Here is a 60,948-nt window from a genome sequence, read left to right as displayed (position 1 = left end):
AAGTAATGTACTGTATATAATGCTGCTGCAGCATTCTGGTGTTTGGAGAAGATGAGAAACAATTTTGCCAATGTATATTTTGAAAGCCTGTTGAACTGTAGTAGCAGCAACTGAGCAAATGTTGCTGTGACACCAACAGAGTCACACAGGCACCTTTTTTTTTTCCTTTTTTTGCCATGATCCACAAAATTGGCTCACTTGTGTAGTTAGATTCTGTCTTAGTGTGTTAGCAGTTGGTACAACCCAAGGTCAGTCAGTGCATAACATAAAGAGCAAGTCTACATTGTCTTAATATATTCCATTTTTAAAGTTGCTGTGGCCACTGTTACCTTCTGTCACCTATAAGTGATTTGCTTTACCCAAACTGTTATCCATGTCTTTTTTTTCATACTTTCAGTTTGAAGTTTTTCCTGAAGAAAGCAGCCAAGCAGTGCTTTCTCTTTATGTAGAACATTTATTTAATAATCCTCAGAAGGTAAAAGCATTGGTAAAGTAGTCTTCATTATCTTTAATGAGAGTAACCTCTGCCCCTCTACCTAAATGTACTGTTTCTGTGTTTTGCAATGAATTCAAATCCCAGAGACTTCTAGGAATACAGCATTTGAATACTGCTTAGATTTTATGTAATATCGCAAAGCTGGGGAAATTCAGAGAATTGTAATCCAGAAATTTGTTTCACAAAAGCAGAAGGTGATAATATATTTGATTTCACCTATAGGGTGATTCCTGTAGCAAATATGCAGTAATAGTAATGATGTAAAAATAATTTCAGTGTTACATTTATTTTTGACAATAAAACTGCATGTTAGAATTTGCAAAGGAAACTAATATTTCAGTACCAACAGTAAGCAAGTATATTACTAGACCTCAGTTAAAGGTTTATTAGCAAACATAACTACTGAGGAGTTTGCTCATTCAGGTATCATAGAGTTGCAAGTACAAGTTTATTGTATCTGACTTGTATGTACACAAATATCTGTGTCAGCCTGGAGTAAGTTTTTTTTCTGAATTAGATGAATCCATGCTTTACACATCACGCAGGGCAGGTCTAGTTCCATAACCTGCATTTCTGAAGCTCAAGGCAGCTAGCTGTACTAAGCAAAGATAAGCAAAAAACCCAGTAACTTCATTCTAAGACGCAGTCACTTTGCACCTGTAGGAGGATAGCAATGCACTGCTGTGTCTCAACCATCGAAGTCTGCTCTCCTACTTTCCAAAATATTAGCAAATCCATCAAATGCTCTTTTCTTCTTAATGAAAAGCTGGCGCTGTCCTAAACTGGTCTGAGCTTTTTGACAGCATTTTTCACTGGAATCTGGGAGGCTGGCAGCTGTTGTAGAACTGCTCTCTGGTGCTGCTGTCAAAGAGGTGTCACCCTCCAGCTCACTGGGATCAGTTGTTGGGCAGGTTTTGTTTTCTGCAGTCTTTTGTGGGAACGGACCTGAGCTGTGCTGTGTGCTTCTGCTCAGGGAGCTGAGTGGGACTAGTGAGGAATACACATTCTCTTCACTTGGATCCAACTGGAAATAATTGTCTATGTTGAAGACTGACTGTGTTTTCCCTGGAGATTCAAGGTGCAATTTTGTCATAACACTGCAGGATTGCATTTCATCAGAAGAGCTACAGTTGTTGCTGCCCTGTAATTCCCTGTATTCATCACATTCTTCATTGAAACCTCTTTGTGTTTCATCTTCGTGAGTTCTAGCTGAATTAATGTGCTCACCCTGTGGTAATGACTTTCTCTTCATAATAACTGTAGAAGGTTTTTCAGTTGTGTTTTCAGATAGGGATGGATGAGGTGACTTGTTGCTGGCTGTGCTGGCATGTGGGAGAGGTGCTTTGCTAACAGTTGCATTCAAACCAGTATCAAGAGGAGTATGAACAAAATGATTGTTCTCAGATGTATTCATGTTCCATCTCAGAGCAGCATCCCCTTCCCAACGGTCGCTTTCAGAGGAGCTCTCATCTGTGAGCTGCTCTGTGCTTACCTCTGGTGCGTGTTCCTTCTGTTCTGTGGGACTGTGTCTGAGGAGGTGCTGTGGTTGAAAGGAAAACTGGTGTGGCTGCAGCTCAGCATCTTCAGGAGTATTTTCGGTATCTGTTGCATACGTAGGAGAATGTTTTAATGAAAGTGGTGTGTTGCTGAAGTCTGTGTTGTGCTTGCAGGGAGAATCAGAAATTGAGTTTTGTGCTGTTGACTCCTTGGTAAAATAGTCAAATGCATCAGGAACTTCTGGACTTGAATTAATTGAGTCTGAACCTGATGTGCTTACATGATCACTGCATTTGGCAGCGTGAGCTGATGCTGCTTCAGGTATGATGGTATCTGACCCATAATCAGTAGTGGTTCCAAAATATGCATTGTGCTTATCTCCATTTTTTCCAATACGCCGAAGTTCTGCAGCAATGCTCAGGGATTCTAGCGGTGCTGAGAAATTACCAATTCCATTTGCGTCAGCTTTCTCCAGTGATGGCAGAGGAGCTGGCAAATTGCTGCTAACGCTGATTTGTTCCAGGTCAAAGTCTTCTGAGGAGCTGCAGTCACTCATCGTGAACAGAGTCCCTTCATCTGAAGAACTGTCACCAAAGAAATCTGCAAAATTACCTTGCTCATTTCTACAATCTCTTTTACAGCTGTGCTCTGTATGAGGAGTGTTTTCAGGTTTTTGGTGAATGCTTAAGTTCTCAATATTTGTATCTCTCTTAGAGCTACTGGGAAAAATAAGATTTGCCACGTCACTGTTCATATTTACGTTGCTATTTAGACCAAATTCTCTATCATAGCTTTGCCTTCCAGGCATGAATTTTGTAGAGCTTGTAGGTTCATGATGTAAAATGTTCCCTTTGTATTCAGGTGTTGCCTCTGACTGCTGCTGACCAGATCTGTTGCCCACCTCATTGTCCCTAGAATATTGCACACTGGTTTGGGGTTGTACTGTGGGAAGTGGGAAGCCAGCATCTCCTGTGCAGGGTAAATCTGTGTCTGCAGGATCACTCTGATCTGAGTGAGAGCCAGTGTTGTGTCTGCTGGGCATGGGAGGGACTCTGCTCTGCTCTGAGTCTGTGCTGTTTGCGTACTTTGGGTCTTTCCATGTTGACAAGCTGTTCCCCATTAATTTCCTTGGTGTTACTTCATTGCTGTTCTCGTAATCCATCCTTGCAGTAAGCTGTCCAGTGTTTACGTACATGGCATCACTGCTATTAGTTTTGGTGTTGAAAGACACGCTATTTTTTTTTATGTTAATCTCATTATTGCTTTCTTTTGGGAACTCCTCAGTACTTGGTGTGCGTCCAGTGCCACCAATGACATTTTCATACAACCGAGCAGTTCCTGTAGGAGAAGCATGAGTGCTTCTTGAAGAATTCTCATAAAAAACAAACTTATTATGCTGTGTGTTCATTGGGTTGCTCACGGAGTGCTCTCTGCTTGGGGTTTCATCTGAAAAGGCATGGTTAGCGTGGATGTGCTCTGGAGCCGGGGCTTTGTTCCTGCACATGCGCATCCACAAGCGTGTGAGGCAGGGCCTGGCCAGGACGCCCAGGCAGAAGGCACAGAGAAATGTAATGAACACCGAGAGGCATATGGCCAGCGTCAGGTCCTGCTGCGTTCCTCCTGCTCTAACACCTGGATTGGTGGCCCGAGTTTTTCTAACCAGAGGTGCTGGAACCTTTTCTTTTACCTGTACGTTGTAGATGAAATACTTCTTCCTTGTTGTATTAAAAGTACACATATATAGATGAGGAAGACTGCTTTCCTTTGAAATTTTGCCTTTAGGTGTCCACCATGAGACTCCATTACCTGAAATGAAAGAAAACACAAATTGAAACTTTCTTAAAAGCAGAGTATACTTGGCTGGTGGAGTCAGATTATTTCTATACAGGCATACTCTGACCTATCAGTGATAATTTTTGTGTTATTTTTATGAAAATCAATTTTTTTTCACTTATCATTGTGCCAAATATATGTTAAATAGGCTTCTATTTTCTGTGCGTTTAAAATACAGAATGTGCAGTGTGTTAACAGCAGGCTTTACAAGAAGAATGATGTGGATGAGGGAGGAGGACCCTGGGCTGATGGCCGGTCTTTGCCATGCTATAAACCACTGTGTCTCTGCGTGGTGCAGGATGCACTCGGCATCCCAAGAGTGCCTGAGAGCAACCTGTCAGGTCTTTGCCAGTGCTTTAACTGCTGCGTTGTTCCTCTGGTTACTGCTCAGGCTGCAGCAAAGACAGTTGGCAAACCAAGGCAATTTGTGTGCACCCAAGTGTTCCAGCCTCTAGCAAGTGTAGGATGTGGCTGGTTTCTGCCTTTTGGAATGTATTCCAATGTTGTATGTACAGCTTTGCTTTTGGACTGCTTACGCTTCCACTTGAGTTTAGGTGCCATACAGTCTGTTGACTTGAACCCTGATCACATTTTCTGTGATTTATTTGGAAAGCAGAACAGAAGGGTGGTATTTCTGATAGATTAATTATTTTCATTTGGGGATAAAGTGTTCCAAAGGGAAAGCCTTATACCCCAAAGTACTATTAGTTCGTTAAATTGTACTGCATTGTGGTTGATGCCAAATGCCTCTTCTCCTTTGGATTTTGTCTCAGTGTTCCTTCTGCAAAATCTGAGCTCTGCAGGTTTTTGTCCCCTGTACTGCAAGTGCTGTGCCCATGTCTGCTGAACCCTGCACTGAGCAAGCTGCAGTCCATGGGGGCTGCACTTATGTAGGGGTTAGATATTAGGAAGAAGTTTTTCCACACAGAGGTGCTGACACACTGGAATAGGTTGCCCAAGGAGGTTGTGGATCCCCATCCCTAGAGGCATTCAAGGCCAGGATGGATGTGGCTCTGGACAGCCTGGTCTGGTTTTTGGTGACCCTGCACATAGCAGGGGGTTGAAACTGGATGATCATTGTGGTCCTTTTCAACCCAGGCCATTGTTCTATGATTCATTTCACTCTGCTGTATCCTTCTGCTTTTTCTACATTCCTCCGGAACTGCTACCTCACAGCTGTTAACTGCAATAAGAGGAAAGCCCATTCTGTGCTTTGTTTGCATTCAATAATTAACTTAAACATTTGCAACGTATTGCATACTGGAATTTGTATATGCTTGGACTTTAGCATCACTCTTTAGTTAACACAGGAAATGAGATGAAGGCATGAGGGTTGGAACTAGATGATTTTTGAGGTCCTTTCCAACCCAAGCTATTCTATGATTCTGTTCTATGATTTCTGTGATTCCATTCTATAATTCCACTTCTGAGAAATATGACTTTCAAATTTTTTAGTGTAATAATTATTAATCAGCATGTTAAATTGTCACTTGGTTATATTTAAAGCAGCATCTTCAGAAACCCACTTTCCTAACCAGATTTCTGTGAGCATTCTGCATGCAATAGGATTTTAGCAGTGCATGGGGCACAGCCTCGTTCCACATACCCAGTGCGTTACCCACGCTGCAGCGCAGCACTGATGTCTCCCTCGGTGGGACCACAGCTGTCCTGGACAAAACACTGTCACTGCAGTTCAGGTGGAAACTTGAAAGGTACAGCAGAGGCTTCTGTGAGCTGGTGGCAGTTTTACTGCAAGATGTAATCAGCTTTTCTCTCGTGGAGGCAGAAAAAAAACGGAGTAGATGTTTCAAAGCATGAAGTCTGCAGTTACATATCCAGGAATTGTTGAACAAATCCACTTTGAGTTGAAAGATGTTCAAATTGATTAATAGGTGAGGTAGAATGGTTGTCAGAGGGTTTTCACGGAGATCCACGACCTACGTGGAAGTAATTAATTCAGAATTAATTTCATAGCATTCTTAAGATTGGAAAAAACCTTATAAGGTCTCCGTGTCTAGCTGCCAGCCAGTAACCCCATGCCCACTAACCAGGTCCCTCAGTGCCACAACGACGCAGTTACTGAACACCTCAGGGATGGTAACTCTGCTACCTCCCTGGACAGTCCATTCCATTGCCTCACCACTCTTTCTACGAATAAGTCTTTACTAATCATTTGGTAAGAACAGAACAGAATCTGAATCGCAACATCAACCGTAACATTGATTTTATTAAAGAGAGCATTTTTAAAGTATCAGGAACAATATCTGTGTTAGAGATGCCAAAAATACTGCACTGAGGTTTTTGATTTTAGGACAGGGGTTTGGCAGCCTTTTATTGTAGGCTACTTCTGTGTGGCTGGGAATCTGCATGGCTCTTGCCAGAGGATGCCTGCAGTTAATGCAAGGGGCTGTTCAGTCTTTTTATGACTCTCTGGTCTCTTTAGAAATAGCCTCTTCAGCCTCATTTCTTCTGCAGCTCATGTACAATTCCTTCTCAGCTGGACTGTGCCAAAGTTGATAAAAGGCCCATCATAACATTTTAGTGTTTTGCCTTTCTTTGAGGAGTGGAAAGGGCATGTGTGTCTGAACACATGTGGAAGGGATGGGGGAAGGAAGTCCATGGAATTATGTGCTAGCTTGTGGCATAGTTAAATGGGTAATTGCTTGGCTGTATTTTGTATATTTTCAATTTCATGTTCCTATGTATAAAAGCAGTTGTGCTATATACAAGTAATGACTATTTAAATTATTTGCCTAAATTTTTATAATTGTGTACTAATAATCAGACCAATATAATCATTACTGAATAGCTGATTCAAGAATCTTTTAGTGGTGATTAGCACAAAACACTGAAACTGTTGTAGTGCTACCTGTAGTTTGTTGAGATCCTTGAAGGCGTCAGGATGAATGTTTGCTATCTTGTTGTTTTGCAGGTAGATATTTTTCAGCTGCGAACAGTTGTGAAAATCATTCAGGTCAATCTGTAGTATGCCATTGAATGACAAATGGACAGTTTGTAAAGACTGCAGCAGTCCTAGCCCTAGGAAGAGCAGAATTATTTTACATTTCATATTCTTGTTTTCCCAGTTGTCAGGTGGTTTTAAAAAATTGTTTGCAGCAAAATTAATTCCATTGCTGCCTACAGTAACTAGTGGCTGCAGGCTTTGACTTACTGTGCCTTTTCCACACAATGGTTGTCCCATCCTGAAAACTGTATAACATCAACAGCAGGCATCAGCAGGCATTGTCATATGTTCACAATCAAAGGATTTTTTTTTTTTAATTGCATCTCCATAAAAGCAGGAACATTCCTTCATGCTGTGAAAATCATCCTGATCTCTGTACTTTTAGCATGCTTCTCTGGAGAATGAGTGGTGACAAAGGAATGGTTTGAAGAGATGGACTGTATTCTGTTAATTACTTCAAATTTAATTGCAAATAAAACATGGGGCTGCAAAAGCTGATGCAGTTTCTCCTCTTCACTACCATCCGCATGTTCACGCACATTTTTCAGATGGGGAATTATTTGAACTGTAACCATAGGACATACATACGCCAGAAAGCGTGTTGTTGCTTTCATATCCCTGTGTGCCTGTGAATGAAGTGTGACAGTGTGTCCTTCAGCAAACCCTCGTTAGCACAGCATCTGCCCTGCATAAGCAGCTCCATGGACTGCTGACGATGTCTTGTTTTCTTACACACTGTGCAGGGAGCCCCTAAGAGCCCCAGTTTAGCAAAGTCTTAAATAATGGTTAATAGGAGGTGTCAATTGGGGTGCTAGATGGCAAGTTTGTTTCAAATGAACTGAACATATTTTCCTGTCTTTGTGAAATGCTGAATTTGGGGCCAGTTTTATTTAGAATAGCATTGACTTTATTCTAAGGAGCAGCATGAAATTGCTTTTGTAATTTTCTTAGATATTAATGTTCACAATTGAGATCTAGAGGCTAGTGGTCTTCCTTGCCTCTCATGGGGTAAATTTTAGTTATACTTGACTGACATTAAGCATTACAATTGCAAAGACTGTATAAAACCAAACGCATCCCAAACGACCCATTTGTTGCTGAACAATCGTCAATCTCTATTTGGACACAGGTGAAACATGGCCACATCTTACACATAACCAATGAAGATAGTCTCATTCTAAATCTAGTGAGATGTACTGAATTTTATCCCAAACTAATTTACTCCTTGTGAGTGAGGTCCTTAAATGTTTTGAAATGCTCACCTGTTGGAACTGCATGGAGGTTATTCCTTCCAGCTGACAGTACTTTCAAGGCAGGCAGGAAATGGTGGATTTCTCCCAGTGTTTTAGACCCATGTGCAGGTGTAGGTGGGTGCAGTGTGAGGGTGCTGATAGAGTTACCATTGAGGTTTAGAGTTTCCAAAATTGGTAAATTTCTAAAAGCGGTTACGGAGATGTCAGAAATGAGGTTGTTACTGAGGTTCAGATGTTTCAGCATCCAGTCTTCATTTCTCCCAGTGGTGCACAGGAAAGTTTTGATGTTATTGTAACTTAGATCGACTGTTACTGCTGTTAGTGATATATCTTCTGGAATAGCACCTAGTCCCATGAAAGAGCAATTCACTACGAACTTCTCATCCCACCAGCAGTCTGTATGGCGATGTGTATTAAGAAGCTGCTTGGTTCCCACTGATCCAGGGCGATTAAAGTAAAGGAGCAGCACAGCTGTGACACTCAGGTGAACGTTATCCATAATGTCTGTACGTAAGATGTAAAATTATGGTAAGTTCAGCATAACAAGAGGCGAAACAGAAAGAAGAAATACTTCGGCATTCAAAAAAATCAACACTAAACAAACACCCAACCATTACCAGTGTTCTGTCTGAAACCCACAGCTTTAGAGGGTTAGATATTTTTGAAAAAAGTACTTCCATAAGCTGGGGAGCTTCCCCCTCACTCCCCCTTTCCCAAAGACAATCCAAACCTTTTCTTTCTCTTCCAGCCCTTCAGTTGAGAAACACAGCTTCTCAGGAACTCGTGAACTAACCACAGTAGAGACTTTTGAACTGTGACTTCAGGTATAATATACAGCTATTGCTGATCAAAGTCCACCAAATATAACCTATGACAAATAGCTGTGGAATGATTTTCATACTTACAGTTAACACAGTAGCAGTTTCACTGTCAACACAACAATATGTTTTAATGAAAAAAACATGTTTTACAAATAACTCTAAACCACAGCTCAGTCTTAAAATTTATTTTTTCATTTAAAAACAAATTTCATTTAAAAACAAAAATTAGAAATGCAACTGTCTTCCAGCTACTGAAGTAACCACCACTTTTACAATGCTGAGAATTTACCACAAGTGCGTTGCTTTGGTGTACCCAGTAGGTATCTTACACAGAAGCATGTAGAACACGGCATTTCAAGTGATTCTGTGGGACTGAAATAAACAGTGTGCCACACAGTGTTTTAAATAAGCATAGAAAAATGTACTTCAGGCAGTTAGAAGATAAACAGCAAATATCTGCACAACACGGGGTATGCGATGTCATCATTTCTCAAACTGTAATGAAGGCAACAAAATACTTTACCAATGCATAAACAGTGGCCAGCAAGACAGTAACTCATATCACTGGGCATTTATGTGACCGGTTTTGCTACATTTTGACTAAAAATCCACAATTCAAAATCAATTCTCCAGACTATGATTTAAGAGTACCTTTGTGACACGTCTCTCAGCTATGCTGTGTGTAGTATAAGAATTCCTGATAATTATAGGTCTGGAATCCAATCCTGGAACGTAGGCATGATATCAAGCAGAGAAGAGCTATAAAGTGCTCTCCATGTGTATTCTACGTGACCAAGGCAGTATCTGTAATTTACCAAGTTCTATTATTTCAGCTTTGAGAACACTGCTGCTTATATTTATATATAAATACACACACCAGTATTAATGTCAGTTATGTATGTCAGTATTTGCATGTATATGCATATCTGTGTAATATATATGAATATAAGCAGCATTCTATAATGTACATATAACTATGCATTATACACATATATATATGTGTAAATAAAGTGACAAACTGTGCCATTATCAAGTGAGTGCAAGAGCTAAAAATGTAACAGTTTTATCTCCTCAGGTGAAACATCCTCATTGGGAACTGCTTAGTGCCACAAACATGCATGTTTTCAGTATGATTAATACATATTAAATGTAGTAAAACTATGAAGTTCATGAAGTCAGTATGCAAAACATACTTTATGTTTGTATTTCCCATAATACTTAATGTAATTCAATGGCAGCAGGAGCTGACTTGTCTTTTGGAATTCAGCGTACTTTGAGAGCTATAAAACAAAGGTAGATAATTCATATTCCCGTAACAAATGCCCAATTCTGAAGTTAACATTTAATTTCTGCATAACTTTCAGGGAGATAAATATGTGCTTATCTAAAAAACTTGTCGAAAAAATGACTTGCAAAGTCACTATTGTGGCCTCCTCTATTTAGATTACTTGATGCTACTGTAAAATGAAACACACAGCAAACCTATTTCGAACAGAAGAAAAGTACACGGGGGAAGAATGAGGATAATGAGCTGATCTCTTTTTAGCACAGAACACCATCCCTCTACAAAAGCAGTTCTAAGGCTACAGTAATTTATTTATAAGGCCCCAGCTCACCATAGATGTAGTTTCACTGTTGACAAATTCAGATATACCTGTGGTTACTCTGCTGTCACGGGATCCAATACCATCACAAAGAATTGCAGACTTCACTTTAACTTCAGAATTGAATACTGACAATTCACAGGAAAAAAAGAGACCTGACCTTAAGACACTGCTGCTTACAGTTAAGTTTCAGTTCTTTAAACACATTCTGCTGATCCCAATTCAGGAAGGCATTTCAGTATGCACATAAACTGAAAGCTTGCTGAATCGGCGTTGCTATTATGGCTAGCACAACGATGGCGTTAAACTGCTGAATCTAACAGCCTGTGCTTAAAAATATTATGTAATAAATGTTAGTATAAACTCTTGTAGAAACAGAAATCCTTGAAGGCATGCAGTTACTTCATACAAATACTTGTAAACACATAAGAGAACTCTTCTGGTAGTGCTTTGCGTCTCAGTGTGTGGCTCCACACGGATTGACAGAGGTCTGACAACCCATGTTGTGACCTGTCACCTGCACCTTGAACAGTGTTCCATCCGCACACATACACAGCTTGAATCGCAGCCAGTTGCCGTTGTTAAACTGCTCCCCGTAAGAAGAGCTCGGCAGTCGCGATGGGCTGACCATCACAGTTCCATTCAGGATAATGCTGTTTTCCTTTCAAAAGGGAAGGAAAAAAAGAATTTTTAGGAAGGACAAGCTAGTTTAACTACAAATTATGTTGTTAGGAAGGTTGTAGAAATCTACAGAATATAACATAACACATAAGATGGTTTCATTGTTTAAATTCATGAATAACACCCATCAGTTTCTCCATTACAGCCATGGTACTTTGCTATTCTAGTGGTAGATCAGTACTTAGAAAGCAGTGGTAACGTGCTAGACAATTCTTCACAGACCTATAAGCAAAGGCAGTGAATTAAAAATAAATGAAATGGACTAATTTTAGTCTCTGTGCTTCTGTTGAAGGTCGCTGTCCACAGTAAAGGTTCAGGAAAAGAACATGTATTCCCTTTGGTGTTCATTTCAGTGCAAAAAAACAATAGCTTACCTTGAATCTCTTCATGGGATTTTAGTGTCTTATAGTATTAAAACAGCATTACCTGGACACTGCTAAGCCGCAAATTAAAAGCGTAATAATAATCTACCTTTAAAAAATCCAATTAAATATGCTGATTGCAACCAAACTTTTATGAATTATTATTATTTTATATAAAATTTGAATCGATACAAAACAAAAAGAGTTAACTATCAGCTTGAACTTGAAAGAAAGACATTCAGAAAATGCTGTTGTGAAATACTTACTGCTTTAAGCTCCATGTTGCCCCCCATTCGAAACTCAATGGTCTTGCCTGTGATGAAAACGCCTTCATTTCCACGGACAATAGCACGGCCATCAACCTTTATGTTTAGGTCACTGGTTGCATTGCTAGTAATCTAAAAATGTACACAAACACAAGTATTATAGATCAATGAAAATGTGCCACTTGGGTTCATCTGAGTAACTTTAATAATCTTGAAAACATTGCTCAATAATTTAATAAAAAAACTTCAACGTGTTTTGTGCCCTTCTCCCATTATAACTCTGAAGATTTTGCCTGTTTGTGATTTTCTACATTTACATTTGCATGGCTTACTTAATTTTGGAAGGTATGTAACATAGTTTGTCTGTGTATCACTCAACTGTGATAAAAATAACTCACGTGACAGTTGCATGGGATACAAAATCAATGCTGCAAGCAAGTGCAGCCTTCCATGTAAGGACTAATTATGTAAACTTGTTCCTCTGTTCTTATTTAACCTGTTGCTCTGACATATTTAAAGTTCTACTTGTTATTTTTCTCCCTGCTGCATACTTTTTAATTGCTAGCCAGCAGAGAAAACATAAGGGAGAAAATGAAAACCACTGTCTTTTCTTGGTCCTGAGACACATGCAACCCTCAATAAATCCACTGACACCACTCTGTTAAGTGTTACATAACAGAACTGTGTGCAGTACTGTGTTTGGAAAACCTTTCGTATGACTGATATGCAAGAAAGAAATTTCAGTCTGACATGAAGACTGACATTATGCATACAAAAATATACAGGTTTTTGATTCTCTGATAAATAAAGTATTTTTAATGTAGAAACCAAACTAAGAACACGTTCAACCTGGAAGCCATGAACTAACAAAACTCATAATGCCACGATTGTTCTCCATGCTTCTTTGAAATTCTGATTGTACTGACATTTATCACCAATAGAACGAAAGCGATGCACGACGTTGAAAGTTCTTACTAAAAAAAGAAAACCTTTTCATAGGAATTTTATTTCTGAAACAGCTCTCCACGTACAAGCAAATGTATGTAGATGCTTAACACAAAGTCACACAGGGCTTCCTAATCCTGATGATGGAGCCAGCATGGTATTCCAGATGTTACACTTGCTTAATAATGCCAGTTTTCATTTCTATTCTAATTTTTAGGACGCGTTTGGTTTTCAGAGGTGCCAATTTTAGCTATATTCAGTCACATTTCTAGATTTGGAAGATGAAATTAATAAACTTCTTCCGTATTCTCCAACTAAGACAATTCTGTAATTAGCTTTATAGAGAGCACTTAAGGAAGTTAATTTTTTAGAAGTTGAAGAAGACATACCCTCTCTGTAGAGGCCTTTTGTACGTTCAAGATTTTAACTCCATTTGGCAGATGAAACTCATGAGTTTCATAGTCTGTGCTGAACAGAGTATTTTGTGTCCGGGGGTCAACAAATTCCATGCCAATATCACTGGTGATGGAAGTTTTGTCTTTCTCCACACTAAGCTTGGTTGTTCCTTGCTGAAATACAATCTTCAGAAGCAAGAGTCTTTAAGTTAATGACGTTGCAAACATTACGTTTATTAATAACCCGAGTGTCATTCCAGTTCCGGATATAACTTACAGGCTGATTATTTCCAGTGATCACCAGATCTTCATTCCGTCTGCCTCCTACAGTGCTTTTATACAGCGGATGTATCACCCCCATGTCAGAAACTTGCTTAAACCGCAGTAAGCCGCTCTCGTGGAACTCCATGCTGTCACAACCATTGGGGCCGATTCGAATCACTGCCCAGATAACAAGTGTAATCTGAAAGAAAAACACACCTTGTCAGACATGACTTCAATATTACAGGTAGCTTAACAGTGAATCCTGGATACATCTGTTCTGCACTAATAACATTCTGTGCATTTTCTGCTGCGGAGTTTCTGGAAGGGAGAAAGAGCATCAAGGCTCCTGCTCCTGTGGGCTCATGCTGGGACTGTGCCAGTGAAATACGGATGACTGAACTGGAAGGATTCTTCTGTCTAATTCTGCACAAAGTACGAAGGAGCAAAAAGGAGAGGGAAAAAATTATGTGCCTCCCTCAGTACTTTTTATGTCCTTCTCAGCCATACTGGAGTACAAGTTTTCTTTCTCTAATAAACAGTCAAAACAAAACACTCCTAACATTGCTTACAGCCTAAGTATTATACTCACAATCAGATTGATGACAGCCAAAATAAAAAGAAGGACGATCACACAGATGGCCAAATTGCCTTTCCTGCCACGTAAGCCTGTCTTATGGAGTCGGTCTTCATCAATTGGAATGTACCCGGCCTTGAAGTTACTGTTGTGCTCCTTATTGACATTCCTGCGTTCTACAGCCTTCTCACGCATAGATTTCTTCACTGGCCCATTGGAACTTTGCTATGATACAAAACACGGGTTAGCTGTTGCGAGGTGTGTATAAATCCACCAAAGTGATACACGTCTATGTATGCAAAAAAATACACAACTGATCATTGGAATATATTATATTCCACCCAGGATTGATTATGTTTTATTACAGCCCGCCACTCTGTACTTACAGTATAAAGCCACTGCCAGCCAACCTGTTAGAGGGAATGGGCCTGGCTGTAACTTACTGTTTGACAGTGATTGGATTGCAAGGTGCTTCCCTGCAAACAGTCCTATTAGTGCATATCAGAAACTCTCACAGACATTCATAGGGAAAGAAAGCTTGATTTTCCTGGCTATTTCCATAGCTTTGTACACTGCTTTGTTCCACCTTAACTGAATGACTCAGGTCGCTGTGCAAAGGTCCAAAAAGGGGTTCAGTCTTTTGATGGCACAAGGTGCGTTCGGCTGGATCCCGGAGCTGCCCCGTGCGCTCCTGTACCTGCACGCGGATGGACCGATGCGGCGGGCGAAGACGCCTTCTGTTTTCTTTTGGAGCCGAGCAGGAAACGGTACCAAGAAAGGCGCCTGACCTGCGCACAGTCTGACATGCCGAAGCCAGCCGAGCTCGCCCCGCGCTCCTGCACGCCCCGAGCCGAGCGCGGTGACTCAGGCGCAGCTCTATTTATACGGCGCGGATAACGGGCCGCTCCCTCACCCAGCAGCGGCTCATTCCCACTCGCGCAGCGCCGCCGCGGCTCCGTGCCAACACGTCAGAACACCCCGCTTCCCAAACGCACTCTCCCCTCTCGCTTTCCCCCTCGCCCCCCCCCCCCAGGCCCATGCACGGCACTCCGGCTGCTGTCACGACCGCGGCGCGCAGTCAGCCTCCCGGCGGCCCCACATGTTCGGAGGGGGACATCTGTTGGCCGCCGGGATCCCCGTCCCGAGCGCGGCTCGGACCCTCACCGCGAAAGCCGCGCCCCCCGCCCGGCCGTCCCGCGCCGCGCCCCGCGCACGGACCTGCTCGGAAGCGGCCGCCGCCATCTTCCTCGGGTGCCGCCGCGGCTGCGGCAGCTCCGCACTCCCCCTGCCGGAGAGAGGCGGCGGGGCTGCCCGCCGACGGCCCGCCGCTCTCCGCAGGGACGCCGACCGACTTCCCGGCGCCCTGCGCTGCGGATCAGCGCCGTGACCCTCACGCGCGTCCCCGAGCCCATCGCGACACTCGCACGGCCCTGACGTCAGGCGGGGACCGGCCCCGCGGTGACCGCGCGTTGCGGAGCGGTTTTCCCGCAGCGAAGCGTTCGAGGCTGGCAAAAGGCTGTTGGAATAAGGAGCTCCTCCACGCACGTGGCGAGCAGCCCCTCAATAGCGCTTATGTGAGCGTTCCCAGCCACAGGTCCCTTCGCAAATAACTCAAGGATTTCTCTGCGTTAAGCCACAGGGGTATTTATTTATTTATTTATTTTTTCCACGCTAGGAAATGAAAACGAGGGGCGCGGTGAGACATCGCTCCTGCTCCATCGCCGCCTCCTCCTCCAGCCCGTACCAGGGGGCGACCGCTCGCCCCGGGCAGGCAGCAGCAGCGAGGGCGGCTGCAGACGGCATAGAAGTGTTATGGCGCCACCTGGCGGACGCACCGCATGCCCCTGCGCTCCCCGCCGCGCTGGGCCGGGCCCGGCCGGGGAGGGCAATGGCGCCGCGGGGTGGCCGCCCCGTTGCCACAAGCAGAGCGCGCCCTGCTTGCGTCGTCCTGGCACCCGCCGCGGCCGGCCTACGTTATAATCGCGGCTATAAAGGCAGCGGCGCCGTGGCGCCGCCCACAGCCGTGAGCCCCGGCGGGAGGCATCAGCTCCTCCCGTGCTACCATCGGAGGGCTCGCGGGTGGACGGGACGGGACAGGACAGGACAAGACAACGAGACCGCAGCAGCCCGTCCCGGTCACGGGCCCACCCGTGAGAGAGCTGCCCACGAGCATGGCTGGCAGCTTGAAGAAGCTTGTCAAAGCCGAGAGCTGCCGGCTAATGCAAGAGAAATTAGAGAGCTGGTCTAAGGACTATGAGGTGCGGAGAGCCGCGGAAACCCGCATCGGCTGCCTCTCCCCGGGATCCCCGGGCAGCGCGGCCGTGGGGCCGCAGGGGCGGCGGGAGGCGGCGGTTGCCCGGAGCCCGCCGAGTTGTGATTCCGCGGTGATCGCAGCTGTCCTCTGAGCGCCGCTTTGGGACGCGCACGTGTACACACTGCTGCCTCCTGGCGTGCGCAGCTTCAACGTTGTTAGTTTTCCTGTGCTTGTGGCGAGGGTGGAAAGCTGGAAGGGATCTGCGCGCTGCAGTAACCGAGACAAAGTCAAAGAGAGTTCTGCTGCGCAGGTGGTAGGAGGCACGAGGCGAAACAGCGGCCAAGGGAAGGGCAGAGGGTGCTCGGGGAGTGCTGCGCAGGGGCCTGGGAGCAGAGAACTGCACGGGGAGGAGAAAGCTGGAGGCGGGCGGGAGGGGATGGAGGAGGATTCGGCTGCAAGGCAGCAGCAGGGCTGTGTGAAGAGAGAAGAGGGCAGGAGGTGGAGGGGGCGAAATCGTGTGAGCAGGACAGGAAGGGCTACATCGAGGGTAAGGTGTGGCGATGGAGGGAACTGAGGCTTGGAAGTTGTAAATATTCTCAGCAGTGACGATGGCCACAACATCCTCACTCCTGTGTCTCAGGGCACTGCGGCTGCCCTCAGCCTGCTGCTGTGACCGGTGGGTGAAGGTCTTGAGCCGAGATGCGACCCTTTTGTGCATACCTTGTTGTATGCAGGGTTACAGCCTTTGTGCAGGATTCCTGGCCGAGGGCAATCCTAAGGAGTAGAAGTAGAGGTAGTAAAGGGTAGTAGGGGTAGTAAAGAAGTAGAGGTAGTAATAGTAGAAGGAGGCTGGTAAAGGTTTGCAGAGCATGGAGGAACAGGAGCACTCGCCTTATACGTTGCATGTGAGTGCTGGCAGCAGGCCTTGGGGCTGCTCAACAGCACAGGAGGTGGGTGAGTGCAGTCCACAGATCCTGGAGATGGAGATGAGCAGCTCTCTGCTGCGAGGAGCAGAGCTGGCAGATGGGAGCACTGTGGGTGTCATGTCAGTGTAATGAGCTGGAAAAATGCAATTTGCGGTGGTGTTCTGGTGAATGTTAGCAGGGTGAGACTGTACTTCTTGAGGACAGAGGAAAGCTGCTGCTTGAGGCGACTATGGACGGGTGAGGGTCATTCCTGTTTTCAAAGCTCCTACGAACTACGTGGAGCCATGGAAGCATAAGGACCTGGTGGTCAATGCAAGGTGAAGATGATAGCTGTGTTACAAATAAAGATGAAGGAAGTGGGTACAAAGGATGTGTTTTTTTCTTGGCAGGTGCAGGAGTGTCCTGAGAAGTTGAGCTCCATAATTTCCTTTTGGGAATTGTATTTATTGAAAGTTATTTAATTTTACTGTTCTGTTGTTTCCTAGCTTAATGCTGGGGTTTGCCCAGACTTGAGTATTGCTTGTTTCAGCTGATAACTCTTAAATCAGGTGAAACTACAAAGAGCTCTTGTGGCTGTTGATAAAGTTTTTTGTTTTTTGTTTTTTTTTTTTAAAAAAAGCCTTCTTTGTGTTACTTCCACTAATACATAAAATTGTACTTTGAATTAATTTTTATTCATCCAACAGCCTCATAATGTACTATGTAAAACAAAACAACAACAACAACAAAAAGAAAACAACCACCAAAAAACTCAACAACAACAAAAACTGTTAAAAGATTTTAATGCATCTTTATATTCTTTTATTTATGGTTGCAGCTTGTTTGTCACTGGGGAAAGGAGTTAGTTTTGTCTGGTGGTGACTTAATGGGGCCATGGAATCCTGATGTGTAGCCTGTGTGTTTATTAGCAACATGATCATTCTGAAGATGATTATTCTGAAGGGTGCAGTAAGAAATAGCTGTGGAAATATAATAATAATAATAATAAAGTCACATAAAGAGCCAACCCTTTAATGTCACAATCACAACAGGAATCATTCTAAGCAAGAAATTCCAGGCAGATCTATTAATACCAATTAATTTACAGATCAATTCCTGTGATCAAAATCTGAACCAGTGCTGTGAATTAATAGAAATGACATCTATGATTCAAGGGCAGCTCTTCACAATCCTCAATGAGACATCTCAAGATGGTAAATCAATGCCTTGCCTTATTACTGGCACATTTCACATGTGCCATCTCTTTAAGCTCTGCCTCTCTGTGTGTCTCACAGTTTCCTAATGCTTGTATTTTCCCAGGTGGGCATTATGCAGGTGTAGAGACAATAAAAACTCGTCTCCTGCCGTGGTTAGGGACTTGGTTTTCCCATGCTACTTCAGGAAGGCTTTTTGAAACTAGCCTCTCCTTGATTCAGGTAGGTAGGAAGTCTATTTTAAAGGGACTTTTTTAAGGGAATAATAGCCTCCCTTCCTCATTTTGCTGAATGAAATATGTTGTTTTTTGCTCATGGTAACAACTGCACGTGACATTCAGAGCTTGAAGAAAAGCCTGCTGTGCAGTTACCTGTTTAGTACCATAAGGCACATCTATCGGTTGTTGAAAACATAGCACGCTGCTGTACGTGCAGCTTTCTTGAAATATAACGGTTACCTGACTTGTTTTAGTGAGTACTTCTTCTATTTTGTGTGCATGAATTCACAAATCTGTACTTGTTGTAGTCAGTCAAAACTTTATTTTCAGTTACCTTAAAATGGTTAAGGCTTGGAGAATATGTCCCACGAGGAGCAACTGAAGGAACTGGGGCTGTTTAGTCTGGGGAAAAGGAGCTGAGGGGAGACTTTATTGCTCTTCCAGTATCTGAAAGGTGCTTACAGCAAGAGCGGGGTTGGTCTCTTCTCACTGGTGACAGGACGAGGGGAAATGGTCTTAAGTTGCACCAGGGTAAGTTTAGGTTGGCTATCAGGAAAAACTTCTTTACAGAGAGGGTTGTTAAGCACTGGAACAGGCTCCCCAGGGAGGTGGTTCAGTCACCATCCCTGCATGCGTTTGGATGTGGTGCTCAGGGACATGATTTAGTAGAGGGCTGTTAGTTATGGTTATTATGGTTAGTATGGTTAGGCTGTGGTTGGACTAGATGATCTTTAAGGTCTTTTCCAACCTGAGCAAGTCTATGATTCTACGGTCTTTACTGAGCTTTTTGGAAACATGCATGCTAAGATTGCTAAATTACTGAAGGATTCTGTAAGGTAGAATGTTGAAACTGTTATTCTGTTTCACTGTAGGATTCAATTGAGAAAGAGAGACAACTGAGGCAGACTTTTCAGCTGCAGGAGCTGCAGGAAGAACTGACATCAACTCGTCTGGAACTTGACCATGTGCAACAAGAGTAGGGGAATTAACTGGGAGTTAACTCCCCATAAGAATCCTGCTCTTCCCCCTCCCCTCCCTGTTTTTTTTTTCCCTTCAATACTTTTTTCTAGTGATACTTAAATACTGGAAGATTTGTAAAATTGTTCATTTCTGGCTTAAAATCAGTGTTTCAAAATATGCCATTTGTGTTCAAAGTGGGCTACAGGTGATACAGTCATACTTAGATTCCTCGATTGACCTGATAGGTTTTGCTTCTGGAAGAAGTGTTGGCAAACACGGCAGTACTCAAGGCAAGAGTCCTGTATAGAACATAACCATCTCATTTAAATTATAGTTCATAGACTTTTACAGGCTGAGCAAACATTGATAAAAAATAAAGTAGCTTCAGTGCAATCATTATTGAAGGATGTAGAGCATATCATAATTAATATGTAATTAGTACAATATGGCTTTCTAAGATCTAAAGCCGTTATGGCAAGATGAAAGAAGAAAGGCAGATTTTCACATAGTCCAATGGGACTGAACAGTTTTTGGATTGCATGAAGCACATTTTATGGAGCACTGTAGTTGCAAAATATTTGTCTGCTTCATAAACAAGTTGGTCTAGTTTGTGCCACTTCTAAGAACATTTCTGAGGCCACTCCAAGTGGCAGATATTTTCCATTGTATTCTATTTAGTGTGAGAAAAGTGAATGTTCACAATCACAGGATCACAAAATCATTGATAATTTGGTTAATACAAAAAAGGGTGTAAGTTAATGCTTTTATTAAGAAATCCTAAGAACATCAAGTTCTCAGGTCTCAGAACTGCGTAAGCTAGAATTGAAAAAGCGGTTTAGTAGAAAGAATATTTCATCATGTATCCTAGTCTGGCAGATGCCTGCTACTCCCCAAGTATCTGGATTTTGGATAAATGCAGACATTTTTGATTTTTGACTGTCAAGGAAGTCTCTCATTTCTGAGTTAAAGATCTGTGCATCCCCTTGGAAAGAAGATAAGGCAACAGAAAAGTCTTACAGTCAGTATATATTAAGTATCAGAAGTGTAGAGGTGAAACAGAAAAAGATTCCACAACATCTGGAAGAAAGGGTTATTTTGTTCTTGCATTCTTTAGAATCATTAAGGTTGGAAAAGACCTCTAAGATCATCTAGACCAACTGTCCATCCATCACTGTGTGCTCACTAAGGTGTGTCCCTCAGTGCTGCATCTATGCCTTTCTTGAAAACCTCCAGGGATGGTAACTCTACCACCTCCCTGGGCAGCCTGTTCCAATGCATTACTGCTCTTTCAGAGAAGAAATTTTTCTTACTATCCAACCTGAACCTCCCCTGGCACAACTTAAAGCCATTATGTCTGTTATCTCATCCTGTGACTGTTACGTGGGAGAAGCAGCCAACCCCCACCTTGCCACAATCTCCTTTCATGTCACTGTAGAGAGGTCAGGTCTCCCCTGAGCCTCCTCCCCTCCAAACAATCCTGGTTCCCTTAGCCACTCTCTGTAAGACTTGTGCTCTGAATGCTTCACGGCTTCCTTGCCCTTTCTGGACCTCCAGGGCCTCGATGTTTTTCTAGTAGTGAGGGGCCCAAAACTGAACACAGTCCTTGAAATGCGGCCTTTCCAGTGCTGAACACAGAGGGATGATCCTTCAGGCTCCTGCTGGCTGTGCTATTTCTGATACAAGCCAGGATGCCGTTGGCCTCTTTCGGCATCTGGGCACACTGCTCATGTTTAGCTGGCTGTCAGTTAACACAGAGGATCCTTTTCCCCTTTTCAGTTTCCCAAGCATGCAGCATTGCATGGGGTTGTTGTGACCCAGCATTTGGTCTTGTTGAACTTCATCTCATTGGCCTCAGCCAGTCCCTCTGTTGGGCTTTCCTCCTCTCAGATCCACACTTCCTCCCAACTTGGTGTCATCTGCAAATTTACTGAAGTTGCATTCAATCCCCTTGTCCAACAAATTTGCCAGAATTAGGTAATCTTGCAAAAATAATTCCAGCCTGGAAGATTTAATAAGCAAAGGAGTTGTCATGTGTTGATATTTCTGACCATTGAGAAGAGCTGTGGGAAATTAAAGTGGTGAGGCACTAGCGCTGGCTGCCCGGAGAAACTGTGGAATCCCATCTCCGGAGGCATTCAAGACCAGGTTGGATGGGGCCTTGGGCAGCCTAATCTGATAGGAGGCAACCTGCCCGTGGCAGGGGGTTGGAGCTTGACTTAGTTGTATGATTAATGGGTCCTACAAATGTATATAAATAAATACCTGAGGGGAGAGTGTAAAGAAAATGGAGCCACTCTCTTCTCAGTGGTGCTGGGTGCTGGAGGAGGAGACAAGAGGCAGTGGGCACTAACTGAAACAGAGAAGTTTTCCTCTAAACATGAGGAAGCATTTCTTCACTGTGCAGGCAATTGAGCACTGTTGTGGTCTCCTTGGAGACCTTCAAAAGGGCAGCATGCTCTGTGTGTCCCTAACTTAGCATGGGTTGGACCAGACAAGCTGCAGAGCTCCCTGCCAACCTCAGCTATTCTGTGGTTCTATGTACATATGAAGTTCTGTGTATATAAAGGTTGATTTAAGCATGAAGCACTTCATCCTATGCTCCTGTGTGGATAGACTTTATTTGCTGAGCTGGGGAGAAGTGTTGGATGGTCAAGTTGAGAAATACAAGGAAACTTATTCACTACAGAGATTGAGCATGTGGCAGTTTGCGGTACAAAACAAGGCAGGTTTAGGCTTGTTCTGTAAGAAGTGGCAAAGATTCTTCACAGCCTTGTGGGCTGGGATTCTTTGTGCAGTCAGGTTAGAGAGGGGCTGGCTGTGCTTTACAAAGGCAGGACTCTGGAAGGCAGAAAGCTCGAAAGAAGTAATTGTAGGTATTTCAGGCAGAAGAGAAGTTGTGCTTTTATCCTTTCAGGATGAATGATGCTACGGGTCGTTATTGTGTAGTTACTGATAACAGGACAAATGCAAAAGAAAGATTTCATGTCCCATGATACCCCATTTACAGACAGTGAAGTCATTCTGAGCACTGTAAATTGTTGGAATAGATGAAAAACTGGTTGAGCCTTAATGAAAAAAACATGAGTTGTAGCAAAATAATTCTTTTGCTTAGTCAGATATGACTTTTATAAACTATGTTGTGTGCCGATAGCCTGCACAAAGACCACTGTGATGGTTTTCATATGTTAAATTGGTACAGATATGGTCTGCTGAAACAGTTATTAAATTCTCTGGTGGAATCTCTGCCTTTGCCATGAAGGTTATTAATTTTTCTTGCAGTCTGGCACAAACCCAGTTGGCTCTTGAAGACACAAAGACCAAATCAGCCACTACTCTTTTGACAGCAGCAGATGAAATTATTCAGCTAAGAGCAGCGTAAGAAAAATCTAATCTTGCTGCATTTGTGACAGAAAGTCAGCATGCAAAGACTGTCCATCTTCTACCTGAATGGATGCTGTTTATTCTACTACACTGTCCTATGCTATAGAGAAAATATGTCTATGTCTTGACATCCTGGAGCTTTTTCCTCTGCTTTCTAGGAAGAAGTAGCACAAATCAATCCAAGTGAGAAGAAACTTTATTCTTGCTTCAAGAGGTTAGGTTCCTCTAACCTATTTAGGTTAGAGGAAAAGTTACTTCAAAATGATCGGCTTGATAGCATTCAGTCTTGTAGATGAAATTAGTAGGAGTGAACCATATTTGGAATGTAGTGAACTACAGACATGGATTTCCTGCTATGATGCTCTTGAAAGTAAGGATATATGTTAGATAGAAAACATTTTGGTTTCTCTGCCTTAAGGTGAAGTTATTTATTAGGCTTTTTCTTTCAGAGTGTTTTCCAGATCCTTTTGCCTGTCTGCACAGAACTGTACATGAGTATTAGTAATGTTGCTGTCTCTGCTTTAAAAATTTTTACAGTTCCTTAATGTCTTGGTCACATCTGGAGAGTTAATTTGGATCAGTAATAGAGCAACTGGGGGGACTTCCCATTCCACTTAAGCGCGGTAGCCTTTAAAACTAATTTTATTTTGTGGCTGGTTCTACAGTTCTAGAAGCAGTTATAATTCTTCACTGTTATGAAATATAGCCCAGTTTTTGTTTTTGTTTTTAATGGTTATATTATCAGAAAAGAATGTGAAAGAGTAGTAGGGATTCTAAATGCCTATCGTTGCTTCTGGAATAATACAAATTAATGGATTTCATCTGTGGACTTTCCCTGGTAGGTGTTCATCACTTCAGACTTTAACTTTTTGAATGGATACGTAGAAGATAGACTTGCATTCCCATAAAATGTTTCTGTTTTTGATTTTTTTTTTAGCTGAAAAGTAGCTCATATTAATATTTTAATTCTTAGATGAAAGCTGACCACTGTTTTCCAGATGAAAGCAATTTGTTGAGAACAAAGCCTCTCACAAATTCCGTGTGTAGGTCTTAATGCAGACTGCATGGAAATTTGTGTCGACATTTGTACTGGTGACAGACAATAAAACATTCCTGTCTTTTCGTGAATTCAGGATTTCTGGAATCTCCATGTGCTTATTGTTCATGTTCACCCTCAGTTTAGTTGACAACTCTGTCTTTGTGTCTTTTGTCTGGGTTCTGAACTTCCGATTGAAGCAATTTCTGTGTTTGAAACAGCTTTTCAAAATCGCAGGAGAATTGGACTAGATGATCTTTAAGGGTCCCTTCCAACTCAAATGATTCTATAAGAACTGTAACCATTTCAGCTGAGTAAAATCAGGTTTGCCGAGTCTTCACCTGCCTGCGACACCAGGGCAGGTTTATCCATTTTTCTGTCTTGTTAACTATATATCTGTCTATCTGTTTATCTTTTTTACTGAAATAGCGGTTTCCCAGGACTGTCCTTTGCTTTTGACTCTTTTTTCTTTTTGGAATAACTGTTGGACTCATCTATCTTGTCTGTAGTCTATCTGTCTTGTATACTTCAATTGTTTTTTTTTGTCAGACACCTCTTTCTCCTGCGCTGCTAGAGCAAATGTGTTCTAGGCTCAATATAATTAACTTGTAGAGTCAGTGTAAGTCTTTGTTATATTGGGATATGCATTATAACAGGATTTAGTTTTTTACTGCAGCATTATGAACAAAAATAGTTTTTTTTTTGTTTTTTTTTTATAAATAGTAATCAATATTTAAATATAATTGGAAGTTTTTCAGGGTCTCCCGTGGAAAACCTGCTGTCATATGCAGACTGAACAAAATCCTATTAGTATTATTATAAGTGGAAGTTCACTCCTCGGATATTTAGAGTTTTGCCAAGGTATAATCAAACTGAGTGAAGCCAGACAACTTGCTGAAGAAAGCAAGGTCATGACGGCTTTTCTGTCTTCATCTGCTTTGTAGAGGACATATTATGTAGGTTAGCAGAAAGAAGTTTTGATAAACGTGATTATAATTATTAACATTCTATATGGTACCTGAAGTTAGTGACTTTAGGAGGTTGTATTTTCTCTGTCAGAGAGGACTCTTAAAAAAAAAATAGAGAAAAAAAATGGGTCTGGAGAAAAAGACATAAGTGCGTTGTTCTTGCCTTGAATTTCTGTGTGAGTCAAGCTTAATTAAAGGAGTGGTGGAATGGGGAGAGTCCTTGTAACTACTGAATTGTTCTGAACTGGAGGTTAGCAGTGAGATGCTCTTATCCAAAGAGTTCTTGACAGTTCTCAAGGCTGTTGTATTTTTTCCTAGTGGAATGGTGGAATTTCAAACATCAAGGAATGGATTCTAGCCTTAACTGGAAATAAAAGTGGATATAAAACACTGTTTTGTATCTGTAGCTTTTCCTAACCAGGTTGAAAGGACAGTTGTGACAGATTTGCTGATCTTATCACCTGATCTCAGTCCTGCTCCTTAAAGCTTTCCTGCAACTTCTCCTGAGCAGAAAGCTTGCCAATTGATAGGTGTAATAACTTTCATTCAGATTCAGGTTCAGATTGTGGAAAATCTCACCAGTGCTCATTAGTAAAGAGAAGGGAGGACAAACTGAATGCCTCCAAAATGAATAGAAAGCATTGGTATTTTTTTAGAAAGAGGAAAACAAGAGTGATATTTGTGCTAGCAGGGGAAGTGGAGGTGTTGAGATGCTTCCTAACATTATGTAAGAGTAAGCAATAGACTGTAAATTTGCAGATGTTTGAGAAACACTTCTTTGGGGAGGGGGGGGGGTGGAAGAGGAATAATTTGCTTCTGGTATTATTCAAATAACAGCATTAGTGATGTCTTTTGAGCAGAATAGTTGAAGAAAAGTAACTGAGGACCTGATGTGAGAAAAGAACTGTCAGCTCAGTTTTCTTTCCTATAATTTCCTTCAAGTTCTGACTCTAGATGAGTCAGAATATGAGAAAGAAACCAATGGTTTTCTTTGACCTCATGATCTAAGGTAGTTCAAGGACACCAGCAGTTAGCCAGTCATCTCTGCTGTAACGTAGTGCAGTGTATCCTGTCTCCTGCCACAGGGCACCTTTGCACTTTAAAGTGTACTTAAGAGTATTGTTTTTTTTAATCTTTTAATCTTATTGTATTTCAGCACAAAGAGTCTCCCTTCCTGTTCGTGTTTGATAAGGGTTAATTGATAGATGATTTTCATTGTTGGTAGAAGGGCATCTCATGACTGACTTTATTCCATGTGGTTAAGTCTGAAGGCTTCCCGTGCCCGGGAGGAGGACTCTCTGAGGAGGTTAGATCATCTGAATGACTGTGAGCAGCAGATTGAAATGTTGCGGGATGAGCTTTCTATCCTGGATGCCCAGAAGTCTGTTTTGCAGAGCAGGTAGGGCCATTTTTCAAAGAAGTCACAGGATTGGAGAAATTGTAAAGGTTAGGTGGATGAGGTGGCTCCTCATGTTAATGTGAAACATGAACAGAAGTTGAACTTCTGTACTTTGGCTGCAGAGGAACATAAACCAGCTTTAAGCTGGTTTCTCCTAGTGCATTAACTTTTAATTTTCTACAGTTATCCTGAGCTCATAACAAATAGAATAGCTTTAAAAAAATTCATTGAAAACAACTGTACAGAATAAAAACAGATGATTTGTTGTTGTTTCTAAGTCCTCTTTGCATACTGTACCTTATGGGGCAGAAATTATTATTCTCATTTGTTCAACTTCACAGCTTCTCAGTGATACTGGAAGAAAAATATCTCTCTGAAGTTTTCATAGTTAAATGTGTGTTTAGCCAGAACAAAGTGAATAGCATTATACAGTTTTGGAAACTGTTTTATTTTATCAGTTAGGATCTAGCCCATGAAATACACTGACACAAATGCCTTCATGCTAAATCAGCTGCAGCTTTACTTTGATTGTTTTGCCTTCAAATCTCAGTGTTCCTGATGATAATTAAATTGATGTAAAGCTGCCACTAGGCCAAGGCATCTGCAGATGCTGAAGTGACTGCAAGTTTTGTTGTGTGTCTCACTTAGGATTGCAAGGAGCCGCTCTCCTTCCCCGAGGCGCATGAGGAGCAGGTCACCTAGTCCTCTTCCCCTGAGGAGCTGCTCACCTGGCCGAGCCAGGAGCACAAATGCTTCACGGCACGCCTTCCTGGTTGCTCGCTTTGGGGACATTTATTCTAAAGATCGCTTTGATGCAGAGAGAATTTTGAGGATGTACATCAATGATATGGAGGTGGTGCAGAGGATAATATACACAGCAGCAGTGGTAAGGAAAAATATTTCTCATTTCATAAAATACTACGACTGGGTCGGATTACATTATGTTTGTGAAGTACAAAAAAGAAAATTTCTCGTTTTCCTTTTCCTTCCCTCCCACTTCTACATTAAACTTAGTTTAATGTCCGTTTACCTCTGTCTTGCCCTTGCATTAGAACAGGGTCAGTGATCTGCAGTACATGTGCTAAGAGAGACTCATAAGAAGATTTAGAATGGCTCGAAAGGCAGATGACTCTCGCACTAAGCATCACTGTTCCATTTAAATGAATACTTTTGGAAATATTACATTATACAGAGCTGAAAATGTTTTGTGTCATGATTCCTTCTTGCCTGTGGTTATATGTTTTTCTAGTTTTGTGAGTCCCTTGAAATTACCTACAAACCTCATGTTCACTGTGAGCTCAGCCTGAAGAAATTTGTTTTCCTTTTTCTGTGTTTAATTTTCTTGTCTAATGAAATTCACAGTCCATACCTGTGTCAGAGAGGCAGTGCATCTTTTAATGTGTGTGATCCCAAGCACATCTAACTTACTGCAATTTCTTTTTCCACAGTTGTCTTTACCCAAACATTCTTCCCAACAGACAAGAAGTACTGCTGTCTGACATGTTAGACTGTAGCATCAAAATGCAATTATTAAATTATGTACTTGATGTCTTGGAATGTATTTCTACTGTGTGTATATGTGTGTCTGTATATCCTATATGCCAAGTTGGAGTGTTACCTGTGAAGCTTTTCAATCCCACCTTTGAAAAATAAGTCATAACTTGATTTCATCAGAGAAGTCCCCCCAGAAGAGGGGTATTTTCAGCCATCACCTCTACAGCAATGTTTTATCTTCCTCCTTAAAACTATAACACCGGGTTAAAGTTATCCTTTCAGACCGACAAAAATCTGACCTTGCGATCTCCTGCATTTAACTGGACCTTCTATATATTTCCAGGAGTCTTTCCAAGCAGCAAAGATGGCCTACAGGCAGTTCAAGATGCGTGTAAGAAAGACACTGTCTATAGGGCACTCAGGGCCCGAGTCACTTGAAGACACCGTTATGGATTATATAGTTCGCCATGAGGATCTGTATGATGTTCAAGCCAGCGTCAATGTAAGTCGAGGGCAGCGGGGAAGGGATGTGTTGATCAATTTCAGTAGCTAATAAATTCACTGTGAAAACTAGAAATGCAGTGTACCCTGGAGCAGGAAGAGAAGTTTACTGCATGGATTTTATGTCCTGTAGCAGTTTATTTTCCAGAATAATATTGTTATGGCCCAATCGTCTCTTGTTTTATTTGCCTACGACTCTAACATCTCTGTCAGAATACTAGTGTTGATAAGATGCAGTGTTACTGTATGAATCACATAAATATAAGGTGAATTTTATTATTTTTCTTAAGCTCTGTACTGAAAAACTGTATCCTCCCTCTTAAGGCTGATGTCAACTCTATTTCTGTTTCTCTAGCTTTATGAAGCTAATGTTTTCTGCAATAACCTAAGATAACAATTCTGAGAGCCTTTTATATTGATTTTTAAGTGTGGGAAGCTGAGACTCATATTTCAGATGGATTTTCTTACTTTCCCATGAATAAAAGCAGTAGTGAGCTCTAATTACTCTGTGTTTATTTTCAGGAAGTAATTCGCTCCATGAGCATCAACCCAAAGATTTCATCCACACCAGAATTTGATTTTGCTGTCATCAGCAGTTTTATTCGAGAGCTATGCCGTGTGGCTTTTTCAATGCAGACACTCACGCCTCCTCTTGATATTGCCTTTGGTATGGATGGTGAGCTCTTCAGTGAGACCAAGTAAGAATGCCCTATTTTCATTGAGACTCTTGTTATAAAAATCAAAGATGGAAAAAATCCATCAGATTGCATAGTCTATTTCTTTCCTAACTAATATAAAGGTTTAAGATTGATGAAAACACTAATTTGGTGCAAATATTCCTGGTCTATGGTGAATTCCCTATGTTTTTGAAGTTTATAATTATATAGAAATGCTGGGATATAGGCCAGCATTTATAGCTTATTTCTTAATGAGCAGCATAGCAATTTTCAAGATAAGCTTTAATCTCTTAACTTTATTCAATTTATCTTTTCAGAGGAAAATCATTGTTCTTCCTTTCTCTGCTTAATCTCTATCTCTGTCCAGTGTTTATAAAATGCCTGCATCTTTGCTCTGTTTTCTCTAGTCCATTTGGTAAGTCATTTTTACTGACATCTGCCAGTTGGTGGCTGATACCAAGATCTATCAACATCTATACTGTGATTTTCAGGCTGTGGCTGATATATGATGTATGGATTATAATATGTTCCTGTCTCTTCTAGTTTAGAGCTGAGAGAAAAGGAAAATACCTTTTGGAGATGGGATTTTTATTTAAAGAAAATACACACCATAACATCGTTTTTTCTTTTTTTTTCCATGAGTTTAGGGCTGATTGCTATGTTGTCTGACAGAATATTCCCAAGCCTTCAAGAAAACTAATGGGATTGGTAGCTCAAACAAAGCTGCTTTTAAAAGCAAGAAATGCTGCAGAAATAGAGAGGCTTCTAATAATAAAATAAATTAGAATGGAGCTCAAATGAGAGGATCTTGAAAGCCAAGAAGAGAAATAAAAACAAAAGTAACCCTTCAACAGTGTACTAAGTCATACATGACTAGAACTGTCCAAATACTGGTCAGTTAGCTATTTTATATCCAAAGCAACTGGCTAAAGTATGAAGGCAGTAATGCTAGAGTATAGTCTTCAGATGTTTTCTACACCTGCTTAATGTGTGCTGCTGTGGGAGATGTGTGTGTATGAACACATACGCCTACATCTATCTGTCTACCTGTATAGATATATGTATGGCATAAATACATTTACATATATGGCATAGATATATGCTATGGCATTCTTTAAAAGGATTGAACAAACCATATTTTACCTTATGTCTTCCTCCAGCAGAATTTCTTGCTTATTTATGACATTCTTCTATATGAGTTGCTATTGTATATACATTAGTAATGTATATATGCGTTGCTACTTTCTGTTTCAGTTTTTTGGTATTTGTTTTGAGTTTGAATATGCAAAACCAGGCATTTATTACTCAGACAATTTTGCAGAGTTTGGGAGGTAATATATATCTGCTGCGTTAATACACCCCTTTCAAATAATTTTTAGGAAAGTCACTGTTTCATTATCAGTATCTGAGGATCTCATTAGTAAAATTAGTAAAATCTCGTATCACATAATCTTGATAATAAATTTACATCCTAGTATCCCAAACATTTCTGTAATATCCTTTATAAGGGTCTCGTTTTGACAAGATACTTCAGGAAGATTTGATGAATGTGACTGTCAAAAAACTGCTCCGGAGATTTGATCTGTCAGTGAACCCAAGGGCCTTGACTTCTGTGGTGGATATACAAATACATGGCCTCCCAGACATTTGAACTGTTCTACCAAGGCTGGTTTGTGAATGGATTTCTTTTATGGATTCACTTGAACAAAACTTATTTGCATATCACAAAAATAATGTCAAGAAAGATACTTATGAACTATACTAATATTATGCTTTTTATCAGCCTTGGTAACTTGAAGAATCATATTACACTTAAACACAGATATTTCTTGTACGCTGTATTACTACAGGTATCATCGTAGTGTTGACTCAGATTATACAGCTGCCTTGGTGGCCTATCATGTGTGGCCTGCTCTAATGGAAAATGATGTTGTGATTGTGAAGGGAGAAGCAGTCACAAAAAGAGGAGCTCTGGTATGTACTTTCCTTGAGGAGTGTATTAAGAGAAGTCATTATGTTTAAACTCTATTTTAAAATCAATGTCTAAAGGGAAGTAATTGGATTTAAGCTTTTTTTTTTCTTTTTTTTTTTCAAATTTAAAAAAATGAATTCTAGGTTGTTCCCTATATGGCTGGAGTGGTGTATGTCAAATGTAAGATTTAAATTCTCATAGTGTATTTAAGATAAATAGTTCAATTTACTTTAATAGATTTGTCATGGAATAAAAGTTGTGCTACTCTTGACAGAGCTCTTTATAGGAAGAAAATTCGCTGTATTTAGTATTTGTTCTGTGTCCTCACACCTTGTCCCAGCATGACAAGTCTGCTTGCAGAGTCTGCTTTTTGTAAACACTCTCTTAAAAGAGGTTTGCTAATCTCTTCTCTCGCAGTGGTCTCACAGGAGCAGAAGTAGAAGTCGGAATCGCAGCCGTAGCGTGAGTCCTCTTCTGTCTCATGTAAGCCTCAACTGAATGCTGGTAGTTTAAAAAACATCAGATATTTTAAACTCAGAAAGAGTAGGGACTTGCTAAATTTGATTTTGTACCGCTGGAGTTGCACTAGAGAGTAAAGTATGCAAATTTTCCAAATGTTGGTGGGTTCCCAGATGCCTTTCTTGGGTACTGATCTTTAGCACACCTGAATTCTCCATTCTGTTTGTCTTGCAGTTATCTCGAAGCCGTAGTCCTTCACCACGGAGAAGTGGAAGTCCAAGTAGGTGGGAATTAGTTCTTAATGATTTATGATTTTCACATTAAGCCCCTGGAAGACTGAGCAAAGAGATGAAAAAAATATGCTGAATGTCTTTGACTCTTTATTTGTCCAAGTCTTGTTCTTAAAATGAGTAGCCCTTTTTCTGTGTATGAAAAGGGGCTGAAATTTCTGTATCTGAAATTACTTTTCACTCTGCTCAGACCACTGTTACATGCTTTCTTTTTGCTGGTTGCCTTTGCTTTGGCCTAGTCTCTATTAGAGTGACAGTTATCTATCTACATGCTGACTAGCTTCATGCCTTTACAAACCTGAAGAGGTAGCTAAGTGGGGAGGGTGATGTGGGAGGATTTGAAGCAATATGAATTTGCACTCACCTTGAAGCCCAGAGAATATAGAGATATAGGAAAAATTACTGTGCTGAAATATGTATTTTTCTTCAACAGGGCGTTAAGATAGCTGGATAAGTTCCTGTGATTCTGTACATCTGCATCCATCAACATTGCTTGTGCCTTTTCCTCTTCAAGGAATACCTCAAATGTCGCAATAATGTGAATGGCTGTGAACTCAAAAAGGACCGTATTATGTTGCTTTTTTTTCAGTGTGTTTTTATAACTTCAGAAGTCTTATTTATGACCTATTATGACACTAATTCAGCCCTTCCAATTAAAAAAAAAAAGTGCCATATATGTTATATCAATTTGGCAAAGGTTACAGAGCACTGAGGTACCCTTGCTGTAATTATGGATGGAGATAGATGCAATAATTGTAGAATGGTTTCCCTAGATACCAAATATTTCATTTTATCTTGATAGAATCTTTAGTATAACTTAGATGGTGAATGTTACAGAATGTTGTTAGTTGTTACTTGAAAACGATTTAATTAGCTGGTGCTTATTTACAGTTTTAGAAAACGAGATGTGAAATTCTCAGACACATCCTTTTAAATATCTTTGTCACATGGATGACTGTCTGGGGTCTTGAGTTTTTACATAGAAATATAAGATTCATCATAGTAATTCTGATACATAATTTACCAAGTTCAGTGTTTCATTTCAGTCAATATTTAAGTCTACAGCTTTCCCTAGATTTATCTCTGTGGTTTTGGTCATGTAAACAATTAGAAGGGAAAAAAAAAAAATCCTTTATTTCTGCCTCCTGTTGCAGTAGCCTGTGCACTGGAACATGACAGTTCATTGCTGTTCCTGTAATAGCATGAACAAAAATATTTTAAATGATTCTGAAATTATTTTGTACTTAAAATTATGTTACATGAACAAATTCTGTGATTTCTTTCCAGAGATCTTGTACAGATTCATATATCCACACCCCTTCTCACTGCTTCTTGTGTGGTTTAAGACTTTGGCACAGATTTCAGGCAGCCTTTAGCATTGGTCCGCATGAGTTATGAATCAGCTGTACTCTTGTTCAACAAATACATTTTCATTGGAATTAGGCCTGTTAGGAGCCAATGAGAGCAGAATGAAGTCTCATACATAAAAGACCATTCACAGAGTTTCCCCGAATGAATGAAGAAGACACAAGTGAGAGGTGTGTGGATTTTATGTGTTTTGCTTTATCTGAGAAAATCAAGAGAAAATGCAAAGTGATATGAGTCCTCTTCTAAGAGCCTACTGAGAGCCATTGTGGATCTGGGCTTGAGGCAAACCTGCATATTTCTGCACTGATCTCATGATTCAAACCACCACAGCTGTGGAAAAAACTGAGCACCTGCAGATTGTGTGGCAACAGGTATTTACAGATATATACAGATACAGATTATAACAGATACAATTAGGTATCCCAAGTATGATTTTGAGCAACAAAATGAAGAATTTCTCAAAACCTTTTTATTAGCAATGGCTAAAGAAATGCAAGGTTTTTTGTTTGTTTGCTTTTAAATAAGAAAGTGTATTTTTTTCATTAGCATGTGTTATTTTGAATTGAGGTAAGTTTCTCTTCAAACTGTGAGAAAATTAAGATGACATCAAGAACATGTCTCTTTCTGACAAGCATAAGAGGCAGCATAGTTCCAGACTTGCACACACCTATGATCACAGCAGGGACAAGTATTCCCAAAGACCTGAAAAAGGCTGTAAAAGTGAGATTGACGCTGCTTGGCGGCCAACCTCATCTTGTTCCACATGTATGGGGATGAGCTAGTAATCTCAAAAAAAAAAAAAAAACAACAACCAACAACCTAGTGAAATAGCAGCTGATGAGCTGTTAGAGAAAGTAGCTCTAGTTCTTATATGCTTTTCTTTTTTTTTTTTTTTTTGCAGAGCAAACAATTCTTAGCAAAATAGAAAGTCAGTCTACTGCACGGCAGCACTTAATTACAAGCAATGGTTACTGTACTGAATTGCACTCAGTAGCCTGGATGTTCCTATAAAGAGACAACAGTACTTATTGCCTGCACAGCTTATTTACAGACAATTAAACCCATAGGTCAGTCAGGATTGCTTTTCGTGTCAGGTTAGACGTGAATAGCTCCTGTGCTTCTTTCTATACACATGACAACAGTGCAGAAAATGCATAACAATAAAACTTATGTTGAATTAACCATTAAATATGAAAAAGCATGTAAAAAAGGACTGCTGTAAAAGCTTGTAAGACCCTATGAAAGAATGGGTTATCAATATCAAGTTATTTGGTAATTTAATAAGAGCTTTAAAAATCATAAGAATTTTTTTTTCTTTTCTCTCATCTGCAAGCCTGAGTAATGCTATCATAAATAGAGCGAAGTAGGAACAATACTATTAGGATGGATTTTAATAGGTGGCCAATTAAAAAAGTTGTGTATATGAGAAAAAATTGTCATCATGTAACAGTGCCATTGGAAATACTGTTCTTCATCTTTATGTAACCTTTATCAGTCACTTTTGATGAGTGAACTATACAATGATTTTCTTACTGCAGCATTAAGTAGTCTAGCATTATATTAAAGCATTGAAAATTGGTTTGTTATGGCTTGGAGCTCTAATGGTGCGTGCCAGACTGAACATTTTTAGTTTTAGGACTATACTGTATTTCTTTCAGTCATGAAGCGTACTGATCACTTATACTAAAAAAAGTTTGATTTATGGTTGAAAGGTTGGAAACAGTTTTCTGATAGCTTCAAGTAAGCAATGCTGTCAGGCTTGTGCTGATCTGCAGGTGTGTTGTCTACATGGAAGCTGTTTCACTCAATAGGCTGAGCACAAACAGAGAGCCCACCATGCTTCTTTACTTTTAGAAGATGAAAGCATGACACAAGTGAAGTGAGTGGTGTCCTTTGAGAATACAGCTGTATTCTCTAATACATGTATACACTGCAGAAAGACAATTCTCAAAGAAATGTTAAGTATTTGAAAATGAAAATTTGAAAGTTCAGTCTTTCCAATTAGGGGAATATATTCAAAACACATATAGCAGACGTAACTCTTACCTTTGTAAACTGCTTTCATTACCTTCGGTGAAAGTCTACCTCTGTGTTGATGGTACATGCACACACACAACAGCATGGACAAGATTATCACTTATTATTTGGAAGAATCACCCTCTATTCACAGAAACCTTTTTGCCCTATGACCTCTCATACTGTTTGTATCCTTTATGGCTGACTCAGTTGACAAAAGATTAGCTTGATGATTTCTACAGGTAACTATAATTTGGGCAGGAATCTACCTAACTATAATCAGGTGCAGATAGAGCTGGACCAGCCTTTTATATAAAAATGCAATGCATATTTTCATTTCCAGTCTATCTGTGTATGGTGTATTGCTTGACCTAAAAAGCGTGTGGTTTAAATGAAGTACTTTCTAAAGTTTGTCAGCCATTAAAGCAATGAATTGTGTATGAAACTTTAAATGTCAGCATTTTGAGTTGATTAATAGCAGTTAGTACCATATGTTTTTCTCACTCAGACTGAAATTTCAAAATTTCAAGGATGACTAACTGCAATCAAAATAACGTTTCGACTTCAGTTATTCTGAATAAACAGTGTGTTTTAAACTGGTAGCTCGAAACTGTATTGTTAATTAGTTAGTATGAAGAACTAATAAAATATCAAGCCTAAAATACCTTCTTTTTTTTTTTTTTTTTTTTTTTTTTAATGCTAAGACCACCTGACCAGCTCTGAATTTATTTTAAAATAAGAATAAGAAAATAAAAATAAGGAAGATCTCAATTGGTGTTGCTGCAAATGGATGTCTGATGCTAGACCTCATGGTGACATCTGTTCAGCATAAGCATGTGTTCTGTTTTCTTGGTATCACCGGAACCAGGGTGGCATAGTTTATCTAGAGTTGTGACTGATTGTCCACAGGAGTTTTCAGTTAGGCAGTGTGTGTTTAACTTACAGTGCATGTGCAACAGTGCAAGAAAACCCCAGAGCCTTAAACAGGAAGACAAGAGAGATAATTGGAACAGTTTCTTCGTACTTTATAATACTTGTAATATAATTGTATTGTATTGTGAGATATAAGTACAAATTTTGTCACACTGGCAAGAGTGTACAAGCAGTAAGTGAAGGTCATCTCTTCCAATTTTTTCTGACATTTGGCTTCATTGGTAATGCTGAATTAGTAGTGTTGTGGAGCCATCAGTCTGTGCCTGAGATTCATTCATGGCTGTGTTCAGATCCACTGAGCACAGCTTGCAGGAAGAAACTTGCTATGAATGCATGCTCCTGTTTAATTCCTATTTTTTGTCAATCTCTATCAGATAGCTCCGTAACCCCCCACCATAGAATCATAGACTCCTTAGAGTTGGAAGGGACATCTAGTCCAATTCCCCTGCAGCAAACAGGAACACCTATGGATAGATCAGGTGCTCAGAGCCCCATCCAGCCTGACTTTGAGTGTCTCCAGGAACTGGTCTTCCACCACCTCTTCGGGCAACCTCTGCCCATGCTTCATCAGCTTCACTGTAAAAGAATTTTTCCATATCTTCAATCTAAATCGACCCTCTTTGCAAAGGAATAGGCTGTCCAGGTCTCAAGTGCTTGCTGGAATTTTAGCTGGGGTGGCCTTAGAGCATTTAACAGCTGGCAAGCGTGGCAGCAGGAAGAGAAACCTTGCTGTAAAGGCTGAAGCACACAGCAGGGCAGTTCTGCCTTCACTAAGTTCACTAAGTAGCCAGCCACTGGGAGCTAGCTAGAAGAAAAGCCCTTACTCTTGTACTCATCTCTTGCTTCTCCTTCCACAGGGAGAAATGAAAGATGCAGAAGCATCCTTGCGCCCTGCAAAGCATTCAGGTGTAGCTAGGTTTGTAGATTAGCATGGAGCAGAATAAAAACTATAGGAAACCATAGGAAACCTTATCACAGCACTCAGAATGTGACAGAAGGCATGTTAGATGAAAGTTTATGTGCTACCCCTAAGGGGCCAACTTGAAAAAAAAATTAAAACCTGCATATAGGTTTATTGGAGAAAGTCTTGGAGATTGTAGAAAGGCTCCCAGCTGAGGAGCTGATGGGGCGGAGCATTTCCCACGAGATGGCACTATTGCCTCATGCACCGGCACAGCATCTCCCGGCCCTCGGAAGAGACGGCTGCCAAAAGAGGTTCTCAGGTACGTGTATGAGTGTTGCAGCTCGGAGCAGTATGAGCAGATGTGAAGCAGAGAGTTAGCTTGCTGAGTGATTTGATGCAGGTTGCTGCCGGGTAAGAATGGGAAAATCCTGACACATGGCTGATGAACATCACTACCAATCTGTTATTCGAAGAAGCTGGTTTAGGTCTATACTGTTTTGGGTCGTTTTAAAAAGGAAATAATGGGCTCTCCGAAGGAAATAGTGTTTATCTGATAATATTCAAACTGCTCTTTTCAAATAATTTGTGCTTTAGTGTACCTTCTTCCCCAACTGAAAATCACATTGAAAATCTGTTTGAACTGCTTTTAATGTTTGTCCATTTTTTGGTTATTTCTATTTCTTAACTATTTCAAGAAAAAAAAAAAAAGTGTCCAAACTGTTATATTTTGAGAGACTGTTGAGCAGTGATGGCTGTCTGGCAAGCTTTTCTGTTCTTCCCTATGATCGAAAGAGGTGTTTCTCTAATAAATTTTGCAAAGTCTTTAAATCAGCAGCGCACTCCCTGCTTTAGAGTTGTATCTCTTGTTGATTTTCTAATCACGATCAGCTGTGCCTCCTGAGCCACCAGTGTGGTGCTGGAAGAAGCAGCACTGTATGGAACCTGATTGCCACCACAGTAACTGCTTTGGATGATTATGTTCTCAAACTGATTAGCTGCTGTTCAAAAAATAAGTTTGCTTTGTGCCATGCCCTATCTCACTGCAGTGTTGCTCCAGAATTTCACTACTCTGAAGCTTAGAAGTTTTCTTCTGAGTCCCAGCCCAAATTTGCTCACTTCCAGGCTGTACCTCTTTGTTCTTCTGTCAGCACTGCTCTTTGTGTACAGATATCCTTGTTCCCACCTTAGGTATTTACCCTACAGATGTGCTCCTGTAGACCAAGCTCACCTCTCAGCTTGGTGTTTGTTTCTCTCAGCTTAAAAAAAACCAAATCTTTTCATCTTGGAAGAAAGAGGCTCTACTGCCTTGATCACCCTGTTTGACAGCCCCTGCATATATTCTTCTTTAAATCCATCTCTCCTGAGTACAGCTGACTAGGAATGGTGCACAAGGCATAACAAGAGCTTTGGATCATGATGTTTATCATTTTAATTATAGCATTGTTGCATCCACAGGAAATCCCACAAAGGATCTTATTTCTGAAGGACAATATTAATCTTTTCCAGCACACATTAATGTCTCAATATGTGTGATCAGTTATGAAGCTTCATTATCCTCAGTTGTTTCAAACTCATGATTCATTTCTTTTCTAGAAAGTCAATCCATCAGTACACTTTTTTTGCGGGCTCTTGATTTTCTATCTCTAAATGCCTTCTGTATGTTGGCACAGTTATTTTAGAAAATCGGAACTTGGGACACCCATTTCTCCTGTGAGGAAAGATTGAGGGAACTGGGCTTGTTTAGCTTGGAGAAGAAAAGGCTCCGGGGAGACCTTACTGTGACCTTCCAGAACTTGAAGGGAGCGTATAAACAGGAGGGGGAATGGCTGTTTATGAGGGTGGACAGTGATAGGACAAGGGGGAATGATTTTAAACTAAGACGGGGAGGTTTAGGTTAGATATTAGGAGCAAGTTTTTCATACAGAGGGTGGTGATGCACTGGAACAGGTTGCCCAAGGAGGCTGTGGATGCCCCATCCCTGGAGGCATTCAAGGCCAGGCTGGATGTGGCTTTGGGCAGCCTGGTCTGGTGGTTGGTGATCCTGCACATAGCAGAGGGGTTGAAACTCGGTGATCATTGTGGTCCTTTTCAACCCAGGCCATTCTACTATTCTATGATTCTATGATTGCATATATAACGTGGCAGTGGTGTTTGTGTTGCTACAACCATGTTGAAATATAGGGTACTTCTCAGTTTAGAGAAGGTACCTGTTAGCATTAGCAGAATAAAATACTAGAAATTCCACATGAAAAGTATGTAATGCATGCTGAATTATTTTGCAACAACAGCTAAAAGTCAAATCAATATGTTCTATAAGATATCTAACTTCTTAACTCTGGAATGACTCTAATATGGCTCTAATTTCTTGAGAAATGCTTTTTTCTCAGTCATATCTACCTGTCTTTTAAATTCGCCAAGGGATGTGGTGGCCATCTGTGCAGTATACGTATGCTGTTACAAACAAAAACCTCTGTGAAATTTTCTGCAACTCTCCCAGGTTTGTGCTGTTTCCTGCAAGTCCAAGGCTAGCTATAATTTCAGGGGCTGTGTTCCCTTGGTCAGATGGTGCTTCCCCCATCAAGGGATGGTTTGATGCCATCAGTTCATGTACAATGAAACAAGTAATAGCCAAGTAGGCAACATGAGTTTAGTAAACAAAGCCACCTGGGAGATATTCTTGAACCAAGAACAGAAGGTCTTCGCAAGACAAGCTTTCACTCCAACTGCTGACAAAGAGACTCCTCAGAATCAGAATAGATGGGCTCTTCTTAGGATTATTTTTTCAGTTCGGCCTTGTAATAATATGAGATAAATGAAGATTTTGACAAATGATGAAAGTTGCCTGGGAGAAATTGCTTTTGGCAACTGTTCCTTCTAATTAAAATGAAGTCTGAAAAGCCTCAGTCTTTGGGAGCAATTAATAAAATGCCAGCATTAGATAAGCTGCAGATGATTCTTGGTGCCTGTGAACTCTTTCCTCCAATTAGCATGTGTGCTCAGCCAAATGCAACCATCACTTCATGTGTCCCTCACTTCATGGATAGGAGTGAGTAGCTGGACCTACATCCCCTGTTCCATATGCGGAGTGAGGGGCTCGGTCTACACCACCCTAATGAGGCTTGTTCCCTGAATAACTCTTCTCCCAGCCTCCTCTGCCCTTCAAGAAAAAACACCCATAATCAAACATATAAACACTGGCAGCTTTCAGGCTTGTGTTTTTGAACCTAATTTAAATGAACAGCAGACATTTTATAGGCTTTTCCAAGTGAACCTACAGGGGCTTATTTGCTAAAGTCTGACTTTCTGACAGCTCTCTACAGGGCTAATCAAAACCAGACTTACACCCACAGAAAGCAGACTAATATATATTCAGGCAGCTACAAACAACCAGGCTAAATAGAGTAAGTCATAAACCATTACCATGGTAGCAATTATTCAATTGTATGCATTTACTGTGCTAGGATTTTGGAACAAGCGGTGCGTTTGTTTTGTTCCCATTTTAAACTGAAAGTTGTGCTGGTGAGGAGCCGAGTAAACAGGACGTGTGTCTGGAAAATGGCCTGCATATAATAGAGAGCTTGTAGCTACAACAAGTCCATTCCTTGGCCTGTAATGTGAAGGCTGATTTGATGCCTGCTGAGGTGTGATATGCCTGGTTACTCTAGAGAAGCTGCAATGGGCACAGCCTAGGACAGGACAGAATGGACAGCACAGACCCCAGGACCACTCTGGAACTCTGGATTTAGGGCTGAGTTGTCATTCTTGTGTTTGTATTTTGGCATTCTTCAAAACATAGACCATATTTCTGAAGTGTTGTTAGTGCTTTGGTTAGATGCATTCTGGGTAAGATAGTGCTGGGAATCCTGCTGAGACATGAAATAGTTAAAATATTTTTAAGGAAACTTAACCACCGATCTCTGAGAGGAGACCTTTTTCTCTTTCTAATTATCCTGGAGCGTTCCCATTGCATAATATCTCTTCTCTCCATACAAGGATTTGTTCATTTTCCATTCTTGACACCTGGAATAAATTTCTCCTTATCTCTTATGTGCATTTTCAAGTAAAATGTGAAAAAAGATGCTGAGCTGATAAAGCAGGGATGTACGTCTGGGCTGGATCAGATGGTGAGGTGCTGTAAAGGAGAAGGCATTCTGCATGAAACAAGAAGGAACAGAAGGCACTCTGCAGGGTCAGGCCAGCCTGGAGAGATGAAGAAGCCCTGTGCATATCAGGGAGATGCTGGGCTGCTGAGCCATCCTCCAGCTTTTAACAAATGCATAAAGTTGGCTTGAATTTGGATAGATTTCAAGAAGCTTTGGACTGTATTTTTTGCCTGTCTAATTTAGATATCAGTGTTTCCAGTTCCTCTTAAAGCACAGCATGACCGAAGTTTTTACCAGTTAAAAGTCAGCCAGCACTGATCATCACTTCAGTAGTATGGTCCACCTGGTTTCCTTAAACACATAAAGCTCAGATATTCCATGCTGAAACCAAGTTTAGCAATTCTTTCATTTCCTTAGTGACTTTAGGGTTGATGAAGTTTGCTCTTGCCTGAAAAACTACATTATTTGCAATTACCTGCTGCAATTTCTCTACAAGGGAGATTTCAGCATCATTTTCTTTCTGAGGAATGGTACAGTGGCTTGTCTTCTGACAGCTCATGGGCTGAGATTCTTCCAAACGCTGTGCTTGTGCAGAGGATACCTATTGTGTTGGACTATGTGATCCCTCTCTTCTTCATAGGGTGTTTTGGGTGGATGTGAAACTGATAAATTGGTTTGGGTTTGTTCTTCATAGTGACTTGTGCTGTGTGGAGATTGAAAATCAACTTCATCTGTGTAGATAAGATTGGGATTTTTCCTGGGACACTTTTTGGGGGTGTTCAGATCAGGAGTTTTGATTCAGAGTCTCTTCAACTGAAATTTTGGTGGGATTTATTCTACGATGTTATTCTTTTTCTTTTGGGTTGCTTTTCACCTCGTACAAAGCCAGCACGCAGACACATGCCACCAGGTGCTTGGACCAGGAATGTTATTTGAAGTCATTTTTCACCATTCTCTGTAGAGCATTATCACTGAAATCTTTTTTTTTTTTTTTTTTTTTTTGCAGCTATATGATGTGTTTTCCAGATTTGGTATCTCTCAGCAAAATCCATTACAGCATAATGACTCGCTTTTAGAAGAGTGTATGATTATCTTGCTTTAAGAGTATAGAAATGTCTTTTATTCCTGTTTTTATGAGTAATATCCCCTTTTGGCTTGAGAACACCCAAGCAGCATAAATCAGATGCTTTTAGATACTTAGGCTTTTTATCATTTTAAAAGATGCAGATGTGTTGACATTTTCTGAAACCACCTTTAAAGTCTTTTCGGATGGACCATTTATTCTGCAATGTGTTCTGGCTTTCACTGTAACCTTTCACTCTATCCAGTTTTATAGCTGTCACGGAGATGCAGAAACAGGAATTTCTGCTTCTTTCTGTCACTTTTATAAACAGACAAGGTGATGGTAATAGCTAACTGAAAAACATCAGATTTCAATAGGATTTTTTACAAGAGGCAGACAAAAGGGATCTTCTTACTTGATTGCATTAACTTTTAAGCATTTTAGTGGCAGTTACTGGAATAAAATGCAACTCTTTTCTAAGATGTGACAATTAATTTTCAGCACCCCATTATAAAAGATTCTCTTAGAGCTGATTTGCTGCCTGACTGCTGGAGCCTTCTTGCCACTGGGAGAGCCCAGGGCTGTGCAGAGGGCAGTGAGTGTTTCTACAGCTGCAAGCCCAGCTTTTATCATTCAGTCTCATGGGCTGCAAGAATTCTTGTTTAATAAGAGGAAAACCATTTTCTAACAATGTTTAAAGAGTGGCACTCAGTATATCAATGGTTTCATTTTCGAAAGTTTGGCTGGGTAGAACAACCCTGAAAGCACAGATATTTTATGAATATATTCCATTTGCTTGAGCACATGGCTACATGGAGGACCCCCCAATTTCTGTTCATCCTTTTTTGTGAGAGAGAGAGAGAGACAAAAAAGGGGCCATATTAGGTATTTTCATATGGAAAATTATCAAATCAATCTTAAAGTATCTTTACAATCAAAACAAATGCACAAATACTTTCCCCTGTGCACTGGTGTTAATGATGAGTATTCAAGTTCTGTGGACACTCGAGGAAGTGTTTCTTTTGGAAAACAAACTCCTTGGCAATTGATGGCATGGCACAAGATATGAATACACGTCTTAAAACCAAACATGCTGACAAAAAGCAATTATACATCACTTGGAGAGGGCAGGCTCATTAGTGAAAGAGGAGATGTAATTCACAAGATCAGCTTGATAAAACCAGCAGTCTCAAGGTCTGGATTTAACCATTCTTTTACCCAGGTAATTGTCATGAGAAACCCTGGTCCTGCAAGAAGAGGATGCAGCCACTTGAGTCAAATGTGAAAGAATTTGCCCCTTCTCAGCAATAAAGACAAATTATTTGTATCACTTGAAAGAAAAGTTGATATTCAGAGTCAGCTTTTCCATTATTATGTCAATAGTACTCTCCTATCATGCCAAAGCTGAATTAGAACATCAAAATCCAAACTTATTCTTCTTGATGATGATGCTGGCAGTCCTTATCAGTTCCTCTGCCTGTTTGTGGTAATGCAAACACTTCTTGGGTCTCTGCAAACCACAACCTTGCGAAGACCTAATAGCTAAATTTCTAACTGCACCTTTCATAAAGGTGTTGTTATGGAATGGTGACAATAAGTCTTCTGGACTTTGACCATCCAGGTACATTATTTTTGGACTCTGTCTGGACATATCCCGGATGTGTTCCTTACTGCTTGGCAACAGATAATTTTGTGATAATAATAATAGCAAAATTCCAGCTACTTGTGGTGCACAGCAGCTTTCCACACAACAATATCCAGCTTGAAAGGAAGGGGATCCAGGTACATTTTTGCTTTCTCTCTCACAAGGAGGATTGCCTTACCTACACCTCCTTAAAAGGAAGAAAACGGAAAGCAATAGACACACAGAGAATACATATTTGCTACTGATTGCCAGCAGATAAAAGCAAGATGCTGGTTTCATTACTGCTACATTTTTTATTATTTAAACCTGGGTAGTATGCCAAAATTCTCTCTCCCTCTTTAAATAAAGTATATGGAGGAGAAAATTGAAGTTTTCTGCTGAGTTATTTCTTGCCAAGCTCTTTCAGCTGCAGGATACGGTGAAGGCCAAACTCTCTGAAGCATATTAAGACCGTCAGGATCTTAAGGGGAGTTGCACTGTGGTTAAGTTATGAATCTATGCTACAGCACCCTTGTGTGCTGGATATTTATATTCATATATATGTTTATTATGCCAGAGTACTGTGGCATAGCTCCATATTTTCCTTCAAATGCGACTGGCCTTGACTGCTATATGTACACACACACTACTTAGTTTAGTTCTTTGAAGGCAGCATCTGCTCATAGTGAGATGGCAGTAGGCAGATGTTCTAAAGCTGGGTTTAACTGTGGCATAAATCGAGATTTCAACAATTCCTTGATATTTGGATATGGCACATTTGAAACAGCATGTATTTTGAGTTTAAGAAAGAGGAATAACCACTTTCATTTTATCTCAGATTTTAGCCCCGGAAGCTTTCTTTTTAAAAAGTGGTGAAATCCTTTGTCAGGGATTACATTCTTTGGTACGGCCACAGTTCCCACTGGGACAGGGGGTTGTGATTTGGGCCATTTGTTCAGGGCTGCGGTTATGCAGGCTCTCTCTGCCTTGGCTGGTACGTGTAACATACCAGTGTCCTTACAGTAGTTCCCATCAGTATTTATAGGGAGATTTTTCTTTACCAGAAGTTATGAAGTTGAAGATCCGATTTTTGCTCAAATAAAATATGCAACAAACTCAGCCAAATCAGCTTTTATGACAATCACTTTAAAGGTCCTTTTTACAGTAAAACTTGTCAGGAAATTCTTGCATGTCCAACATATGTTGTTTGGTCTTACACCACAGGAGGGGATTGAAGGGGACAAGATAAGATGCACAGTGGTCACAAGAAGGTGCTGCCTGTATTACATCACCTTGGCTCACCCACCACATTGCTGGAGAGAAGCACATCCCAGGCTGTGATGGGATGCAGATCGGCAGTTCCTTCTGCAGGCAGTCTGCTGGCAAAGGGTCTGCTCTGGCCCAAGGACACCATGGGTTCTCCTCTATAGTGAAGCAGGGCCAGAAAGTCTACCTTCTCTTTATCATGAGTTTATGACACTATTGGCTTGTGTGGTTTAGTTCAAACAGCAAGTCCTGCCAAAGGATGGTTGGATTGTACAGCTGCTGGGCTTTTCCAGGATTGCAAAGCCGTGTAAGTCTGTGCAGTTTTGTACTGTGTATCTACATAGATATATACATGGTGGGATTCAGCTATGCGTGGGCTCCAAAGCAACATTTCATCTCTGATGGATAATTATTTGTCGTAGACAGATGAAGGAAACAATCCCCTCCCAAACAAACCCTGTTTGGTTTTCAAGCTGGGAGAAAATTTGTCCATAGTTAAACAGAAGATATTTATAGAGACATTAGCCGAATGTGCAAAATACTTCAGAAGTTTGTTTAGAACTGATTGAAATCAGCTGTTACTGAACCAAGAAATAGCCGCACAAACTAAGCCTGTGGGTCTCTGCTGTCTGTAAGCTCAGTGCTTTCTCCTTCCAGCAGTGTTACCAATTCAGGGCAGTAATACCAGTCTCCTGGCTCTCACTGGTGAGTCTTGATAATTCGAGGGTTAAACACAGAGCTGAAAAGGAGTGATCTCTGTGGGTGTAATGAAGAACTACTCCATCACTTATACATAGATATATTAAAACACTGCTGTGTTTGAGAAATCTAGCATTGAAGCTAGGAGAACCAGAGCATGTCCCAGGCAGGAACCCTTCTTCAGGCAGCTTGTAAACCCAGCCAGAAGTGCATGAACTGGACTGCTTGTCCTCACCCAGCCAAGTCAGATGCCCTGCACAGCCATATTTGGTTTTACTCTTGCAGCCCTTTCTCTACCTCTCAGCAAGTTGTGAGTGCAAGTACAACAGTGTGTTTTGTGCAAGATGAGGGAGTAGAGCAAAAAGTTTCATTAGGGTAATGAACAGAACACGTCTTGTGTGGAAAAGAGTTTTCCAGATGGTGCACTGCTTACTGAAGGCAGCTGAGCTCCACTGGTGCCCTTCCTCCAGGCCATTTCTGGAGTATGGAGTTAAACAGAAGCATTGTTTTGACTCCTATATAATATTAATGAGGATTATTGACTTCAGGGAATTAATCACTAGGCATCAAGTTAGCAGTATCTTCTTTTTTATTCCTGTTTCATTTTTCCTTCTCTTCATTCTTTTTGTTTTCTTTTCTTTTTCCTTTTTTTGCTTCTCCCTTTTTCTTTTCTTGTTTTTACCTTACACTTCAATAGTTCCTATTTGTTAAACAGCATATTAAACTTGCCAATATTCTAATACATAAGTGTATCTCTCTTACAGCACCCTTCTTTATCTCATAAGGAACAAAGAAGAATAAGGAAGAGATAATAGCGACATGCTCACAGCAGAGCCAGGTGTAGCTGCAGTCTCACTTAACACCTGAGCAGCCCAGACTGTGCCCTTCTTTGGCATATTCCCTGTGGGAACATGACAACCTCAACCTCCGCTGAGGGGGTCTGTAAGGTTCCATGTCTCTGATGGTGGCTGGATTTGCAGAGACTCAGTTCCTTGACGAACAGCATGCAAAACACATTCTTAACAAAAAAAAATACAAAGATGCCTTCAGTGCATTTTGATGTAAGGCACTTGAGCATGTGGTAAGAAAGAAAACCTCCCTGTATTTAATCTGGAAGTCAGAAGTTTATTGCTGTTACTGACACAGATGCCACAGAGCTGGAACAACTGCACATATGGGGAAAAGGAGGCTCAATCTCCTTTTCAGTATTGTACTGGAAACGTGGTCAGAGAAAACTGCCTGACAGCATGCATAAACCAACGTCTTGTCCACAGGAAAGAAGGAGATAGCTGGAATGAAGCGTAAATAATGTAATGCTAAGATGGAGATATTGTTTCATACCTTTTTTTCAGAGGACTGCTGAGATTGGTTTGCTGGGAAAACTCATAGAGAGCTGCTCTAAGTGCACTGTTACAAATGCTCTCTTCACCTTTACGTACAAGGGTGGATGAGCACGATTCCCTGCAGCTGCAGACAGAGGCAAAGGAGGAGTAGAAGACAGAAGGCCACGCAGAGATCTTTTGATATATTTTGTCCTATCTTTAGCTAGGGGAGTGAAGGAACAAAGACTTTTTGGTTTCAGCAACATGAATAAAAAAGATTTTATCTTTTCCATAAGCTTTCCAGATTATAAGAATGAAGACGTATGCTATTTTTCATTCATGTGTCTTCTCCATAAAAGTGTTCCCATCTCTTATTTTTCACAAGAATTAAATTTGCTAAGTTGGAACACTGGTAGACATATTCCTTTAGAGCACTTTTCTTCTCTGGGCGGGAGATATGTTCCTCCTCTACCCTGAGTTTTGTAAGTCACTGGAGCCTGTTAAAATGCCAAACTATGCCAATGCATAGAAAATCCTTATGGAGGTACAGGATCGATTCATGAGGACTTCTGCTGCTCTCGGTCTTTGCTTCTTGTTTTCTCTGAGGTTATTTTCTGCTGTATCTTGCCAGAAAATACCAGAGGAGCTAGGAGAAATTTCTTGTTCTACAAATAATGACAAGGCATGGAAGGACCATTTCTTCACAAGCCCACCCAATCTTTTGAGAAACCTATCCAAGATCCCCTTCAATTCATGCCAAGGCAGTCTGGCTGACTCTGCTCATGCCTAAGCTTTATGTGTCTCTAAAATCACAGTGCTTCAGCTTTCTGGGCAGCTTGTAAATTGTTCCTTTGTACCTCTGAAGACTGAGAGCCCTCAGAAAGAAAGAGGCTCTATCCTTAACATCAGACTGCCCCAAGCAAGCTGTTCCAATAGCAGAGTACACTGAGTTGCCTCTCATGGGTGGCTTCGTTATTTAAATGTGGGGCCCTAGGTGATGTTGAGAGAATGGTCCACCATTCTCTCAAGGTTTTTTTGTTCTCATAGTGCTGTGTCATAGTAGTGCCTGCAGGCCACGTGTGATGGCATCTGGGTGCAATATTAGAAGCTTTGAGGCACAAGAAAATCAAGACAGGAGAGGTCATGTAGGATTTTCCAAATTACAGAAATGTTTTTCTCAGTCTGGTGACCAGACAAATGCTCTCCCATTTTCACTATGTGTATGCAGCTTTTCCAGGATCCTGTTAAAATCCCAGATGAGCTTTCTATCATGGTATGACACTACAAAGCTGTGCACATCCATATGACTGGATATTTGGCCAGTTCTGTGTAGTTTCATTTTGCTTTTATTGCTGTAAATTCCCTCCTTGCTGATTATATTTCTCTGATTTATTTATTTATTTAGGAATGAGAATTTAAATGTAATAAAAGATAATTAGAGAGGCCTATCATGTAACAGCTGGTTGATATTCGAAAGTGATCTGTGTCCTATGACCTGCTGTGACCACAGACTTTTCTACTGACTCAGTAGAAGGCTTTCCTCTGTCTTCCAAACTGGCTTTGAAATGTAGTTCATTGCCTGTTGCCTGTTTTCTCTCTTGTTGTTCTTCTCTTGATGATGTAACACCTCGTTAATGCTCAACCCCTAAGTCCATATGCTTTACATTTGGGAGCAGCTTCTCCTATATCCTTACATTGGCCTGAGGACACTTGCTGAGGCTACAGCTGACCTCTATTGTCAACATATTTCCAGAAAATGAAACAATGCTTTCTGACTTAACACCAAGAGGCTACAGCTGTCTTCAGCTTCACAATGGGACGCTGTCATGATAAGGAAATAAGTGCACGTGGAGTTACTCAGTGATGTCTATCCCTCTGCATCACTGAGGGCTTTTGTTATTATGAAAGTCTTCAGTTTGGTATTTGGAGAGCAGTCTAAGCAGACGACAGTCGTATCTGATGCAATCATGGTCACCCCGGTGTCCCTTTCCAGTGATTATATGGTTTATATCAGATAGTGACCATAATTACGATGATGAATAAATTTCTGGAGCTTTCTAAACTCATATTGGCAGTACTGTTCTTTCCCGAATAATAAACAATGACTATACTTTGTATTAATTAGCTTGGAGATATGAGGCCACAGCTAATAATTCTGCTCTCCCTAGGCTTTGTTTTCTTTAGAAAACTGTTTCAAGATTGCTTGGTACTCTTGTTTGGTTTTTTGGCCAGACTCCAGCTAAACCAAGTCTAGAAGCTACAATAATTAAACCAGTCCTTACTGAGAACTGCCAGGCTGTGAGACATATCTATGTTTTCAACTCTGAACTTCCTTCCTGAGAACATTATATGTTTTAATGAAAAATAACATGATTTCTTCAGCATTTTTTTTTCTCTTCATGAACCACTAAGATAAGGTCCATCGCATAAGTTGTATATTAGAAAAGAACTCAAACAGTTAAGAGAAAACCAGACCATTTCAGTCAGCCTCTTTTACTTTGACAATTTCTTTATTTCTTTAGCAAAGGGGAGAAAAAAACTGACATTAGCTGCAAGCCCTGCCAAAATAGACATTTGTTTTCCATTAGCTGCACATACCCTTTCTTAAGGGCTTACTGTGAACTGAGACGCAGCTCTGGACATAGATCTGGTTTGTGTACAGAATTTTTCATAAGGAGAAGTAAACCTCACACTCAGAAGCTTACTGTCTCTTTCTCTAGTTCTACATGCATTATCTCTGCTTAGCACCCAAGGACTTTGAATCTGTCCCCCAGGAAGAGGTGTGCCTGAAGAGAAGACAGGGAGTTAGGTGGCTCTGGGCATTCGGAAGTCTTACATCACTCATTTAAGAACAACAGGCTATTTCAACCTGTGATATCATTCTCAAGGCTGAAAGATATAATTCACAGGGGCTCTGGTGGATGCTGCGGAGAAAAGGATTATTCCTCGGCTGATCTGCTCAATAATCTCCAGCAAGTGGAACAAGAACTGTGTTCCAGACATCCTTTATTTTTAGCTGAAGTGTGAACTGGAAGCAATTATTTGGCCAATCCATTACCAGAAACCTACGGTGTATACAAGTAATAACTCCTTTTGGAACGAGATGGACTAAGCTGCTTCTAGCCATATGGATACCAGAGGGTTTAAGAAATTGCTGTTATTTGTCCTTTCATATTGAAAAAAGCATTGTGAATAAAATTCGCCACAGATTTTAACAACTGCATTTTCTGTGGTGCTGAGCAACATGAGTGCCATGGACGGATCATGGTACATGAAAAATAAGATTATTGATTCTTTGGGTAGCCCAAAGACCAGTATAGCAAGCAAAAAGAGGGAGCAAAATGCAACAGTTCATCACCACTGCAAATTGCTGCAAAGCTGAAGCTCAGAAATATCTAGTTGGCCCATAGGCTGTGTCCAGCTCCCTGTCATGAAAGGCTAGGAGCACAGAACATGCTTGCCAGGGTGTTCTGCTTTGATGATATCCCCAAGCTGGAGGCTAGCAACTGAGGCCAACTCTACCAGACATGGGCAGCAGAGCAAGTTTAGGAATGTGTGTTGTGTTCTGCCCATGGAATCCACAGAGAGTCTTGCACTGGGTGGATGTAAAATTAAAAACAAGCCTACATCTGAAGGGAGTTAGGAGATTGTCTTAGAAATATGCCATGCAGAAAGGATTGGAGAGGGTGTGAGCACGGCAAGAAATGCCCCCCTGCTTTTGAGACTGACTTACGGAAGCTCTGTGACCTCCTTTTAGAGGATGAAGAAAATGCATTGGAGTAGGTGCTAAATATCTTCCAGTCTTATGCAATAGAAGCTGGTAGGATATTAATGATCTTTGAGATAAGAATTGAAAAAGGGAAATCTTCATCTGTAGAAGAGAAAGCTTCAGCAAGTGGTAGCTCAGGTTTCATTTTGACTACATAGTTTGATAGCAGAAATGCTGTCCTGTTGAGGGTCTTTAGTGTTTGAAATTATGATGAGGCTGATATTTGACAGATATTTTGGGATATTTGACAGATATATGTGGGATATTTTGCCACATGGGATATAGAAAATGGGATAATGAAATAATTGGGAAATCACAGTTGCTCCCAAAGCAAGGGAGATTCCATCCCAGATGATATTTTGATGACTCTTCATTGTTTGACTGTTTTTAATTGATTATTGTAAATAATCATTACAGTCCAAAAACAAATTAGACATTCCCTCACAAATCTTACAACCTGGAATGAAATCACTACTTTCCCGACCTGATTATATCTTTTTCTTTTCTGCTATGATGTGTGCTGGTTCCCTTGTTTGGCTGGTTTGGCAATGGACTTACTGGTTTCCTGTTCCCTAGGCCTGGAGTTCACGGTGATACTTCCTGCATATGCAGGAGCAGTCTCCAGCATCTCAGTACAGGGAATCAATCTGGGGAGCATAAAACCAAACTGTCCTCTATGGGGAATTCAGTCCTGTGAAATAGTGTGGAGGACGTCTAAGAAAACTATGGTTCTCATAACAAGACATATGGAGCGGGAAGATATTTTAGAGACAAGATCTGACAAGAATAACTTGGCATAAATGCCTTGGATATGCCTAATTGTTCAAAAGCAGTTGAAAAGATGTTTGGTAAACAATGGCAAATGTTTTTTGGGGGATCCAAGCAAGAACAAATCCTCCCCCTTTTTAATGGAAGAGAGTATGTAAAGGAATATTCTGTTTTCTGTATTTGGTTATATAATTATTGACAAAATAGGCAATGGATACATGTTTTTAGCATCTGACTACTTTTAGCTTAAGGAATTCTATTTTTTCTTTCAATTGGATTTTTTTTTAATTATATCTGAATGCATAGATATTTTTCTTCTGCATTCAGTAGCATAGACTTTCTATAGCTTTCCATAACAGTAACTGAGATAAGATGATCCAAATGAGTTCATGAAGTTTTTAATCTATGCTTTCTCTCTTTTTTTTTTTTTTTTATCTTCTAGGCACATATGTTCCCTTTCCTAAAATATATTTCTTTTGAATAACTTATGCCAACTGAACTTCTGGCCAAAAGGAAGATAGTAAAGCTTATTTCAAGACTTTCACTTTTTTAAAAACTTAAATCTTGCCTTAAGACCATAGAAAGATGCTTATTGTACTGTGTTAGTGCCTGTGGAGACCTGATTTCTACAAAACTGAGTTTCACTCAAATGTTTGTTTAACTCATCCCTCAGTTGCAACCGTACATCCACAAGGTGTCATTTCAACCTTCATCCTAAGAGCACCTGGGAAGGTTTGGTATTAGCATTGTGAGCCCTTTCTGCAAGTGTGCCCCTGGCTGTCACCCACAGCTGAGGACTGTCTCATGGGTGACACTGTATGTTGTGGCAGACTTTCAAAGAGCTGCGTGGCATGCCTCAAGGAAGTGGGACTCCTCTCTGTGTGCTGTAAATTCTGCAGAGTGTCTCAAGTGTGACGAGGTCACTTTCTAGTCCTCATGACCTTTAAAGGCCACATCACAACATAGACTGTCCTTCACTGAACTATCTGGACCAAACTCTTTTCACCTGGAGGTTCTCAAAGACCAATAGACTCAGGGGAGTTCCAGGTGGCCCCATTGAGGCAGAGGTCTGTCTATAGGAGTGTACTCCAGGAATGGGGCCCTAGATCACCCTGTGCCCTTGTTTCTCTTGGCCAGCAGAGAAGGTGCAGCTTTCTTGAACTTATCTGTTCAACTGGGTAGACATAACCTCAGTGTTTAAATTTGTATCAAATCTAAGCTGGCAGTGATGAACAAGTGTGGCTTGTGCGAAAATATGTTCTAGTTCAGAGCTCTCTGAGCATTGTGTCCCAGCTTCAGTGTGCTGGGCCAACTGTTTGCTGTGTGTTCCATCATGGGGCTGGCCTTCGTCCCATACTTCCAAGCTCCTGGTGGAGCTGGTGATCTGGGCTCACATCTTGCCAGCAGCCTCTGGCCCCCAGAGATGCTTTCCTTTGACAGAATAATAAGTTTTATAACAGTCAGCAGCAAGGCATTTCTGTGTTTTAAATCACAGCTCTGTTCCCTTGGGTGAATGTCCTGTGCTGAGACGTGCTATACCCTTACCACCTACAGACTGTAGCAGTTTGACTTATCTGCTCTCAGCTGCTGTGTGGGCAGGAGATCCTTGGGTCCAGAGGCCATAAGGTAGCTTGTGTAGGAAGCAGGGAACCTTGGAGAGACTGGGGAAAGACCTTTCTCTGTCTTTCAAAGCATGGAAGACAGGGAATCTGGTTTGGGATTCAGAAGAGCTGGGAGCTGGCCTCTGACTCTTTATCTTCAGATCCCTGTCCCTCCTCCCTTGCTTGGTCATGCACGCAAGGATGCTGGGCAGATTGCACAGCCATGTTTGCATCCTTAGCACAGCTTATTTGAGTGATTGGCAGAGAGAAGTCTCAAGGACTCAAGGTGACTGCTGGCTCAGTTTGATTTCAGAAAACCAGCATGAACTTTTTTGCTCTTTCGAAAACACCTCATTTCGGCAGGAAACAATCAAATTCTGAGTCTTCATTACAGTTAGGGAGGACAACTTAAAAGATTACTAGACTTTCTGACAATACAGAAGCATTATTCCTTGTGCTACCAGACTGCTCTGAGAGTACTTAACCACACTGTTCGTTTACTCTTTGAAATTAATGGCTGCAACAGAACTGAGATTTTTCCTGCTTAGTGTTCCAAGACATAGACCATTTAACATGGTATGCTGGCATTACTGTGGCAGTCATTGATCTACAGGGGTGAGCAGCCGGTTTTCCTTTATTCACCTGTCTCTACTGAACCTCATGAGCTGTAATTCCTCTACAGGTATAAGCTCACTTGCATTTAATGGAATTGTTTTAGCTTAATAATTTAATAATTATTTTTTAAACAATGGACAAGGAATGTACTTGTGAGTGACAGCTGCAGCAGTTCTGGGACCAAGTCTCTACAGCCAGTTTTCAACACCTGAGATTACTGATGACTGAAGGAGACATCCCACCTGCAAACATTGCCGTCACCAGCCATCCCCTTTTGCTTGGATCCCCATGACTCTGAGCAGTACTGCAAGAAAGAGAGCCTTGATCCAGCAAGCAGCTGTAGCACCTTGGAAAATCACTCAGCCCACAGTCATGCACCTGAGAGATCTAATTAACATAATGATAGGGCTATAAGAGGCAGCTGCCAGCTGGGAGCCCAAAAGAAAAGTAGTTTGAAGGATGGAGTTATATATTTGTCTGCCTGGTTGCTTATAAATGGGGGAGAATCTGGAGTGAGAGGCTACTAGAAAAAGCATGGAGGTGAGTTTGGAGACCATGAGAGTACTGTCTGCCTTGTTAGAGGTAAGTGTGCTGTTTAAACTCATTTCTGAGAGAGAATAGGAGCAATGGGTCTGAGGTGGAAAGCAGCTGAGGGCCCAGGAAAATGATGAGTTGGGGGTATCTTGCTGTGGGCAGGAGAATGGTTCTGCCATGTCTGCCAAGGTCTGCTTGTGAATATAGATATGTAGGGAGTTTTATGAGCTCCAGAAGTAATTCTCCTGGGCTGTGGGAAATAATTGGAGAAGGATGAGAGAGAGGAAGTACTGAGGGTATTAATGATCACTACAAAGTGAAGAAGTGTTGTCAGCATCAGGTTGTGAATCTTTAGCCTCTTTGTTTCTCCAGAGTTCATGGTAGTACTGATAAGGAGACAAAGAGGATTTTTACTGTGCGCTGGCTGGATCAGAGCTAATAAAGAATAGATATTGACTTTCTCCCTTGTGCTGAATCTTTAGTGAGGGTGGAGTCTATGGATGATATTTCAATCTTTAAGAATCATTTCAATTATTAATTAAAGTAGGGAAAAGTGAATATCAGCACAAGTCTAAAAGAACACTGTATCTGTTCAAGTGCTGTACTTTTTTTAACATCAGTATATACTTCTGCTGGCAGCTGAGCTTGCTGTTAAATGTGAGATCAGAAGGAATTAAATTATATTTGGCTATGAGTATGAAGAGAGGCTCAGAAATACTGTGTAATAAAGAGGGTTGCCTGTATCTAGGAACTGTAATTGATCACAAAGCTAGGAACAGCAATAAAAATAAGAACATGTGCTGAAAGGTATGAATGCAGTGAGCATCTGAAATCTTGCAACACCTGTACAGCAACTGGTAAGAAGATTTGCAGTGCTTTCACTGTTTCTACCTAATAATGGCAATGAGGCTTCTTGCTAAGCTGTGGCAGCATTTCCAGGGTAGTGGTCTAGACGAGAGCTTAGTAATACTTTTTAAGCTTGCTAAGAATTCTGTTGTCTCTTCCTATTGTACCCTTGGACTACCACTATTTATTGCATTGTCTCTTTATTTCTTCTTTCATACTGTGTTCCTGTTGAAGTCATACTAATATTTGCATAAATGGCCTGAAAATGACCTTAAAAGTAATAGTACAGTAACTTCTTTTACGTTAGTCATCCGAGACTGAAAATGAGTCTCCAATGTGAGAAACTGTTATTACAAATCAAGATCCTTAGTTCTTGAAGAAGCATTCTTCATTTTTTTCAGTCTTGTATACTGTGGCCTCTCAGCAAAGGCCAAGATCCCATATAAGTGCTGAGGGCACTGAGGTTTGTAACAGGGTGCTGTGAACAGCTGGATAACAGGGGAAGTCTAAGGGTGTCAGCATCTCTAAAAGTCTACAGACACATTTGCTATTGCAGGCAGTGAAGGAAGAGAGAAATCATCCTGTTGATGAGATTTACTTTACTCTGACTTCATCATTCTATGACTGCTCATGCCCTCAAATAAGGCAAACAGTAACACCTTATGTGCTGTCTGTGAACCCTGTGATCACGAACAGAATGATCTGACTTGCACCTGGGATCTGGAGATGTGCTATGGTCAGTGTCTGTGGCAAGTCAAAGTGGGAATATGGAGCCAGATGACAAAATGGGACCTTTGATCCTTGAGAGAGTGTCCCAAAAGCTCATGCTGCACACAGCTGTCTGGCTCTGTGCTTGGTTGTATGGTAAGGGTCATATCTCAAAGCCTTAGCCCCTAAGGAAAAAAGGAAACTTCAGACCAGTGAAAAGTAGCTGATCTAGTTGTTTTTATGAAAGGGAGTTTCCATACCAAATTTATTTGAAATTGCAGAAAAGCAGGAAATTCCAGGATCCCACTGAATCTTCTGTAATAATAATAATTATTATTCTGCTTTCTTTCCCTATTTTTGGCATGGATCATATGGATTTCCATGGCATCTGGCATGCAGTTTTCAGTGAAATAAGATCTAGAGCACCTTATTTCCCTTAGGAACTCACATGCTAATTAAACCTGCTCTACTACAACTGATCTGAGCCAGATGAAATCAAAGCTTTGAGTTCATACACCTTCACTTTGAATGACTTCAATCCTCATTGTCTGGATCAATCTGAAGACTTCAGAAACCAGCTGTAGCTCCATGGAAACAATAAAATGTGTGGGAAGAAATATGGTTTACACCTGCTGAACAAGCCATAAGCTAAATTGCTGTTTGTCAGATGTTATCCATTTTTGAAGCTGTCTTCAAAGCACTGCAGAGCTTCATTCATTTTCTTACTCCTTTTTAAGAGCTGTGCATTATGAGTTCATCTTCCTTACTACTGCCAATAGCAATACAGTGTTCTGATCATCATGTACTTTAGGATGTATTTCTCCTTTTAGTTTTCATTCTTCTTGCAGGTTATTGTCAGCAGAGAGCTCTCTGGGTGCTACTAGGCAAGATGTTATCATTTATGCATAGCATTTAGCATCTTTTCTGAAGTAAGTTCATAATTTCTCACAAGCCTGAGAGCTTGAGCTTTGAAATGTAATTCTGGAGGATGAAGTCTGCCTAACTCTCTGGAAAAATAAATCTCCGTAACAGCAGTTTTGTTAGCAGTGGTTCCACAATTGCTTCTAACCACAACTGGGCACCATTTGTTCCTGAAAAGCAAATGTGCTTGCTGCTTCTCATCACAGCTGTAATTCAGTAGCAGTGCAGATCAATCAGCTGAATTGAGGTCTGAGATCATTTAATTGGTGGGACAAGAATCAAATACTTGAGGTGAGGTGGTTGGGGTAGGGTTGTCAAAGCAAATGGGTGTGTGGTCAATTGAACAGGCCTAAGTGTTTGTCTCTTGGGGTGCCAAATATTTTGCTGCTGCTTATCCCATGGTAAGTAGGAAAAAGTTCACATAATATTCTCTGTGTTTACAGTAAGTTTTGAAAGTCTATTTCCTTAACATTGCATTACTGGAAGGACAAGACAGGCAGAAATGTTGTATTATGGCATGGAACACTTAAACTGGGTCTGTGCTTCAATTTGTTTTAAAGAATAACGTGAAGGAAAAGCAAGCAAAGTGCTCAGGGGGTAATAAACATTATCTATTTTAGCAAAGCACACCAAAATATGTTCATGTTTAAGAAGACCTGCGGAGTTTTGACATCTGACCAAGTTGGAAGTAGATTCTGTTGCTTTCTGTAGGAAAGTTCATCACAGCACTGCTCTTTTCAGTTATTTTCATTAAGTGCTGTAAGTTGAATTTTGAAGGCATGCTCCTTTGTCCTGTGTCTTTTTCCTTGTTTGCATGAAGCTTTCACTTTTGTACCTTTAATTTTCCCATCTGCAAAGTTATAATCATGAATATTCTTGAGGCCTGAGCTAATGATACCAGAAGTTTATATTGCTCACTGCCTCATTCCTGGATGAGGCCTGTTGCTGACTTGCAGCTGCTGTGCTGATTCTGCTTTCTGAGGTCAGTTATCATTTGAAAGGGCAGGAAGTATCTCATGAGGCTCTGTAGGCAAGCTAAATCTGATGTTGCCTTTAATCTTAGCAGATAGTGGCAGAGAGAAGGGTGGCTATAATCTAATGGAGCTTTAACAAGACTGTCGACTGTGTATGACAACTGACATTCAGATGAAAGTCAAATGACATGCAGGTCCAATGGAGATTTTATGACTAATGGCATTAATAAACATTCCCTGTAAGTCTGATGTGGAACAGCATTCTCAACTACTCATTACTGATTAGAAATACTACAGTGACTAAACATATGATCTTCTGACAGAATGCTTATTGTTGCATCTTCCCACACTAGATTTTGGGATTGTACTTGGCTTTACAACAGACAGGGTGATATTACTTACACTGCAAACATCTGTAAGTGAGATCTTGTTCCCTAGGGACTGGTTCCTCACGCTATCTGCTTGGGTTTCTCTCCCTTGGAAAAAGGAAGTGTTGCTCAGGCCCTTTCTATTCCTACCCTCCCTGCGGCTTCTGGTCAGGATGTGGTGTGGTGCCTGTAAAGAGCTCCTGGAGAAGGCCATTTCTGTTTTATAGTGAGGGAAAAGTGTTGTTTGCAGTGTGCTAATAGGAATGTTTCCTGATAGGAAAGCTAATTCTGATACAGAGCTCTTGGAAGATCCTGCAAGCATCTCATATGGGTCTCGTCTGAAGCTAGAATCATGGGGCTGCTGTTCACTTCCCTGGGACAAAACAGAATCGTGGTACTCATTTGCTTAGTCACAAGAATTAAAAAAAAAAAAAAAAAAAAAAAAAAAACAAAAAAAAAACCAACACACTCAAAACAGGGTCTGGTAAGAAGTAGAAAGTTAAAAAGTTATTAACTTGTCAATGACTTGTTTGATCGATTGCTGCACAAAGTTGAAACTAGACTGATTTATGCAATGTTGTGAAGGAGACACTGAAGAACTGATTACATGTGCAAATTCTTTGTACTTAGAAGTGATTTCTGGAAGTGCCCAATGCTAGCCACAGCATATGGCAGTTTAAGCATGGTATGTTTGAGACCTAAATGTAGTGAGCCAGGCAGGCTTCCTTTTTCTGGATCGGTGTGGAGGCAGAGGACCTGCTGTGTGTTAGGGTACTCCTGTCCACTCTTTCTATCCAGTGTTTTGTGGATTATTATGTAATGCCACTAATCATTAATTTCTGGATTGTTTTGATAGCCTGACTACAGCTGCCTGTGTATCTAGCCAGCCCATACAGTTACCTTGTTGCAGATGCAGCCTGTTAACATTTAACATGTGGTTACCCTGCCTGGGGAAACACTAACACTTTTTTTTTTTGGAGGGGGGTGGGGGAGGGGGGGGGTGGAGGAGGGGAGGAGTGGAGGTGGGGGGGAAGATCACACCATCAGTCAAGGGCTGCATTCCTGTGTGAGGAAAATGTCCCTGGAATGAGCAGGCTGCTTTCCAGCAGATTACCTGCTGCCATGAAGGTGCAAGAGCAGAGCTTCTGCTTGTCCCCTCTGGCTGAGGCACGCTCTCACAGCAGGGCCCAGCATCTGTAATATGAGGCTGCTGGAGTGGCAGGTTAAGTCAGGTTTGCAACACTGAGTTTAGCTGTGTATGGTTTTCTAAGACATTTTGTTGTCTCTAAAGGATTCTGGGGAGAGACCAATCCATTGTGAGATAGAGGGCTGCACAATAATAATCATTTTCTCAAAACTTTTCTCAATTGTATGACAAGAACAACAAAACCAGGGAATGACCTTGGGAAGGAATAAGCCCTTGTAACGACACAAGCTAGGTATTGACTAGATGAGGAACAAGGTGGGCACGAGCAATAGTGTGCCCTGGGCAGCAGGAGAGCAGCAGCATTCTTTGCTCTGTTAACAGCAGTGGGATGTAGGACAGTGATTTATTCCCACATTCAGTGTTTGATCAAATCTGAACAGTGCATCTAGTTTTGCTTCACCTTGTGTATCCATGGACATTAAAAGGAACACTTTAACAACTAGGATCAAGTCTGAGGATGTCTACCAACCTGTTCAAGGAGGAGCACTGCTGTGAGGAGAAGTTAACAGAGAGCTTGCTTGATTTTTGAATAGATGGTTTTGAGGGGATCCAAAAGCAGCCATCCATATCCATGGGATTATTATTTAACTTGAGATAAGGGACCCCTTGAGGAGAGTTCAGTATTGTAGTTGGCAGCCCAGAGTTTCTGCAGGCTTTATCCTTGGAGATTTTGAAAATGGAGCTGGACCAAGCCTGAAGCAGCCAGATCTGACCCTACAGCTGGCCTAGAGACCTCCTGTAGTCCCTTCCAACAAGAGCTACCACAGAATCCTGTGATCAAACTGTACTGTGTACTGACATCAGCAACACCTCTGTGTGAGCTGCACTTAGTTATTTTGATAGATATTAAAATGATGGATCTTCAGTCTTTCAGATGTGATATACACCCATGGTTGGGTTGATGGCAGTTTGCTATGCTGGATGACAGATGTGCAATCTAGCTAGCCAGAGGAAATTGATAGTCTTACAGTTCAACAGCTGGGAGAATCTTCTTGCAGGCCATTTGTATATGTAGTTTTCAGTGTGAGTGTATACATAATGCTATTGATTGCAGGCAAGTAATCTACAGTGAATGGGGAGAAGCTAGAGTACAGTTTTTGTAGAAAGAATCGTGCTTTTTTTCCCTTTGATGTGAAAAGCACAGTGTGATCAAAGAAGGTCATGTTGATTAAATACTTCAAATGTCCAGGGGAAAAAAGGTTTGACTCAAAGCTTTTTTTTTTTTTTTTTTTTCCAGAAGGCAAAAGTTGCAATGACAATTACCATATTTCTTGTTATTGCTTATAACACAGCCAAGAAAGGAGAAAAATCTAATTTTAGTGCAAGTTCATTAGCATGGCTTAAAGTGGCTTTTGCATCTAATATATGACTTTTATTCAACTACCCTGTGGTTATATATACATATTTCACTGTTGTCGTGGGTCTTGTTTGACCTAAGTCTTAAATCAACAAGTGGAACTTGTGCACTGTCTTATACTGGCTTGAATTTCAGTCTATAGAATTTTTTTCTTATTGATAATGTAAGCCAATGGAATCTTTGTAACCCAGAATGTCCACCAGTTCTGTTGCAAGCTTGATGTTCAGATGAGACTGAAGGCTATTGTCAAATATACAGAGGATACTTTTCCAAGTTTTGTAAATACCTTTTGTTGTTT

At 40.9% G+C, this 60,948-nt stretch overlaps 3 protein-coding genes across 5 annotated transcripts; 1 reads left to right on the top strand and 2 right to left on the bottom strand.

Moving 5' to 3' along the window:
• Positions 1-1,184: 1,184 nt before the first annotated feature.
• Positions 1,185-8,543, bottom strand: LRRC66 (leucine rich repeat containing 66; the record flags this gene model as incomplete). Its single annotated transcript, XM_079534057.1, has 4 exons — positions 1,185-3,799; positions 5,433-5,763; positions 6,696-6,865; positions 8,054-8,543. The coding sequence occupies 4 exons, from the start codon at positions 8,541-8,543 to the stop codon at positions 1,185-1,187; spliced, it is 3,606 nt and encodes a 1,201-aa protein (XP_079390183.1).
• Positions 8,544-10,926: 2,383 nt separating this feature from the next.
• On the bottom strand, positions 10,927-15,368 carry SGCB (sarcoglycan beta; the record flags this gene model as incomplete). 3 transcript variants are annotated; one of them, XM_079534936.1, is made up of 6 exons in its annotated part: positions 10,927-11,130; positions 11,779-11,910; positions 13,113-13,304; positions 13,396-13,581; positions 13,972-14,181; positions 15,351-15,368. In XM_079534936.1, 6 exons carry the CDS (start codon positions 15,366-15,368, stop codon positions 10,927-10,929), a joined length of 942 nt encoding a protein of 313 aa, XP_079391062.1. The 3 variants fall into 3 exon arrangements, with proteins under 3 accessions (XP_079391062.1, XP_079391061.1, XP_079391063.1); XM_079534935.1 differs by lacking the exon at positions 15,351-15,368 and adding an exon at positions 15,175-15,198; XM_079534937.1 differs by lacking the exons at positions 13,972-14,181; positions 15,351-15,368 and adding an exon at positions 15,175-15,198.
• A 759-nt stretch (positions 15,369-16,127) lies between these two features.
• Positions 16,128-31,706, top strand: SPATA18 (spermatogenesis associated 18; the record flags this gene model as incomplete). Its single annotated transcript, XM_079534134.1, has 11 exons — positions 16,128-16,214; positions 18,224-18,329; positions 18,436-18,551; positions 19,420-19,523; positions 26,157-26,291; positions 26,940-27,177; positions 28,129-28,287; positions 28,809-28,984; positions 30,814-30,937; positions 31,353-31,418; positions 31,629-31,706. 11 exons carry the CDS (start codon positions 16,128-16,130, stop codon positions 31,704-31,706), a joined length of 1,389 nt encoding a protein of 462 aa, XP_079390260.1.
• Between the last annotated feature and the right edge of the window lie 29,242 nt (positions 31,707-60,948).

The sequence above is a fragment of the Tetrao urogallus genome (assembly GCF_951394365.1).
Source record: "Tetrao urogallus genome assembly, chromosome: 4".
Taxonomy (NCBI): Eukaryota; Metazoa; Chordata; class Aves; order Galliformes; family Phasianidae; genus Tetrao; species Tetrao urogallus.
Note: the sequence above shows the minus strand (reverse complement) of the source record. Positions and strands in the feature narration are given on the sequence as shown.